The following is a 72,089-nucleotide window of genomic DNA, read 5'->3' as shown; positions in this document are numbered from 1 at the left end:
GCAGAAAGGAATACCCCTTGGACTATGGGTGCTATGGACTTCCACAGCGCCGCCCGACTCAGCCTCACAGATGCAGCACACAATGAAAGCTCCGTCGAACCCAGCCTCGCAGACACAGCATACACCGAAAGCAACCTGACCGCAGCAGACTCCGAGTCCGTCGAATGTCCGAGCCTCTGACCATCCCCTCCGGCACAGCTTTTCCGAGCACCATCCTCTGCCGAGCGTATTAAGATGCCCCTGCCAACGGCCATCGGCAATGCGACCCCAAGGACTGGGGGCCTGTTCTTCCCAGCAGAGACCCGGACCTCACAGCAGCAGCAGCAACGAAGAAGGTCTTCCTGGAGATTTCCAGATGTTCCTCCCTGCTCCAACATCCGTTTTTCATCCGATTATGATTGCGCACGGCACCCCGCTTCACAAATAACAGATAATCAGCTCTGGAGTGGCCACTGCAAGCTGCATCGTGCCGCCATCTTGTCAGATAATAAATTTTCATGAATATCAGCTTGCTCTTCCTCCTTTGCATTCTTTATGCAGTTAATTATTATAACCTATGGTAAGTTTTATGTCTTACATGTTACTGTTGCTGCAAAATCACAAATCCCACAGCATATGCCAATGACAATAAACCTGATTTTGACTGAGACACTACCATAAAGTTGTACAATACAGAAAAGGGGAAATATTCAGGGAGTTACCTTGGCATCCTGGTCAAGATGTATAGTGAAATCTATGGTATGATATCATATTGTCCTCATTATAGGAAGCATTTGGAAGTTTTAGAGATGGTGCAGAGGAAATCTAGCAAGATGCTGCTTCGATTAGAGAATATTTCTTATGAGGAAAGGTTGAGTGAACTAGGGCTTTTCTCTTTAGAGTGAAGGAGAATGAGAGGAGACTTGATACAGGTACATTGGTATATAAGAGGAAAAGAGGCATAGATAGAGTGGCCAGTGCATTTTTCTAGGGTAACATAGCTAATACAAGAGGGCATACTTTTAAGGTGATTGGAGGAAAATGTGGGCAGGGGTTCCCAATCATTTTCATGCCATGGACCAATATCATTAAGCAAGAGGTCTCTGAACCCCAGGTTGAAAATTCCTGGTGTAGGGAAATGTTAGAGTTTACTTTAAACACAGAATGGCAGGTGTGTGGAACACACTACCAGGGGTGATGGAAGAGACAGGTACATTAGGACTATTTAATATACTCTTAACTAAACACATGACCAACCTCAAAATGGAATGCTATGTGAGAGGGAAGTGTTAGATTTATCATGGAGTAGGTTAAATGTTCAGCACAATGTTGTGATCTGAAGGGCTGGTACTGTGCTGTATTTATCTACCTGTATAAGACCATAAAGCATTGGAGCAGAATTAATCCATTTGGCTACTCCACCATTTGGAGTCTGCTCCATCACTGGATTCATTTCCCTCTCATCCCCATTCTCCTGCCTTCTCCCCGTAACCTGCAACTTTGACTTATCAAGAATCTAATTACCTCCACCTTAAATACACTCAATGATCTGGCCTCTGTAGCTGCCTACGGCAACAAATTCCTCAGATTCACCAGGCCTCTGGCTAAAGAAATTCATCCTTATCTCCATTCAAAATGGACATGCCCAAATAGACTACATCCACCGATTTTCTTCTGTCTATCCTGCTTGTTATTTTTTTCAAAGAATTCCAACAGATTTGCCAGGCAATATTTTCCTTTGAAACCATGCTGACTTTTGCCTATATTATCATGCTCTTCCAAGTATCCCGAAACCTTATCTTTAACAAGTGATTCCAACACCTTGTTAAGCACTGAGGTCAGGCTAACTGGCCTATAGTTTCCTTTGTTTTTCTGCCTCCTGCCCTTCTTGAAGTGTCGAGTGACACTTACAATTTCCCAGTCCTCTTGAACCATGCCTGAATCTTGTGATATATTTTATGTACAATGAAACAAGCCCTTCAACCCAATTGTGGGCATACTGTATTGGTGCCAGAATGTGTAGCAACACTTGTGGGCTGCCCCCAGCACATCTATGGTGTGTTGGTTCTTCAGCCAATTTAAGCATTCATTGTATGTTTTGGTGTACATGAGGTAAATAATTCTGAAGATGAATCTGAAACAGTTGGCTACAGCATCTTCATTGGTTGTTGTCCTTCCTAATAAAGAATAAAGTCATAACCTTTTCATTTGTCCCAGTGCTCAACCGTTCCAATTCCAATCCCCATTCCTGTCCATGGGCTCCTCTTCTGCCATGATGAGGCCACTCTTAGGTTGGAGGAGCCATACCTCAATCCATCTGGGCAGCCTCCAACCTGATAGCATGAGCATCAATTTCCACTTCTTATAATTTTGTTTCTCCTCCTGCTTCCATCTTTTACTTTTCCTCACTCTGGCCTCTTACCTCTTCTCCTCATCTGCCTATCATCTTCCTTGGTACCCCTCCTTCCCTTTCTCCCTTAATCCATTCTGCTTTCTATCAGATTCCTTCTTCCCCAGCCCTTTATATTTTCCTCCTATCACCTCCCAGATTCTTTTTATCATCTCCTCTCCCTCACCCACCAGGCTTCACCTATCATCATCTTGCTTGTCACTCTCCCCTCACCTTTTTATCTCGGAATCTTCCCCCTTAATTTCCAGTCCATATGAAGGATCTAGACCCAAAATGTTGACTATAACAATAATTTCCATCGACGTGTTACTCCCGATTTCTAACATCTGCAGAATCTCTTGGGTTTATCCTCCACATTCCCATCCCTACAGAAATCCAAAGCGTCACTACCCTTGGAATAATAAAATCTTTATATATCCATCCTGATTCCCTAACTCCATATTTTGAGACTGTGATCCAGGTTCTAGACACTCAAATATCCTTCTTTGATGAAGGATCTCGGCCGGAGATGTTGACTGTTTTAATTTATTGCCACTGATTACTGCCTGACCAATTGAGCTCCTCTAGCAGTTTTCAGTGTGTGTTACTTTATCACTTGTTTACTGCTCTCATGTAACGATGAGCCCTGTTCCTGAAAATCAATCCAGCAAAGAGTGTGAAGATATCAAACCATTTCTGTCAAAGTATACCATATCAGGGATTTATCCGTCACAAGCAGGACTTTCCCATTGGCCAAACACTTTAATACTGATTCCCTTTCTCAATCTGACATGTCAATCCACAGCCTTGTGTAAAGATAAGGTCACCTTCAGGATAGAGGAGTAACACCTTATATTCTGTCTGAGTAGCCTCCCACCTGATAGTGTGAATATCGATTTCCCCTACGGTTAAAAAATAATCCCTTTCACAACCCCTTCCCTCTTCCTCTATTACCCACTCTGAGCTTTTATTTTTTTTCATCTGCCTATCACTTCCCCCTGGGCTCTCTCCCTCTTTCCTTTCTCCTATGGTTCACTCTCCTCTCCTAAAAGATTCATTCTGTTCCTGCCCTTTACCTTTCTCACCCTCTTGGCTTCACTATCACCCTCCAGCTAGCCTCTTTCCCCTCGCCCAACCCTTTTATTCTGGTGTCTTCCCTCTTCCTTCTCAGACCTGAAAGAAGGTCTCAACTCGAAACATCAACTAGATAGATAGATAGATAGATAGATAGATAGATAGATAGATACTTTATTCATCCCCATGGGGAAATTCAACTTTTTTTTCCAGTGTCCCATACACTTGCTGTAGCAAAACTAATTACATACAATACTTAACTCAGTAAAAAAATATGATATGCATCTAAATCACCATCTCAAAAGCATTAATAGCTTTTAAAAAGTTCTTAAGTCCTGGCGGTAGAATTGTAAAGCCTAATGGCATTGGGGAGTATTGACCTCTTCATCCTGTCTGAGGAGCATTGCATCGATAGTAACCTGTCACTGAAACTGCTTCTCTGTCTCTGGATGTAGAGGATGTTCAGAGTTATCCATAATTGACCGTAGCCTACTCAGCGCCCTTCGCTCAGCTACCGATGTTAAACTCTCCAGTACTTTGCCCACGACAGAGCCCGCCTTCCTTACCAGCTTATTAAGACGTGAGGCGTCCCTCTTCTTAATGCTTCCTCCCCAACACGCCACCACAAAGAAGAGGGCGCTCTCCACAACTGACCTATAGAACATCTTCAGCATCTCACTACAGACATTGAATGACGCCAACCTTCTTAGGAAGTACATTCGACTCTGTGCCTTCCTGCACAAGGCATCTGTGTTGGCAGTCCAGTCAAGCTTCTCGTCTAACTGTACTCCCAGATACTTGTAGGTCTTAACCTGCTCCACACGTTCTCCATTAATGATCACTGGCTCCATATGGGGCCTAGATCTCCTAAAGTCCACCACCATCTCCTTGGTCTTGGTGATATTGAGACGCAGGTAGTTTGAGTTGCACCATATCACAAAGTCTTGTATCAGTTTCCTATACTCCTCCTCCTGTCCATTCCTGACACACCCCACTATGGCTGTGTCATCAGCGAACTTCTGCACATGGCAGGACTCTGAGTTATATTGGAAGTCTGATGTGTACAGGGTGAACAGGACCGGAGAGAGTACGGTTCCCTGCGGCGCCCCTGTGCTGCTGACCACTGTGTCAGACCTACAGTCTCCCAACCGCACATACTGAGGTCTATCTGTCAAGTAGTCCACTATCCAATCCACCATGTGAGAGTCTACTCCCATCTCCGTTAGTTTGTGCCTTAAGATCTTGGGCTGGATGGTGTTAAAGGCACTAGAGAAGTCTCTGTTTACTAATTTCCATTGATGTCACCTGACCTGCTGAGTTCATTCAGGTATGGTTTAAAACACAGTGTAGGTAACACAGGTAACTAAACAAACATTTCAAACATGTCCTGCAATAGAGAACAGCTATGTGATTTTTCAATTAAACTTCATTATTGTTCAACACTGGCTGAGGACATTTTAGAGTTGCAAATAAAATAAAGACTGCCACTTAATAAAGAAGTCCATAAGATATAGGAGAAGAATTTGGCCACTTGGCCCATCGAGTCTGCTCGGTCATTTCATCACACTGATCGATTTCCCTCTCAGCCCCAAACTCCTGCCTTCTCCCTATATCCCTCATGCCCAGACCAATCAAGAACCTACCTTAAATAAACCCAATGACTTAGCTTCCACAGTTCCGCAGATTTACCTCATCTCATTTTGGAGATTAGATGGCTGAATACCAGAAGAGTTAAGGGGGTTAAAGAGTCAGTGTGGCATTCCCCATAACTGTGGCCATTACCCTCAGTAACAAGTATACCCATTTCGGTTACTGCTGGGAGTACGCCCCATCAGATCAGGGCAGCAGCTGCCAGGCTGGTAACATTATGACTGGCGCAACATGGAAGGGTGAAATCAAGCAGTGTGGCCTTCTCACTCAGAAGGGTGGGGAACTGAGGAGGATAGCAGCAGTAATTGGAGACTCTGTAGTTAGGAGGACAGATAGGTGATTCTATGGATGTGAAAAAGAAACATGGATGGTAGTTTCCCTCCGAGGTGCCAGGGTCGGCGATGTTTCTGAACGCATCTACAATATCCTGAAAAAACAGAGTGAGCAGACAGAAGTCTGGTTACATATTCGTACTGACGATAAACCTAGAAAAAAGGGAGGAGGTCCTGAGAACAGAATACAGGAAGTTAGGAAGGAAATTAAGAAGCAGGACTTTAAAAGATGTAACCTCAGGATTGCTGCCTGTGCCAAGCGACAGTGAGGATAGGAATAGAATGAAGGTGGCAGATGAATGCTGAAGAATTGGAGCGGGGGTAGGGATTCAGATTTCTGGATCATCTTCTGGGGTCGTGTGAGACTCGTATAAAAGGGTTGGGTTGCATTTGAATCTGACAGGGACCAATATCCTTGTGGGCAGGTGTTCTAGAGCTGTTGGGAGTGGTTTAAACTATATGGTAGGGGGATGGGATCCTGTATGATAGAGCTGAGGATGAGCCAACAGGTTTTGCAAGTAGATGATATAGTCTGAATGTAAGGAAGGACAAGCCAATGATTGAGTACAAATGCAGACAGTGCAAAGAGTTACATTCAACATTCAAACAGGTGTAGAATACAGGACTGAAGTTGCTGTATTTAAACGCACATAAGATTTAGAATAAGGTGGATGAATTAGAGATTGGTCAGTATGATGTTTTTGGCCATCACTGAGTCATGGCTGAAAAATGGTCATAGCTGAGAACTTCATATCAAAAAGACAGACAGGAAGGCATAGGCGGTTGTGTGGCTCTGTTGGTAAGAGATGGAATTACAACTTTAGAAAGAGGTGACATAGGATCAGAGAATGTCAAATTGTTGTGGCTGGAGTTAAGTCACTGCAAAGGTAAATAAACCATTATGAGAATTGTATATAGAACCTCAAATAGTAGCCAAGATGTGGGGTTGAGACTGCAAACAGAACTGGAAAGGGCATTTATTAAGGATAATGTCACAATTGTAATGGGGGACTACAATATTCAAGGGGATTGGGAAAATCAGGTTGGTTTCAGTTCGTAAGAGAGGGAATTTGTTGAATGCCTACATGATGGCTTTTTAGAGCCGCTTGTGCTTGAGCCTACTCAGGGAAAGGCTATCTTAGATGGGTGTTGTGTAATAACACAAATCTTATTAATGAGATTGATGTAAAGGAACCCTTAGGAGACAGTGATCATAATATGATTGAATTCATACTGCAATTTGGGAGGGAGAAGCACAAATCACACTTATCTGCATCACAATAGAATAAAGGGAATTACTAAGGCATGAGAGAGGAGCTTGCCCATGTGGATTGAAGGGGGATACTGGCAGAGAAGACGGCAGAGCAGAAGTGGCTGAGTTTTCTGGGAATAGTTTACAAGGTGCAGGATTGATAAGTCCCGCAGAAGTTGTTGTTCTCAAATCACAGGGGCAGGCAATCATGGCTGACAAGGGAAGTTAAGGACTCCAAATGAGCCAAGGAAAGGACAGGTAAAATAACACAAATGAGTGGGAAGCTGGATGATTGGGAAGTTTTTAAAATCCATCAACAGGCAATTTAAAAAGCCATAAGAAAGGAAAGATAAAATATGAGGGCAAACTAGCCAATAATATAAATCATGGTACTAAAAGTTTTTTTCAGTTATATGAAGAGTAAAAGGGGAGGTGAGAGTTGATATTGGACCACTGGAAAATGATGCTGGTAAAGTAGTAATAGAGGACAAAGAAATGATGGATGAACTTCATAAGTACTTTGCATCAGTCTTCACTGTGGAAGACAACAGCAGTGTGCCAGAGGTCCCCGAGTGTCAGGGAGCAGGAGTGAGCGCTATTGCTACTAAAAAGGTCCATGTGCTAGGCATACTCAAAGTTCTTATGCTCGATACTGTAAGTCACCTGAAACAGACTGACTACATCCCAGAGCTCTAAAAGTTGTTGAAAAAATATCAGATGAATTGTTTTGATGGTTTGAACATTGACTTCTCTAACTTCCGTTAATGCCCCTCCTCCCCTTCTTACCCCATCCCTGACATATTTAGTTGTTTGCCTGTTCTCCATCTCCCTCTGGTGCTCCCCCCTCTCCTTTCTTTCTCCTGAGGCCTCCCGTCCCATGATCCTTTCCCTTCTCCAGCTCTGTATCACTTTCGCCAATCACCTTTCCAGCTCTTAGCTTCATCCCACCCCCTCTGGTCTTCTCCTATCATTTCGCATTTCCCCCTCCCCCCACTACTTTCAAATCTCTTACTATCTTTCCTTTCGGTTAGTCCTGACGAAGGGTCTCGGCCCAAAACGTCGACAGCGCTTCTCCCTATAGATGCTGCCTAGCCTGCTGTGTTCTACCAGCATTTTGTGTGTTGTTGTTGTTAGATGGATTGTTTATGATCTTTTAAGAATCACATGATTCCAGCATGGTTCTGGAAGATTGGAAAATTGCAAATGTCACTCCACACTTCACGAGGGGAGGAAGGCAAAAGAAAGGAAATTATAGGCCAGTTAGTCTAACCTCAATGGCTGGGAAAGTCTTGGAGTCCATTATAAAGGATAAGGTTTTGGGTACCTGGATACTAGACTTTAAGATATAGGAACAGAATTATGCCATTTGGCCCATCAAGTCTGCTCTGCCATTCAATCATGGCTAAAGCCTTTTATTCCCCCCCCCCCCGCCAGCCTCACTCCCTGGCTCTCTTCTCATAACCTTTAATGACGTGTCCAATGAAGAACCTATCATTCTCTGACTTAAATACACTCAATGACCTGGCCTCCACAGCTGCCGGTGGTAACAACTTCTATAAATTTACCTGCCTCTGGCTAAAAAAAATTCTCTAGATCTCTGTTTTAAATGGATGCCCTTTTATACTGAGGCTGTGCTTTCTTGCCCTAGACTCCCCCACCAAGGGAAACATCCTTTCCATATCTACTGTCTAAGCCTTTCAATGTTTGAAAGGTTTTAATGAGATCACCCCTTATCCTTCTAAATTCCAGCGCGTATAGACCCAGAGCCATCAAATTTCCCTGTATGATAAGCCTTATATTATTGGAATCATCCCTGTGAACATCCTCTGAACCCTTTCCAACGCCAGAATATCTTTTCTTAGATGAGGATCCCAAAACTGCTCACAATACTTTTAAAGCCTCAGCATCACATCTCTTCTCTTGTATTCTAGATTTCTTGAAATGAATGCTAACAGTGCATTTTTCCCTCCTCACCAGCAACTCAACCTGCAAATCTGTTAGGGTTCTTCGAGGAAGTAACAAGCAGAGGGGACAAGGGAGAGGCAGTGGATGTCATTTTCTTGGACTTTCAGAAAGCACTTGATAAAGTGCCTTGCATGAGGCTATTTAACAAGATAAAATCCTATGGTGTTACAGGAATGATACTGGCATTGATGGCTGACAGGCAGGAGGCAGTGAATTGGAATAAAGGAGCCCTTTCTGGTTGGCTGCCAGCGACTAGTGGTGTTCCTTTGGAGTCAGTTTTGGGACCATCACTTTTCACATTGTATGTCAATGATTTGGATAATGGAATTGGTGGCTCTGGAGCAAAGTTTGCGGATGACACGAAGATAGGTGGAGGAGTAGGTAGTGCTGAAGAAGCAAAGTGATTGCAAAAAGGACTGAGACAAATTAAAAGAATGGGCAAAAAAGTGGCAAATGAAATACAGTGGGAAATATATGATAATGCATTTTGGCCAGAGTAGTGAATCTGTGGAATGCTCTGTTACAGACAGCCGTGGAGACCAAGACCATTATTATATTTAAAATGAAATTTGATAGTTTCCAGATTGATCAGAGCATCAAAGGTTATGACAAGAAGGCAGATGTATGGGGTTGAGTGGGATCCAGGATCAGCCTTGATGGAATGGCTGAAAATCTCGATGGGCTGAATGGCCTAATTCTGCTCCTATGTCTTATGGTCTTATAACTCAAAGGCCATGCATAAATCCTGTTGCAACTGAATTTTTTTCTCATCCATGGGGAATTTCAGGAGGGGATTTCCATGGGATAATTACCTGCTGGTAGATAATCCCTCCAGCACAATGCCAGGATCATTTGGAGCCAACAAGTTGGGATCCTTGCAAGTAATCAAGGCTTGGAATTGAGCTTTAATCAGACTATGACAGCACATACTGGCAGAAGCAAGGGAAAACAAATACAATAGGATACAATACGGTCTTTTAAGAGCATCTTAGATAGGTAAATGGAGCTTAGAAAAATAGAGGGCTATGCGCTAGAGAAATTCTAGGCAGTTTCTAGAGTAGGTTACATGGTCAGCACAATGTTGTGGGCTGAAGGGCCTGTAATGTGCTGTAAATTTCTATATTCTATCTTCAAATATAATAACTTTTATACAATCCGTGGCCACTTTATTAAGTACACCTGGTTATTGCAAATATCTAATAACCAAATATCTGGCAGCAGCTCAATGCATAAAAACATACAGACATGGTCAAGAGGTTTATCTGTTGTTCAGACAAAACAGCTTTAAGTTCCTCGGCATTCACATCACCGAGGACCTCACATGGTCGGTTCATACCAGCTATGTGGAGAAAAAGGCACAACAGCACCTCTTTCACCTCAGGCAGTTGAGGAAATTTGGTATGGGCCCCCATATCCTAAGAACTTTCTACAGGGGCCACAATTGAGAGCATCCTGACTGGCTGCATCACTGTCTGCAATGGGAACTGTACCTCCCTTAATCGCAGGACTCTGCAGACAGTGGTGCAGACAGCCCAGCACATTTGTAGTTGTGAACTTCCCACGATTCAGGATATTTACAAGGATAGGTGTATAAAAAGGGCCCGTAGAATAATTGGGGACCCAAATCAGCCCAACCACAATCTATTCCAGCTGCTACCACCCAGGCAATGGTATTGCAGCATAAAAGCCAAGACCAACAGGCTCCAAGACAGCTTCTTCTAACAGGCCATCAGACTGATTAACTCACATTGATTTGAGTGTACTCTATATTACATTGACTGTTCTATTTATTATAAATTACTATGATTGCACATTGCACATTTAGATGGAGATGTAATGTAAAGATTTTTACTCTTCATGTATGTGACAGATTGAAGATATAAAGTCAATTCAATTCGAATGGGGAAGAAATGTGATCCAAGTGACTTTCAGCATGGAATGATTGTTGGTGCGTACGGGGTGGTTTAGGATCTCACAAACTGCTGATCGCACACAACAGTCTCCAGAGTTTGCAAAGCGTGGTGCCTACAATAGAAACATCCAGTGAGTGGCAGTTCTGTGGGCAAAAATGCCTTGTTAAAGAGAGTTGTCAGAGAATGGTCAAACTGGTTCATTCTTTTTCAATCTTTTTATTAAGTTTCCAATAAACAATATTAATACTAATACATAGAGATCAGGAATACATTAATAACGGTTAACATGTAGAAACACATATTCCAAGTAACAAATGGAGTGTAACCTCCCAATCTCTAGTAATAAACCATGAAAGAGATGACTATAATTATAAAAAAAGAGAAAAAGAGAAAAAAAAACTGAATTAAAACAAACTAACCTTCAAAAAACAAAGATTGGGCTGCCGTAATTCATCGGTTAAAATTATATTTTGTCGTTTAACTCCGCTCCTCTATCCGTAAAGGTCAAACTGGTTCAAGCTGATTGTGGAAGGAGACAGTAACTCAGATAACCACGCTTTATGACAATGGTGTGCAGAAAAGCATCTCTGAATGCACAGCACATCAAGCTTTGAAATGGAAAGGCAATAGCAGACCTCACCGGTTTCCACTCATATGGCCACATTTAGGTACACTCTTGTACTAATAAACTTCCCACCGAATGTTATAGTAAGCAGCTGTCAATCCCAGGGGATCATAGGTTTGCGTCTCTGGTGGACTGTCCTCTCCAGGGAGCATACCCAGACAGGAAGGTTTGAAGAAACGGCTGTTGCCCGTGCAGCGGGTTCCCCCTCTCCACGTCACTGATGTAGTCCAAGGGAAGGGCAAATGTCGATACAGCTTGGCACCAGTGTCGTCGCAGAGACAGCCAGAGTGAAGCTGTAAACATCAAACTGCCTTATGGATCCCGGCTCCGGATTTCTTCCTTGAGGTTTACTCCCGAAGCCTTTCCTGTGGGTGGGTATGGCCGCAAGGCAGCAGAGGTTTAAAATCAGAAGTTTCCTTCTCCACTGAATGTAAAATGTCCCATGATACATTAAACTGGTACCATTCTCTGTAAACTGCTGTGCATAAATATCCCAGGAGATCAGCAGGTTTTGAGATATTCAAACCATCCTGTCTGGCACCAACAATTATTCCACAAAGTCACTTAGATCACATTTCTTCCCCATTCTGATTCTTGGTCTGAACAATAACTGAACATCTTAACTGTGTCTGTATGCTTTTATGATTGGTGTTGTTGCCACATGATTGGCAGATTAGATATTTGGAATAATGAACAGCTGTACAGGTGTACCTAATAAAGTGGCCACAGTGTTTTTCTTCTTGTTGAAGCACAGAATGGAGTCTCAGGAATACTTTGCATAAAATGAGTTACTTTGAAGTGTAATCAGTGTCATTACCTAGATGAATACATCAGCAATTTTATGCACAGTAGGGTTCTGCAAACAGCGATATGATAAATGATCACTTGCTTTTCTGTCGCTGCAGGGAAGACGGTAGGTTCAGAAACCTTTCAGGATTTCCTGCACTACTCAAATCAGGTCTTTAACACAAGTACAAAGTATGGCAAAGTCTGCAAATGTGAAAATGGAAGCAAGATATAATGGGAGTACTCAACAGGTCTGCAGGCACCTATGGAGTGTAAAGCCAAGAGTTAACTCCACAGTTTAGTGAGATTTCCTTAGAAGGTTCAAATGTCCTTTCTGAACTTCATACGTTGCAAAATGCTTTCAAGGTCATCAAAGTTCAAAGTAAATTCATCAATGTATATATGTTACCATATACTGTACTACCCTGATATTCATTGTCCTGTGGGCATTCACAGTAGAACAAAGAAATACAATAGAATACAATAGAAATTCAATAAAACCACACACAAAGACTGACAAGCAGCCAATGTGCAAAAGACAAAATGGCCAAATACAAAATTTAATAATAGAAGTAAAACAGTAAATAATTAATACTGAGAATATTCAAAAGTTCAAAGTAAATTTATAACCTGATAACATATATGCCACCATACATGAGTTGTAGAGTCCTTGATGGTGAGTCCATAGGTTGTGGAACCAGTTCAGTATTGAGTTAAGTTAATTCATCTGATCAAGCAATCTTGCAGTACTGTGTGAAACAAAACAGTCACAGCAAGAGCTGGAGGCAGCAAGGTGTTAGCATCCTGTTGTCATGAAAAAATCTCAGAAATACTTCAATTTGGACACAGAAGGGTCCCACAAGTGCAGAGAAATAAAAATAACGGGCTGGGCACTGGGAGTAACTCACCTGTTCATCAATAAAATATTGCCTGAAAATATCTTGTATTTCCATACGAGACCAAATAGGATTTTGGTTCACAATGGCATCCATATTGAATTGCAATTGCAGTAAAAATGCAAAGATATTTATTTGCGGTTGTACATCATCATAATTATATGCCATACATATGATGTGGTTTGCCATTGCCACCTTCTGGACAGTGTCTTTACAAGATGAGTGACTTCAGCCATTGTCAAGACTCTTCAGAGATTGCCTACATGGTGTCAGTGGTCATATAACCAGGATTTATGATATGCACCAACTTCTCATATGGCCATCTACTGCCTGCTCCTGTGGCTTCAGGTTATCCTGATTGGGGGCAAGCAGACGGTACACCTTGCCCAAGGATCACAAGACAAAAAAGCAGAAGTAGGCCATTCAGCCCATCAAGTCTGCTCTGCCACTCCACCATGTGCTAAACTATTCTCCCATCTAGTTCCAATTTCCGGCTTTTCCCCCATATACAAGGTCACAAGACAAAGGAACAGAAGTAGGCCATTCGGCCCATCGAGTCTGCTCAGAGGATGACCTGCAGGCTAGCGGACGGAAGGACTGTATGGATGCCTTACAACTCCTTTGGTAGACCCCATCCCCCAAAGGTTTTACAATGCTTTTAGATTTGCTAGTCTTTCCTTTAAGTCTTTCCCAGAATCTTGGATGCTCAATTAAATCTATTCTTATTGCCCTAAACAGCAGCCAATTTGTCTACTAACCTTTGCATTGTATGGATCTGGGTGGAAATCAGAGTGCCTGGAGTAACCTACACAGTCACAGGGGTAATATAGAAACTCCACACAGAATGAGCCAGAGGTCAGGATTGAAAACATGGCCACTGAAACTGTAGGCAGCAACTCTACTCTTGAGACCATTTGGAAAGCTGGAGGATCGTGAAGCTTTAAAAAAAACAACAGAAGGTAACTGAAAAAAAATGAGAAAAGATGATACTTTTTTTTGCATATATGTACTGTGTGTTTATAATATAAGCACTTACACCCACAGTGAAAGAGGGGCAAGGGTAGACATCAAAACACTGGAAAATAACAATATAGTGGCAGTAACGGTGGACGAAATGATTAAGTATTTTCGATCAGTCTTCACTGTGGAATATGCCAGCAGAATGCAGAGATGCAAGGGTGTCAGGGCAGAAGAGATTGTAGTCACTACTACTGTGGGGAAGGTGTTTGGGAAGCTGAAACCTAGACCACATGGACTATATCCCAGGGTTCTGAAAGACGTAGCTGAAGAGGTGTGGAAGCATCAGTAATGGGATTTTAAGTATCACTAAATTCTGGATACATCTTGAAAAGTGAAAAATTGCATGACACTCCGTTGTTACAGAATAGATGGAGGCAAAGGGAAGGAAGTTACAGGCCAGTTAGTGTGACTTCAGTGGTTGGGAAGATGTTGATGTCCTTTATTAATTATAACATTTCAGGATTCCTGAAGGCACATGAAAAAAGTAGGCCAAAGTCAGTATGGTTTCCTTAATGGAAAATCTTGCATGACAAACCTGTTGGAATTTTTTGGGATATAACTGGCAGGATAGACAAAGGAGAGTCTGCGAATGTTGTCTACTTGCATTTGCAGAAGGCCTTTGAAGGTGCCACACATGAGGCTGCTTAATGAGCCCATGGTATTACAGGGAAGTTTCTAGCATGGATAAAGAAGTGGCTGATGGGTAGGAGGCAAATAGTGAGAATAAAGAGAAGCCTTTTCTGACTGGCTGCTGGTGACTAGTGGTGTTCCACAGGGGCCTGTGCTGGAACCAATTCTTTTTACGTTGTATATGAATGATTTGGATGATGGGCTTGATGGCTTTGTTGCAAAGTTTGCAGACAATATGAAGATAGCTGGAGGGGACAGGTTGTTCTGAGGAAGTAGAAAGGCTACAGAAGGACCTAGACAGATTCGGAGAATGGACAAAGAAATGGCAGATGAAATACAGAGTGGGAAGTTTATATCATGTACTTTGGTAGAAGAAATAAAAGGGTTGACTATTTACTAAATGGAGAGAAAATACAAAAAAAGAGACACAAATGGACTTGCGAGTCTTTATACAGGATTCCCTAAAGGTTAATTTGCATGTTGAGTCCATGGTGATGAGACAAATGCAATGTTAGCATTCATTTATATTATACTCTAGAGGACTAGAATATAAAAACAAGGTTGTAATGTTGAGACTTTATAAAGCACTGGTAGGGCCTCAGTTGGAGTATTGTGAGCAGGTTTGGGCTCCCTATCTTAGAAAGGATGTGCTGAAACTGGAGAGGGTCGAAAGGAGGTTCACAAAAATGATTCCAGCACTGAATGGTTTATCATACCATACGAAGAGCTTTTGATGGCTCTGGGCTTGTATTTTCCAGAATGAGGGGTGACTTCCTTGAAACCTATCAAATGGTGAAAAGTCTTGAGAGAGTGGATGTTTCAAATGGAGGGAGAGTGTAAGACTGGAGCACACAGTCTCAGAATAGAAGGGCGTCCTTTTAGAACAGAGGTAAGGGGAACGTTTTTCTAGCCAGACTGTGGTGAATCTATGGAATTCTTTACCACAAGCAGTGTGGAGGCCAAGTCTTTAAGCATATTTAACACAGAGGTTGATACATTCTTGATTGTTCAGTGCATGAAGGGAGATGGGGAGATGGCAGGAGATTAGGGTGGGGCCTCAGTTAGAGTATTGTCAGAAGGTTTGGGCTCCCTTTCTTAGAAAGATTGTGTTGAAACTGGAGAGGGTTGTATGGAGGTTCATGAAAATGATTCCAGGATTGAATGACTCATCATAGGAAGAGCACCTGAAGTAACTTCATAATATTATGGAAAAGAACCAGCATGGACAGAAGATTGGCTGACTAGCAAGAGGTGAAGAGATGTGAATAAAGGGTATCTTTTCCAGTTAGCTGCCGGTGACTCGTGGTGTTCCGCTGGAGTCAGTCTTGGAGCCACTTCTTTCACGTTATATGTCAATGATTTGGATGACAGAATTGATGGCTATGTGACCAAGTTGGCGAATGATACAAAATTAAATGAAGAGCAGGTAGTGTTGAGGAAGCAGTATGTCTGCAGAAGGACTTGGGTTAGGATAATGGACAATAAAGTGGTAGATGGAATAAAGTATAGGAAAGTCTATGGTCATGCATTATGGTGGAAGGAATAAAGGCATCGGCAATTTTCTAAATGGGGAGAATACTCAAAAGTCAGTGATGCAAAAGGACTTGGGATTCCTAATGCAGGAATCCCTAAAGTTTCACTTGCAGGTTGAGTCGATAGGCAGGAAGGCAAGTTTAATGTTGGCATTCATTTTGAGTGGACTAGAATAACAAAGAAAGGATGTAATGCTGAGGCATTGGTCAGACTGCATTTGGAGTACCGTGAGCGATTCCGGGCTTCATATTAGCACTGGAGAGTTTCCAGAAGAGGTTTACGATAATGATCCCAGGAACGAAAGGGTTAACATACGAGGAGTGTTTGATGACTTTCTGGGCCTGTACATGCTGGTGTTTAAAAGAATGAGGAGGAATCACATTGTAACCTACCAAATATTGCAAGGCCTAGAGTGGACATGCAGAAGATGTTTCAAATAGTTAAGAGTCTAGGACCAGAGGGCTCAGCTCAGAATAGAACGATATCCTTTTAGAACAGTTGAGGAGAAAGATATTTAGCAGACATTGTAAATCTGTGGTATTCAAGGCCACAGATGGTTGGGGGGCCAAGTCATTGTGTATATTTAAAGCGGAGGTTGATAGGTTCTTGATTAGTCAGGGTGTAAAAGGTTATAGGAAGAAGGCAGGAGAATGGTGTTGAAAGGGAAAATAAATCAGCCATGATTGAATAGTGGAGCAGACTCAATGTTCCAAATGACCTCATTCTGCTCCAACATCTTATGGTCTTACATTAGAGTTGAAATTGGAATTGGGCCTGTAACATTGCCAGCCAATATAGAGGGAGACATAGATGTGTTCAGCATGAACGGTCACAGAGTCAAAGACATCTCATGAAAATTAATTTAAAAATACCACGGATGCAATTTCAGCTTTATATAATTGCTCTTAAAATGGAAAGGAAATTAATCTGTGGGTTGGAAACAATTGTAGCTTCGCTTTATATTTGAAACAAGCTTATCACAATGAACATTGGCCATGAATTAGAGATGTGTGACCTTGAATATTACTGCCTTTGAGTATCACCTATTCCCAAAACTGCACTTAAATAGCATTGAGACAAACACTTCAATCGGCAAAGCGTAGAAGAAGACAGTCCAAATGAGTGTAGATGGTTGAACATAAAACAGCACGACACAGGCCTTTTGGCCCACAATGGTGTACCACACTTCTAACCTACTCCACAATCAATCTAACCATTTCCTCCTACACAGCCCATAACCTTTCATTTTTTGTTCATTTATGAGCCTATCTGAGAGTCACTTAAATGTCTCTAATGGTTTGCTCAATAACCACCCACCCACTGTCAGTGCATTCCACTCATTTACACTCTCTGTAAAAAGCTTACCCATGACACCTCCCCTAAACATTCCTCTAATTCCTATAGAAGAATGTCCTCCTGTATTAGCTATTGCAGTCCTGGGACAGCACACGCTCTCTATGCCTCTTATCATCTTGTGCAGTTTCTATCAGGTCACCTCTCATAGAACATAGAAGAGTGTAGCACAGGAACAAGCCCTTCAGCCCATAATGTTGTGCTGAATGTAATCTAGTGGCCAATTAAACTAATCCGCTCTGCCTACACAGCCCAACAAAGAAAATCTTTCATGTAAACCTTTCCTAGCTGTGACCAATTTTAGCTGCGTGGCAACAAAGGCTGTGTGCGGGAGCACTTCAATTACTGCGCGGTCATGCACCTGCAAAGATTAAAGGGACATTTCAACTCTGGGAAACAGACACTCCATGTCTACTCTATCCATGTCTCTCAATCTTATAAACCTCTAAAAGATCTTCCTTCAGTCTCCACCGCTCCAGAGGAAACAATCTAAGTCTGTCCAATCTCTTATTATAGCAACTGCTTCTAATCCAGGCAGCATTCTGGTAAATCTCTATTGCACCCTCTCCAATTTCCCAACATCCTTCTCATAGTGGGGCAAGCAGAATTGTATGCAATAATCCAGATGCAGCCTAACTAGAGTTTTATAAAGCTGCAATATAACTTCTTGGCTTTTGAACTCAAGGCCTTGATGAATAAAAGCAAAGCCATAGGCCTTCTTAATCACCCTATCAAGCTGTGTAGCTACTTTCATGAGCTATATACTTGGACCCCAAGATCCCTCTACTCATCAACACTGTTCAGGGTCCTGCCATTAACAGTATCATGTCTTTTTATATTTGACCTACATTTCATCTGGATCATCTTTCCATGAGGGACCTCATCAAACACCTGACTAAAATTTCCCATAAATAACATCCACGGCTCTCATTTCACCACTCATCCTCATCACCTCATCAAAAAACACTATCAAATGCTCATAAATCCTGACCATAAGAATTATCTCCAGTAACTTCCCAATCATTAATGTGAGACCTACTAGCCTATAGTTTCCAAAATTATCCCTGGTTCCTTTCTTGAATAATGGAAAATCTTTAGCTATTCACCAGTTACTCCAAGAGAGGACACAAAGATATTGGTCAAGGCCCTAGTGATCTCTTCTCTTGCCTCTCTTAATAAGCTGGGGTATATCCCATCAGCGACTTATCCACCTCATTGTTCTTTAAGGGACCCAATACTACCTCCTCCTTTACTTCAAAGTGCCCTAACATATTAATACACTTGGTACTGATCTCCCTATCCTCCATTTTCTTCTCCTTGGTAAATGCTGATGTAAGGCCCTCACCCCCATCCTTGACCTCTCCCTCAATGTTTGAAAAATGAAGAAGTTGATCATGGATTACAGGAGGAATGGAGACAGGCTAGCCCCTATTGACATCAATGGGACTGCAATTGAGAGGGTGAGTAGTTTCAGGTTCCTCGGTATACACATCACCGAGGATCTCACCTGGCTATGTGGTAAACAATGCACAACAGCATCTCTTTCACCCCAGACAGCTGAAGAAGTCCCCAGATCCTCAGGACTTTCTACAGGGGCACCTCTGAGAGCATCCTGACTGGCTGTGTCATCACCTGGTATTGTATGGTATGGGAACCCTCAATCGCAGGGCACTGCAGAGAGTGGTGCGGACAGTCCAGCACATCTGTGGATGTGAACCTTCCTCTATTCAGGATATTTACAGCAGCAGGTGTATTAAAAGGACCTGGAGGATCACCAGGTAATCTAGCCACCCCAGCCATAAACTGTTTCAGCTGCTACCTCTTGGCATATGGTACCGCAGCATTAAGGCTAGGACCGATAGGCTCCGAGACATCTTCTTTCACCAGGCCATCAGATATCAATACACATTGATCTGATTGCATATCTAACTGTACATACATGTATACAAAACAATTATGCACGCAATCTTAGTGTTTGGGCAATATCCTCCCACATTCACAAAATGTTGGTGGGACACAGCAAGCCAGGCAGCATCTATAGGGAGAAGCGCTGCTAACGTTTCAGGCCGAGACCCTTCGTCAGGACTAACCGAAAGGAAACATAGTAAGAGATTTGAAAGTAGTAGTGCCCCACTAAGGAGCACCAGGCCTTTGTCTCCCCCTTGATCATGACCCCACTAAGGAGCACCAGGCCATTGTCTCCCCCTTGATCATGACCCCACTAAGGAGCACCAGGCCATTGTCTCCCCCTTGATCATGACCCCACTAAGGAGCACCAGGCCATTGTCTCCCTCCTCTTATTTACCCCTTGATCATAACCCCACTAAGGAGCACCAGGCCATTGTCTCTCCCACTACTTTCAAATCTCTTACTATCTTTCCTTTCAGTTAGTCCTGACAAAGGGTCTCGGCCCGAAACATCGACAGCACTTCTCCCTATAGATGTTGCCTGGCCTGCTGTGTTCCACCAGCATTTTGTGTGTGTTGTTGTTTGAATTTCCAGCATCTGCAGATTTCCTCGTGTATCCTCCCACATTCCCTCTCTTTATTGTTTATAAATTGTGACCGAGATGCAACATAGAGATTTTTACTCCTTTGGCTGTAAGAAGAAAGATAAATACAAATACAACCAAATGTTCTCCCCTTTATCATTGGGTGGTCTTATCCTTTCCCAAGTTATCCTCTTGCTCTTGATGTAGTTTGTGTAGAATGCCCTGAGATTTTCTATAATCTGACTTGCCAAGGACTTTTCATGGCCCTCCTGGCTTTCCTAGTTCCATTCTCGAGTTCTTTTCTACCTTCTTTTCAATCTTCAAGTGGTCTGTAGGATTCTAATTTCCAAACTTTACATACTTTTCTTTTTCTTCTTTGATTAAATTCATCACCTTGCTCAACATCGATAGTTTTCTTACCTTGCCGTCCTGTCCTTCCTGACTAGAACATACCAGCCCTGTATTCTATGCAGATGGTCTTTAAACCCACTCCACATGTCAGATGTGGATTTGCCCAAAAACAGTTGTTCCTAATTAACTTTGCCTCGTTCATCTTGTAATTTACCTTGCTCCAATCTAATACTGTCTCACAAGGTCCACAATAATCCTTGTCTATAGCTATTTTGAAACTTGAGTTGTAGTCGTTGTTCCCCAACTGCTCACACACTGAGGGGTCAGTCACCTGGCCAGGCTCATTACCCAACACCAGCTCCAGTACAGTTCCTGCTCTTGTTGGGCCATCTGCATATTGATTTAATAACACCTGATGGATGCAGCTAACACATTTTACCCCATTTAAAACATTTACACTAAGAAAGTCCAATTTGTATGAGGGAAGTTAAAGTTCTCCATGACAACAACCCTATTGTTTTGACACATTTCCTTAATCTGCCTTCTTATCTGCTCCTCAGTGTCCCAGTGGCTATTGGGTGAGCAGTCTGCAGTTCAATCCCAGAGTGATTACACCCTTCCTATTTTTGATTTCTACCCATAAAGACTCAATGGATGAACCCTCCATTATGTACCCTTTGAGTGCAGCTCTGATATTGTCCCTGATTAGTAGTGCAAATTTCCCCATCTCTTTTACCTCCCTCTCTATCTTTCTAAAACATTAAAATGCTAAGACACTAAATACCCAATCCTGTCCTCTCTCAACCAGGCCAAAATATCATAGTTCCATGTACTGATCCATGCTCCAAGTTCATCACCTTTGCCCATAATACTCCAGCATTAACATACGCACACTTCAAACTGTATGTCCTATTGTATCTCTTCCTCTGGGTTTTTCTACTTTCCTCGTCTTTTGTTGCTCCAAAGAGTAAAGCTCTAAAATGCTCACTTGACCTTTCCTCATAATTGGGTATTCTCTAATCATGTTAATTGTCTAATTAATGGATTTATCTAATTGAATCTCCTCTGAAAATATTGGCATGGATGTGGTGGGTTTCTGTATTGTACGACTCTCGGACTCCATGAGTGAGATAAGCAAATCAATCAGTGATTGGCTGAAGCAAGTTCTGGCATATCTCATGCCAGGAACTCTTAAGACACTAAATAATTAATGTCTTGCAGGACAATAATTCAATGACCTGCAGGGTATTAAATATTTCACAGCACCAGTGTCAGGATGTGAGGAGCTATTATGCTGGAAGACCTGTGCACATGCAATGGGCAAATTTTGAGAACTTTCACTGTGGTATTTTACCACACAGCTAGATGAATTAAGCCATGAGACCAGAAGATTCAGCAGCAGAAATAGGCCATTTGCCTCCTCAGGTTACATCCTCCATTTCATCTTGGCTGACTTAATATCCATCTTAACCCCATTCTCCTGCATTCTACTCATAACCTTTGACACCCTTACTAATCAAGAACTTACCTAACTTTGTTTTAAATCTATCTAATAGCTTGGCATCTGCAGCAATCAATTCCAGAGATCCATCATACTCTGGTTAAAGAACTTCCTCCTAATCTCTGCTCTAAAGAAACGTCCATCTGTCCTGAGACTACGCCCTCTAGTCCTAGACTCTCCAGCTATAGGAAACATCCTCTCCACTTCCACTCTATCTAAGCCTTTCAATATTCATAAGACCATTAGATATAGGAGCAGAATCAGGCCACTTGGCCTGTCGAGTTTTCTCCACCATTTCATCATGGCTAATCTATTTTCCCTCTCCACCCCAATTGCCTGCTTTCTCCCTGTATCCCTTCCTGCTCTGACTAACCAAGAATCTATCAATCGCTGCCTTAACTATACCCAGGGACTTGGCCTCAACAGCTCCCTGTGGCAACAAATTCCACAGACTCACCACTTTCAAGCTAAAGAAATTATTTCTCATCTCTGTTCTAAAAGGACGCCCCATAATCTGAAGATGTGTCCTCTGGTCTTAGAATCCCCCCACCTTAGGAAACATCCTCTCTTCACATCCACTCAATCAAGACCTTTCAACATCCAATGTGTTTTAATCAACCCTGATTTCTCTGAATTCCAGTGAGTAGATGCCCAGAGCCATCAAACACTCCTGAAATGACAAGCCACATAGTACTGCCTTTTTAATCTTCAGTGTAGACCTGACTAAAATGGTAGCTTTCTTCTTACACTCCCACTCAGCAATTGGTTGCAATCCAACTCCGAGAAACTGCTACAAAGTTCTGCCTTTTTAATCTTGAGTGCAGACCTGATTGAAAAGTTAACTCTCTTCTTGTACTCCCGCTCTGTGATTGGTAGCAGTCTAGCCTATATTCAATAGATTTCAATGAGATTCCACCTCATTCTTCTAAGCTTCAGCGAGTACAGGCTCTGAGCCATCAAATGCTCTTCATATGTTAACCCTTTCACTTTTGGGTTCATTTTTGTGAACCTAATTGGGGGATGTCTTTGATCAGCTGCACTAAAATCTATCATTAGTATTAACCTGGAGTCCTATTCTTTGGCTTGGTGAAAATAATTAGTAAAATTATACTGGATTTTATTTATATCTTTCATGAGAACTAGCTCATGATGTGCTGAAACTGATCACCAATTACTCCTGAAGATGTCTAGGCACTATTATTGCCCATATACCCCTGGTTCTTCAGAGGGAGCAGCAGTCTCCTCAAGTAGCAGTCTTTGTGGCCGTCTAACTCTCTTCTTCACTCTCAGTTCTGATCAAAGTTCAAAGATTTTTATTAAACTTTCTCCATGTTTCCATACACTACCTTGAGATTCAATTTCTTGCAGATTTTTACAGGAAAAATAAAAAGGGAATCTATGAAAACCCACATATGAGCAAAAACTGACATGCAATATACAGAATATTCAAACTGTGAAAACAAGCAAAATAATTCTGAGGACGTGAATTGCAAAAGAGTTCTAGAAAGTGATTGTAAGTCTTAGAATCAGTTCAGAGAGGTGGTGTTTTAAGATATCCAGGCCTGATTTTCATGGGATATTAACTGTTCCTGAGCCTGCTGCTGTGCGACCTAAGGCTTCTGTATCTCCTGCCTAATGCAACAGAGAGAAGAGAACATGACCTGAATGATGGGAGTCCTTGATAGCAGATGCTGCTCTCTTGTGACATCATCATCATATTTACGTGTCATGTCGTATGACCTGGCTGATCATGTCCTTCCATTTGTCATTAATCTGCTTACTCTTTTCTCTATCCATGAACATGATTGTTCTCGGCAAATATTTCAATGGAAGTGGTTTGCCATTGCCTTCTCTGGGCAGTGTCTTTACAAGACAGGTGACCTCAGTCATTATCAATACTCTTCATTGACTGTCTGCCTGGTGTCAGGGGTTGCATAACCAGGACTTGTGGTATGGACCAGCTGCCCATACAACCATCCTTCACCTGCTCCCATGGCTTCACGGGGTCTAAGTTGGTGCTACACTTTGTTCAAGGGTGATCTGCAGGCTAGCGGAGGGAAGGAGCATCTTATACCTCCTTTTATAGAGAAATATCTCCACCCCACCAACTATAATGTTGCATAATGTATGTTTTTTTTTGCGAATGGTGCTTATCTGATGCTATGTGCCTGTAATGCTGCTGCAAGCACATTTTCCATAGCATAAATGTACTTTTGCATTTGGCAATAAATTGGACTTGACAACTTTGACTTTGAATTCCCTAGCTGTTTTGTTTAGCTTTGATCCTTTCCTCTGTTCAGACAACTGAATCCAAGAGCTAACCCCTGTCCTGCTGTATCCAAACATGCAAGTTTAAACAATACACACAAAATACTTTTCTCTGTATCTTAGTGCACTTCACAACAATAAACCAATTACCAATTACTCATTACCAGTAGCCACCATTAAGTTAACATGTTTGTCAACAAGACTAAAGTTCTAGTTGTTTTCTCTGTCCATTGCCTCTCTCACTTACCTAAGCAGATTTACATCTGTGCATCTCTTCCTCCAGTTCTGATGAAAAGTGGTTGAACTGAAGTGTCAACTTGGCTTCTGTCTGCAGAAAAGTTTCCAGCATTTCACACAAAATGCTGGAGGAACTCAGCAAGTCAGGCAGTATCAATGGAGGGGAATAAATAACTGAAATGTTCTGACTTCACGCCCTCCTTCCCCTAGCCCCTGCCCACTGATCTTCCTTCTACTTGGTTTCACCTATTACCTGCTAGCTTATACTCCTTCCCAACTCCCTCCCACCTTCTTATTCTAGCTCCTTCCCATTTCCTTTCCAGTCCCAATGAAGGGTCTTGGCCAAAAACATTGACTGTTCATTCCCCTCTATCAATGCTATCTGACTTGCTGACATCCGGATAGGATGCTCTCTTTGATGCATTTGAAAAGATTGGTGAGGGTTGTTAGTATTCCAGCTCTGCAGAGTGAGATAGCCAACTGATACACAATACTGGTGAAAAATCATGCATCTTTCTGATCGGAGTTATATTGATTGAAAGGTGTTCATCTGTAGTGAGCCAGTTACAGGGCAGAATCCTGAATGATTGATACCTGATCTAAACTATTATTTTCCCTTGGCAAATTAAACTTCTGTTTCTAACAGCAATCAGCTTTATGTGCTAGTGACAAATTAGGTTTGCATTTTACTTCAATCTACAGTGCTGTGTTATTTCTTCCAGGATGTTTCTTCTCAACTGTGAGAATTTTCACACTCCAGTGAACACAAGTGGAAGCCCAATTTATCATTGCATAATTCTCGGCACATCAAGGAACTCTCAACCTTGTTCGTCTTTTCCTCTTGGTGTGTACAACAGCCGAGGAAACTTGCAAAGGTGACCGACGATGCCAAAAAAATAATGCTGACACCTCAGCAGCAAACCTCTAGATAGGCTTTTACTGTGCCAAAGGGACAAAGGAAATCTACTTGTACCGAGCACTTTGCGTGTCACTTTCAGAATACAGTAGGTGCTTTATAGGCAAAGAAATATATAATGGTTCCAATTCAATGGTTCAATTTAATATCTGAGAATGTATATATTAAACCACCTGAAATCCTTACTCTTTGCAGACATTCATGAAACAGGAAAAAAAACCCCGAAGAATGAATGACAGAAAACATTGGCACCCCAAAGCTCCCCATCCCATTTCTATGCACAAGCAGCAGCAGTAAAGGCATCAACCCTCTCCCCACTTGCTCCAGCAAGATCATCAACTCCCACCATCTACCATGCAAGTAGTACCCTGTTCTAGAGTCCACAAAAACTGCTGTCCATCCCAACACTTCGACATCTCAGATAGGCTCTTTCTGAGAGATATCGCTCCTGGCACAACGAGAGGGGAGAGCAACAGCTTACTGTTCTGATGTTACAATCTGCCGCATCACTTATCCAAGCCCCCTGACTTGAAGACCAATAGACTCTCACTCACCATCGAGAGAGAAAGAGCGCAGGGGGCCTCTGACATCTGTGCACATCGTTCTCCTATGATGCTTCAGTCGATGACACCAGCTAGGACTTGGGTCATTCACAGGGCCGCACCCCTAAGACACATGTCTTCCAGGCTGCACTGAGGTATCAAAACACCAGGGAATGCTGGACATACTTTTCAGATCAGTCAGAAACTGTAGAAAGTAGCATGGAGTCCTAGAGCAATATAGCATGGATGCAGGCTCTTTGGCCCAGCCAGACCATGCTAAATTTGGTGCCCACTCAGCTCGTCCCAATTTTCTGCATTCTGCCCATACCCCTCCAAGCCCTGCCCTTCCATATACTTATCCAAGTTCCCTTCCCCCTTCCCCTTGGAAAGATCAACCTTTTCAGGTGAAAGACACTTTATGTGCTGGAGATAAATTAGGCTTGCATTTATGAAGAAGGGCTGCGCAACACAGGTGGTTGAGTGAAGGACAAGGTATGAAGGGGCCACCACACAGGATTGGAAAAAACTTTAGATGATTGTAAACTCAGCCAGCTCCATCACAGGCAAAAGCCTCCCCACAATCAATGACCTCTTAAGAGAGCATCTATTTTTAAGGACCCTTACCATCCCTCTTCTCATTACTACCACCAGGGAGGAGAAACAGGAGTCTGAAGACACACGCTCAATATTTTAAGAATACCTTCTTCCTCTCCTCTATCAGATTTCTGACTGGTCCACAAACCTCGAAAACCACCTCACTATATTGCCCTCATTTTGCATATTTTAAAATATTTCTTATTATAAGTCAGTGTCATGGCGTGCCCTCAGAGGACTGGACCCAGGATCGGAGAAACAACAGGCTTTCTCTGTCATGGGGGTCACTGGCTCTGACTCATTCCGGGAGTGGCAGACGGCAGGCTCATGACTCGACCCAGGAATGGAAGAAAGGCCGCATCCCCATGGAAAAGGGTTAGACATGGGAACACTAACAGAGCCTTGGAAGAGCAACTGAGCGACATCACGAGACAATTCATTCCCTCCAACACAATGAGTAAATAAGAGTCCTCTTTAAATAATCATAGAATGTGTGAAGTACATGCCAGCCCCAATCAACTTGACCAGATTAAACTGAAAACACAAAGTTTAATGGCTCTGGTTAAGATAATGATTAGTAAATCGAGGTGCTCAAGCACCCTAGAAACTCAACACTGTACGGCAAGTTACACTCATCATGTTAAGTCACCTGATGATCCTTGGTCTCAGTATCTGAAGATGATGTGCAGGCTGGTTTCAAGAGAGTGAATCCAAGGAAAGCATCCAGTCTGGACAGAGTACCTGGCTGAGTACTGAAGACCTATGCCGACAACGGGCTGGTGTATTCACGGATATCTTATACCTCTCGCTTCGGCAGTGTACAGTACCCACCTGTCGCACTGGTGCCCATGAAGAGCGTGGCAACATGTCTAAATGAACTATCACCCAGTGACACTTACATCCATCGTGACGTTTTTTGAGAGGCTGGTGTTGAAGTATATCAGCTCCTGTCTGAGTGGCGACTTGGATCCGCTCCAATTCGCCGGCCAAAGCAACAGGTCTGCAGCAGATGCCACCTCATGGGCTCTTCACACACCCTGGAACATCTGGACAGCAAAAATGCATACTTCAGGATGCTCTTTATTGATTACAGCTCGGCATTTAATACCACCATCCCCTCAAAACTAATCAGTAAACTCCAAGACCTGGGCCTCAATACTCCTTGTGCAATTGGATCCTGGATTTCCTTACTTGCAGACCCCAGTCAGTTTGGATTGGCAAAAACATCTCCCCAACAATCTCCATCAGCACAGGAGCACTGCAGGGGTGTGTAATTAGCACCCTGTTTTACTCGCTTTACACTTATAACAGTGTGGCTAAGTACAGCTCCAACACCATACGCAAGTTTGTTGATGACACCACTGGTGTGGTCTGTATCAAAGGGGATGATGAATCAGCATACAGGTGGGAGATTGAAATCTTGGCTGAGTGGTGTAATAACAACAACCTCTCACTCAATGTCAGTAAGACCAAGGAACTGATTGTAGACTTCAGGAGAGGGAAATCACAGGTCTATGAGCCAGTGATCATCAGAGGATCAGAGGTGGAGAAGGTCAGTAACTTTAAATTCCTGGGTGTCACAATCTCAGAGGACCTATCATATAAACATGATTGCGAAGGAAGTGCAACAGCACCTCTACTTCTGCAGGAGTCTGTGGAGATTCAGCGTGTCATCAAAAACCTTGACAAACTTCTATAGATGTGTGGTGGGAAGTGTGCTGACTGGCTGCATTATGGCCTGATAAGGGAACACTAACACTTTTGAGCAGAAAATTCTACAAAAAGTAGTGGATTTGACCGAGTACATCATGAGTAAAACCCTTCCAACCATTGAGTACATCTACATAAAACGTTACCTCAAAAAAGCAGCATCCATCATCAAAGATCCTTACCACCCAGGCCATGCTCTTTTCTCACTGCCGCCTCAGGACTCAATACCAGGTTCAAGAACAGTTACTATTCCTCAACTATCAGACTCTTGAACAAAAGGGGATAACTACACTCATTTAAGGACTCTTTTTCTCTTGTTATTTCATGCTCGTTATTTATTGCTATTTATTTATTACCTGCATTTGCATAGCTTAGAGTTTCTGATGCTTACAGTTTTTGGATCCTGTTTACAGTTACTGTTCTATAGATTTGCTTAGTATGCCTGCAGAAAAAGGGATCTCAGGGTGTATGTGGTGACATGTGTACTTTAATAACTTTTATTCTGAAATTGGAACTTTGACATCAAGTTTATTGTCATTTAACTGTATACATGCATGCTCTCAAATGAGACAATGTTTCTACAGACCAGAGTGAAAAGCACAGAAGTAGACATAATACACATATAATAACAATAACTTAGAAAGGCAAGGATAAAATCTACAGATGAATTATGCATAAATAAACAAAGTGCATATATTAAATATTATGAGGTACAGAACAGGTTAACTGGGGACCCTTTGTATGCAATGCAGCAGAGAGTTCAGAAGCCTAATGGCCAGAGGGAAGAAACTGCTTCCCATCCTAACCATTCTTGTTTTTATTCATCAGAGTCTCCTGCCTGGTGGTAGAAAGTCAAAGAGGATACTTATAGCAGTTTTTTTTTTAAAAACAGTATTGTACTCTACTGGTACCATAAAACAGTAAATTTTACAACTTATGGCAGTGACAATAAACCTAACACTAATTCTGAGAACGTGAACTCACAACTTTAGACCGTCTCATATCGATGTGTTATTACCGAGCTTCCGAGTGCCAGACTTCAGTCTATTCTGAATCTTGTCACAGATGGGATAATGAGAGTGATATAATTAAACCATTAATTGAGTGTGTCATCATTGTCAGTGTAATCAAGCAACATAAAGGCCAATGATATCAGTGTAAAACACTGGAATTTTTATTGCTTATTAAATGCATGTGCAATTACCAGAAAAAAATGGAGATGAAATAACTGATGGGGGGGGGGGGGAATTCATGACATTGTAGGCTTGCAGAGGGGGTTGTTGCTTCACTTTCAGACAGATTGGGGCAAGGCATTGTCTCAGGAGAAATGATCAAGCAGATTTATCCAATAAGTTTGATACTCAGAGACTGAGAGAGCGGGATGACAGATTATGTTAAAGTATGCAAAATAGAAGCAGGCCATTCAGTCCATTGAGTGTCACTAGCCCTTGAGCACCACCCTAGAGCAATTTTGTTTTATTCACTCCATATTCCTCAAAGTGCAAAGTTCAAAGTAAATTTGTTATCCAAGTATGTATATGCCACCATATACTACCCGGAGATTAATTTTCTTGCAGGCATTCAAGGAAAAAAGAAATACAATAGGATCAATGAAAAATTACACATGAAGACTGACAAACAACCAATATGCAAAAGAACACTAACTGTGCAAATAAAATAATAAATGAATATATAGATAATTAATTAATACTGAGAACGAGTTGTAAATTTCTTGAATCATTTCAGAGCAGAGGTGAGTGAAGTTACCCACACTTGTTCTCGAACCTGATGGTTGAAGACCATAAGACCCAAGAGCAGAATTAGGCCAACTGCTCTGCCATTCAATCATGGTTGATCCTTTCCTTTCCCACCCTCCCCACCCCATTCCCTGGCCTTCTCCCCGTAACCTTTGAGGCCATGTCCAATCAAGAAGCTATCAGTCCCAGCCTCAAATACACCCAAAGATCTGGCCTCTACAGCTGCCCGTGGTAACAAATTCCACAAATTCATCAAACTCTGGCTAAAGAAACTTCTTTGCATCTGTGTTTTAAATGGGCACCCCTGTACTCTGAGGCTGTACCCTCTTGGCCTAGACTCCTGAACCATGGGAAACATTCTTTTCACATCTACTCTGTCTCGGCCTTTTAATATTTGGAAGGTTTCAATGGGATCCCCCCTCATCCTTCCAAATTCCTGAGAGTACAGACCCAGAGCCATCAAACATTCCTGATATGATAAACCTCTCATTCCCAGAATCATCCTTCTGAACCACCTCTGGACAATGCCAATATATCTTTTCTTAGATGAGGAACCAAAAACTATTCACAATACTCAAGGTGAGGCCTCAGCAGTGTCTTTTAAAGCGGCAGCATCACATCCCTGCTCTTGTATCCAAGACTTCTTGAAATAAGCATTAAAATTGTATTTGCCTTCCTCACCATCAACTCGACCTACAAGTTAGCCTTAAGGGTGCTGTACACAAGAACTCCCAAGTCCCTTTGCATCTCAGATTTTTATATTTTCTCCCTGTTTAGAAAATGGTCTGCACATTTATTTCTACGACCAAAGTGCATGACCATGCTTTTAACAACATCATATTTAATTTGCCATTTTCTTGCCCATTCTCCTAATCTGTCTAAGTCTTTTTGCAGCTTAACCATTTCCTCAACACTACCTGCCCCTGTACCAATCTTCATATCATCTACAAACTTGGTAACAAAGCCACCTATTCCATCATCAAATCATTGATATAAAGCATAAAAAGCAGTCCCAACACCGACCCCTGCGGAACACCACTAGTCACTGGCAGCCAAGCAGACAAAAAATCATTTTATTCCCACTCTCTGCCTCCTACCAATCAGCCAATGCTCTAACCGTGTTAGTCACTTTCCTTTAATACCATGAGCTCTTAACCTGGCAAGCAGCCTCATGTGTGGCACCTTCTCAAAGGCCTTTTGAAAGTCCAAATATACATCATCCACCGCATGCCCTTTATCTATCCAAGTTGTAATCTTCTCAAAGAATTCCAACAGGTTTGCTAGGCAAGATTTTTCCTTAACAAAACCTTGCTGACTTTGTCCTATCTTGTCCTGTGTCACCAGATGCTCCATCACCTCATCCTTAACAATTGACTTTAACATCTTCCCAGCCATTGAGATCAGGCTAACTGGTCTAATTTCCTTTCTGCTGCCTTTGTCCTTTCTTAAAAAGTGGAGTGACATTGGCAATTTTCCAGTCCTCTGGCACCATACCAGAGTCCAAAGAGTTTTGAAAGTTCATCACTAATGCCTCCACAATCTCTTACACTATCTCTTTCAGAACCCTAGGATGCAGTTCATCTGGTCTGGGTGACTTATGTACCCTTAGGTCTTTCAACTTTTTGGGCAACTATTTCTCAGTAACTGTTCCTGAACCTGGTGATGCGTGTCCTGAGGCATCTACACCTCCTGCTCAAAGGAGAAGGTTCATGGAACTTCAAGCTCCCCTCCATTCCATCACAATATAGAAATACATCACTGATCTTTTATCGTCAGCATATAAATCAATTCCTCCAGGTTCAACCACTCACCCACACACTGGGTGAAGTTACAGTGGCCTATTAACCTACCAACTTGCTTTTATTTTTGGGATATGGGATGAAACCAGAGAACCCAGAGGAGAACGCGCAAACTTCACGCAAACAGCACACAGGATCAGGATTGAGACCTGGTCACTGGAAATGTGAGGCAGGAATTTTACTAGTTAGCGGACTCGGCCGCACTAATTCAAAAATATAACCGTTCAAAGCTTATGAGGACACTTTCTCTGAGGTGGATGAAAGTTCAGCTGGGAGCCCAGTCATCGAGTTATACAGCATGGATACAGGCCATTCAGCCCAACTCACCTATGCCAGTTGTCTATCTGAGCTAATGCCACTTGCCTGTATTTGACAAATGTTTCTCTAAATTAGGGGTTTCCAAACAGGAGTCTATGGATCCCTTGCTTAATAGTATTGGTCCATGGCATAAGCAAGGTTGGGAACCCCCGCTCTGAATCGTTCATATCCTTGTTTTGTCCAAATGCTCTTTATATTTCATAATTGTGCCTGCCTCTACCAGTTCTGTGTGAAATACTTATCCTCTTTTAAATCTTTCTCATCTCACTTTATAACCCCTAGTATTAGACATCACTGCCCTGGGAAATAAATAGACACTTACTACTTGTGTAATAGAATTAAACATCAAGGAAACAGCACCTTTGGGCAAAGTCATCAAGTTTCCCTTCTAAGCTAATCCCAATTCAAGATGTAAGGTTGCTTAACGTTATTTCCTGTACATAAGTGTAAGGGGAATGAAATAATTGTTGCTCCAGATCCCATACAAAGAAAAAAAAAACAAATGATAAATAATGCAATCACAATTTTAAACAGAGTAATTATAAATACATCAGATAGCTTGTATACAAAGATTGTTTGTCCATAAAATGAGGCTGGACTGTACATAAGGTGACTGATGGGAAATGATAAAGTTGTTTTGGAGTTTAGTGGGTGGAGGTGTTGATCAGCCTTACTGCTTGGGAAAGTAACAATGAACTGTGAACTCTAATGTCCCAAGCTGTAATAGCATAAGCTATAACATGTCCAGAGAGGTATTGGGTAGGAGGTTAATTGCTCAGTGTAAACTGCCCTGTGATTAGGCTAGGGTTAAATAGGTGGGTTGCTGAGTGGCATGGCTCATTGGGCGGAAGGGCCTGTATCTCTACATAAACAACATAAAATGCCCTCGTTAACTTAGATGATTGACAATCTGAAAGACAGATGTGTGACAATCATACATCCCACTTGTGACTTGTTACATTTTGTTGCCATTTCTCTGTTGTTCCAGCAAGTCTTTGATGTCGTGCCATCTCTGCTGTTGTCCATCGAACCAACCTCTCACTTCTGCACTGCTTAATATTCATTGGAGTGCTTGAGTGGTGCTGGGACCACTCCAGCTTCAGGCATTTGGGCCCAGGGAGCCACATTGCCACTTCTGCCCTTGCTCTGCGTAAATCACCAAGTCCCATTTACGCATCTTTTTAAAATTCCTACTTTGACCTGCACAGGTATGCTGGGAAACTTCCCCAGCCCCATCCAGGTGTGGACGAGCAGTTCCAAAGCTTAATGATATGCAACCCAGGGTCTGATTAAATGCAGCAGTGATAAAAAATGACACTGCATAATAAATGAGAATGTAAAAAATGAATTTGCAATCATAAATCATTTAATAAAATCAGCGTGACACTCCTTCAGAGATATGGGGTGGATGAAGCAGGCAGAGGAAGAAACTGAAGTGACACTGCAGCGTTCCTTCCCCCACAAGTTAATAGCAGTATTTATTCGATGTGAGTTTTACTGGGGTGGAGATAATGGCCAAGGGTCCACATTCCTGCTGTGCCAACCTCCAGCTTCATCACAAGGATGCCTTGGTTCCAAGGGAGGGGATTTTCAAAGCTTCCTTCCTCTCTGTCCCGCCCGTGGGCATGGGATGGAGTGTCAGACGTTAGGGGTTGAGCAGAGGGAGGTAAACCAGCCGACAACACAGCCAGAAGACAAACAAATAAAAATAATTAAACTGCAGGAAGTGGAAGGCGTGCAGCAAAACAAAATTAACTTGCAAAATAACTACCGCTGTACCACAGAGTTCCGAGCCACTAAATAATTGATGGTTTGGGAAGGGTTACAAACAGGATGGATGTAATGGTACAACAAAATGCAATGCAGTTAATCACCCAGGTTACAATAACACCACTTCCCAAGACAGCATCCTTTGCCATGAAGAGCAAAATTAAAAAGTTCAAAATTCATTGTAAGTATATTATTAAAGTATCTGTATATCACTATGTACTACCTTGAGATTCATTTTCTTGCAGGCATTCTCAGTAGAATAAAGAAAGACAGTAGCCAATGAAAAATTGCCCACAAACAAAGACTGGCAACCAAACATGTAAAGACAAATTGTGAAAATGCTATAATAATGATGATTAATACATGATATTAAGAACACGAGTTGTTAAAAGTCCTTGAAAGTGAGCCTACTGGTTGTGGAATCTGTTCAGAGTAGAGGTTCAGGAACCTGATAGTTGAAGGGTAATAATTGTTCCTGAACCTGGTGGTGTGGGACTTAAGGCTGCTGTACCTCCGGCTCAAAGGAGAAGGTTCATTGAACCTCAAGCTTCTCTCCATACCATCCCAATTTAGAAATGTAACATTTTCTTTCATCGTCACGGGGTCTAAATCTGGGAACGCCCTCCCCAGCACCTTCACCACATAGACTTCATTGGTACAAGAAGGTCACATTCTTGATGCCTTCATCAGTCAGAACATTGAGCACAGACTGGGACATTATGTTGCAATTGTATAAGATGTTGGTGATGTTGTACCTAAAGTATTGAGTACAGTTTTGGTTGCATTCCTATAGGAACACTACCACTGAGGTGGTGGTTGATGGGTGGTAGGACGAAGATACCTCGCTACCAAAGGAGGGGTAAGGTCCTTCTCTCTGCTAGCTTGCAGGTCACCATGGCAGGCAAGGTGTAGCATCTCTTTAGACCCCTGGTTGGGGTCATGTGAAGCCATGGGAGCAGGTGGTGAATGGTCATATGAGCAGCTGGTGCATATCACTGACACCAGGCAGACAATCTCAGAGAAGTATTAATAACAGCTGGAGTCACCCGTCTTGTAAAGACACCGGCCAGAAAAAGGCAATGACAAACCACTTCAGTAGAAAAATTTGCCAAGAACAATCATGGTCATAGAAAGAATGCAGAGAAGATTTAAGAGAATGCGACCAAGACTTGAGAACCTGAACTCTGGGCAGGGTAGGACTTTATTTTTTGGAGCTTCAGAAACTGAGGGGTGCCTTTATTGAGGTGTATGAAATCATGAGGGATATTGATAGGGTGAATGCTTACAGTTTTTTTTCCAGGGAGTGTTCCCAATATTCCCTATTTTAACTTTGACTGCTCGTTTCCACGGATGCTGCCCGACCTTCTGAGTTCCTCCAGCTTGTTTGTCCGTGTTGATTTGACCACAGCATCTGCAGTGTACTTTGTGTAGACTCTCACAGCTACCTGGATTATATCTCGTCTCTCCTCCCCACCCCCCCGTTAGTTGTAAAAACGCCACCTCCTTCTCTCAATTTCTCCGTCTCTGCCATATCTGCTCTCAGGATGAGGTTTCTCATTCCAGAATGAAGGAGATGTCCTCCTTTTTCAAAGAAAGGAGCTTTCCTTCCTCCTCCATCAATGCTGCTCTCAACATATCTTGCATTTGGCGCATGTCTGCCCTCACCCTATACCCCCACCACTCCACCAGGAATAGTGTTCCTTTTGTCCTCACCTATTACCTCACCTGCAGACTCTGCATCCAGCACATAACTCTTCAAAACTTATGCCATCTCCAACAGAATCCCACCACCAAGCACATATTTCCCTCCCCCCCAACTTCCTGCTTTCCGCAGGGATTGCTCCCTACACAACATCCTTGTCCATTCATTCCTTCCCACTGATCTCCCTCCTGGCACTTATCCTTGCAAGCAGAACATGCGCTACAGCTGCACCTACACCTGCTCCCTCGCTACTATTCAGGGCCCCAAACAGCCCTTCCAGATGAGACGACACTTCACCTGTGAGTCTCTTGAGTTCATCTCTTGTATCCAATGGTCCCAGTGTGGCTTCTTGTATAGTGGTGAGACCGGACTTAGTTTGGGAGACCGCTTTGCTGAGCATTTATGCTTTGTACACCAGAAAATGCGAGTTCTCCCAGTGGCTACCCGTTTTAATTCCGCTTCTCATTCCCATTCCGACATATCCATCCTTGGCCTCCTCTACTGTCATGATGAGGGGCCACACTCAGGTTGGAGGAGCAACACCTTATTTTCTCCAATCTGTTGGCATGAGCATCGATTTCTCAAACTTCCGGAAATGTCCCCCCACCTTCTGTGTTCCACATCAACATTTTCCTCTCTCACCTCATCTCCTTGCCTGCCCATTGCCTCCCTCTTGTGCTCCTTCCCCCCCTTTTTTTTTCTTTCTTCCCATGGCCTTTTGTCCTCTCCTATTAGATTGTTCTTTCTCCAGCCCTGTAGCTCTTTCACCAATCAGCTTCCCAACTCTTTACTTCACTCCTCCACCCTCCTGGTTTCACCTATCACCTTGTGTTTCTCTCCCCTCCCCCACCTTTTAATTCTGAGTCCTCACCTTTTTTTCTCCAGTCCTGCTGAAGGATCTCGGCACAAAATGTCAACTGCACTCCTCTCCATAGATGTTGCCTGGCCTGCTGAGCTCCTCCAGCATTTTGTGTGTCATTTGGATTTCCAGCATCTGCAGATTTTCTCTTGTTTTTGATTGGTAAATGTATCAAAGGTTACAGGGAGAAGGCAGGAGAACGAGATTGAGAGAGTTAATAAATCAATCATGATGAAATGGCAGAGCAGGCACGATTGGCCAAATTACCTAATTCTGCTTCTATTACTTTAAGTCTTATGTTTAATCAACAGAAGACTAGTTAATATTGTTTTTTTACAATTAACCCCAGGTCAATGGTTATTTGTGCAAGAGAGTACCAAACTTCACTCATCCTTTGAGTTCAAAAGCATTTCTCAACTTTATTCATGAAAGGAGACTGCCATCAGGAGCAACACAGAAAATGAGGGATTCAGTGGGTAGACAGTAGACATATTGGATAAGAAGATGGGTCTTAACCCAAAATGTCAATCTTCGAATTCCCTCCACAGATGCTGCCCGGTTCTTTGAGTTCCTCCAGCATTTTCTGTGTTGCTTACCTCCTGAAAAGCCCATCTTAATCATTACAATTTCACAGAGTGATAGAATTACACAGCACAGAAATATTCCTTTCTGTCTATACCAGCCATCAGGTGTCCATCAATACTAGTCCCATTATAAATACATAGTTTGTAACTTTGTGAAACATTTACTCATTTAGAAGCCCATGGGACGTGCCTGTCCTAGCATGCAAAATCAGCTCTGGAGGACTGGGTGGTTGAGATCTACAGTTAGATCCTGTGACCAGGAAGGCAGTTCTGCAACACTCCATGGAGTCTGAAGGGCATCACAAGACACAGAAGACGTTATGGTCATCCACCGCACCCAAGGAAGATCCCAGTTTGTGATGCTTGCCTGTACGACTGGACACAGACTTCTGAGGTCGAGAGAATGGAACTGCTCTTCCACATTACGTTACAACTTTTCCACATTAAAACACTCCCAAACCGGTCTCTTGTCATCATCGGGCACAACCGACAATTACCATAATAAACACAAGGGGTTCTGCAGATTTTGAAAGCCCAGAGACCACACAAAATATTGGAGGAACTCAGAAGGTCAGGGAGCATCTATGGAGAGGAATAGAGTCAATGTCTCAGGCCAAATCCTTTCATGCAGACTGGAAAGTAAAGTAGAGGAAACCAGCAAAAGAAGGTGTTGGAGATGGAGCTGACAGCTGATAGCTGAGACCAGGAAACAGGTGACAGGTGAGACCAGATGAGGGGGCAGGTGGGGTGAGATGCTGGGAGCTGATAAGTCAAAAAGGCAAAGGGCTGAAGAAGAAGGAATCAGACGGGAGAGGAGAGTGGACCAAGGGTGAAAGGGAAAAAAAAAGAGTACCAGAGTGAGGTGATAGGCAAGTGAAGACCCTCCTTTTATTAGTAATGAATTCTTTACACTGCGTGTGTTACAGCTCAATATTTTGAGGGACCTAGCCACGTATAGTGCCTATAAAAAATATTCACCCCCTGGGAAGTTTTCCCATTTCATTGCTTTACACCATTGAACCATAAAGGATTTAATTTGGCTTTTTTGACACTGATCAGCAGAAAAATACTCTTTCATGTCAAAGTGAAAACAGGTTCTACAAAGTGATCTAAATTAATTACAAATATAAAACAAAAGATAATTGATTTTCTAAGTATTCACCAGCTTTAATATGACACACCGAATCATCACTGGTGCAGCCAAATGGTTTTAGAAGACACATAATTAGTTAAATGAAGATTACCTGCACATCTCCAAATAGAGAGTCAAGGTGTTTCAATTGATTCTAGTTAAAATACACCTGTATCTGACTGTCCAAGAGACCTATGACAACTCTAGAGGAATTACAAGCTTCAGTGGCTGAGATGGGAGAGGCTGTGCATACAACAACTGTTGCCTGGGTGCTTCACCAGTTGTAGTTTTATGAGAGAGTAGCAAAGAAAAAGCCACTGTTGTAAAAAACTCACATGAAATCTTGCTAGAGTTTGGCAGAAGACATGTGGGAGACTTTGAAGTCAGCTGGAAGTAGGTTCTATGGTCTGATGAAACCAAAATTGAGCTTTTTTGCCATCAGCCTAAATGCTATGTTTGGCATAAGTCAAACACTGCACATCATCTAAAACACACTATCCCTACCGTGAAGCGCGGTGTTGGCTGCATCATGCTGTGGGGATGCTTCACCATAGCAGGGCCTGGAAGGCTTCTGAAGATAGAAGGTAAAATGAATGCAGTAAAATACAGGGAAGTCCTGGAGGAAAACCTGGTGCAGTCTGTAAGAGAACTGCGACTTTAGAGAAGATATGTTCTCCAGCAAGACAATGACCCCAAAGCTACACAGGACTGGCTTAAAAACAACAGAGTTAATGTCCTGGAATGGCCAAGTAAGAGTCCAGACCTCAATCCAATTGAGAAATTGTGGCTGGACTCGAAAAGAGCTGTTCATTCACAATCCCCATGCAATCTGACGGAGTTTGAGCAGTTTCATAAAGAAGAATGGGGGAGAATTGTAGTGTCTAGATATGCAAAGCTGATTAAGACCTATCCATGCAGACTCAAGGCTGTAATTGCTACCAAAGATGCGTGTACTAAAGATTGACTTGAAGGGAGTGAATACTTGTACAATCAATTATCTTGTGTTTTATACTTGTAATTCATTCAGATCACTTGGTTTCACTTTGACAAGAAAGTATCTTTTTCTGTTGATCAAACTTGTGAGCCTGTAGATAGATAAGTCCCCTGTACCTGATAGAAGCAATCCCACGTTACTGAAACTGGCAGCAGTTATAATGGAGGCTTTGGTAATGATTTACCAAAATTCTCTGGACTCTGGGCAGGTCTCTATGGATTGGAACATGCCACTGTTCAAAAAAGGATGTAGGCAAAAGGAAGGTACCTATAGGACAGTTAGTTTAACATTTGTAATTGGGAAAATGCTTGAAGGTATCATTAAAGAAATAGCGAGGCATCTGGAAAGAAATGGATCCATCAGGCAGAGGCAGCATGGATTCGGCAAAGGCAGGTCCTGTTTAGCAAACTTACTGGAGTTCTTTGAGGGTATAAAGAGTGCACTGGATAAAGAGGGAACAGATGGACGTTAGTTACTTGGATTTCCAGAAGGTTTTCGATAAAGTGCCACACAAAAGACTTATCCATAAGATAAGGATGCATAGAGTTGGGGGTGATGTATTAGCATGGATAGAGAATTGGTTAACTAATAGAAAACAGAATTGGGGTACTTGGGTGTTACTCTGATTGGCAATCAGTCGTGAGTGGTGTGCTGCAACTGTCTGTGCTGGGCTCACAACTGTTCATGATATATATTAACGATCTGGAAGAGGGGACCAAGTATAGTGATACTAAATTGAGCAGAAAAGCAAGTTGTCAGAAGATACGAAGAGTCTGCAGATAGGTTAAGTGGTTGGGCAAGGGTCTGGCAGATGGAGTACAAAGTTGGTAAATGTGAGGTCATCCATTTGGAAAGAAAAATGAAAGCAGATCATCATTTAAATGGTAAAAGAATTATAGAATGCTGCGGTGCAGAGGGATTTGGGAGTGCTTGTGGATGAATCACAAAAGGTTAGTTTGCAGGTGCAGTAGGCTATCAAGAAGGTAAGTGGAATGTTGGCCTTCATTGCTAGAGGGATTGAATTTAAGAGCAGGGAGGTAATGCTGCAACTCTACAGGGTCCTGGTGAGGCCACACCTGGAGTACTGTGTGCAGTTCTGGTATCCTTACTTGAAGAAAGATATACTGGCTTTGGAGGCAGTATCTTTGATTTCAGAGATGATAGGGTTAGCCTATGAGAAGAGATCGAGTCACCTGGGATCTTATATAAACATATAAAATTATGAAAGGGATAGATAAGATAGAAGCAGTTAAGTTGCTTCCACTGGTAGGTGAAACTAGAACCAAGGGATATAGCCTCAAGATTCGGGGGAGTAGATTTAGGACTGAGATGAGGAGAAACTGCTTTTCCCAGAGAGTGATGAATCTTTGGAATTCTACGCCACAGTAAATATATTTAAGACAAGGTTGGATAAATTTTTGTACAGTAGGGGAAGTAAGGGTTATGGGGAAAAGGCAGGTAGGCGGAAATCAGCTTATGGCCTTATTGAATGGCGAAGCAGGCTTGATGGGCCAGATGGCCTACTCTTGCTCCTATTCCTTATGTTCTTAAGTTATTATGTCACGCCTGAAATTAAGGGTGACTAATATTCTTGCAGATAGGTTTGCTGAAGCTGTTGGGGAGGGTTTAAATTGATAGGGCAGGGAGATTGGAACCATTGTGTCCAGAGCTGAGGATAGGCTGTTGGTTTACAAGCAGAGGAAGTATGTAGTGAGTGTATGAGGAAGGACAGGCAGATGATAGGGCAAAATTGCAGTCAGTCAGTCAGTGGACAGAGTTGCAATGTAAAAGGGGGACAAAATAGAAAAGGGTGATGAATATTTGAATGAACACAGATTATGGCAGAACGCAGATGATCTTGCAGCACAGTTAGAGATCAGTAAGTACGATGCGAGCATCACTGAGATGCAGATGTTACAAGGAGGTGTTGGGAGTGGACCCAAGTGTAAGACACAGACACTGAGATAGTATAAACTGAACTGTGTTTATTGAGAATTACTAGGAAGGCCAGGAATGAGGACAAAATGTCAACATGGATGTAAATGCTGGATAACAAACCAGTAAAACCTGGACTGGACTTGGATCTCGAGATCTCAGGGACTCGGGGACTTGGATCTCGACTTGGAACTCAGACTGGACTGGAACATAAAGCCTGGACTCAGACTTGACTGGACTGGAACACAGACTTGGACAACGAAGAGACAGTATACCCAACTCAGAGCAGCAGCAAACAGCCGGACCCACTCAGCTGGAAAGGATTTGGACAACAAGGAGACAAAACCACACAACGACAGTCCATTCGTACCTTTGGTCGGAGTGGCAGCAAATGACCAGCCGGTCTCAGCCGGCCACGAAAATGACAGAATTCATACCTTACTCAGAGCAGCCAGCAACTCAGCTGGACACAGAAACGACTGAACTCACTGAGCAGCCACAGGCACCGAGGCAACTAGAGTCCACGATTCTCAGTTGCTCCAATGATGGTCCAGGCTTCTCGGCAGCCCGGAGCCTGAATCTGCCAGCCTGGCTTCTAGTAACTGGCTTCTACTGACATGTTTCTGGTGACGAGCTTCTTGGTGTGAGTTTCTGATGACGGTCCAGCAAAGGAATAGTCGAACCCCGGAGCTATTTATGTTGCAGGCTCAAAATGAGGATCAGGTGCCTCAATCAAGGCACCCAATGGAACACGGGAACAAAGAAATAACTGGAATACAGAGTCCATGGACCGGACTGTGACAGCAGAAGAAAGATTGTAGTTGGGAGCTTAACATCCAAGGATACACATTGTATCAAAAGGACAGGCAGGTATGCAGAGGATGGTCGGGTGACTCTGTTGGTAAAAATTGAAATTAAATCTTTAGAAAGAGCTGACATACTGTAGGGTCAGAAGATATGGAATACTTGCGGGTAGAGTTAAGAAGCTGCAAGGGTTAAAAGACCCTGATGACAGTTATATACAGACCTCCAAACAATAGACTGAATATGGGCTATGAATTACAGTAGGAGATAGAAAAGGCATGTAAATTGGGCAATGGAGTGATAATGTTGGGGGATTTCAATATACAGGTAGATTGTGAAGATTAAGTTGGTGCTTGATTCCAGGAGAGGAATCTCTAGAGTGCCTTCGAGATGGCTTTTTAGAGCAGTTTGTGGTTGAGCCCACGAGGGGAAAGGCAATTCTGGAGTGGGTGTTGTGTAATGAACCTGATTTGATTAGAAAGCTTTAGGTAAAGGAACACTTAGGACACAGTAATCATAATATGACAGAATTTACCCTGCAATTTTAGATGGAAAAGCTAAAATTAGATGTATCAGTATTACAGTGGAGTAAAGGGAATTACAGAAGCACGAGAGAGGAGCTGGCCAAAGTTAATTGGGAGGAGACACAATGGCCATTACGGTAGAACAGCAATGGCTGGAGATTCTGGAAGCAATTTGGAAGGCACAGGATAGATACATCCCAAAGCAGATGTATTCTAAAGGCAGGGTGACAAAATCATGGCTGACAAGGGAAGTCAAACCCAGTATAAAAGCAAAAAGGAGAGCATATAATAGAGCAAAAATTAGTGGGAAGTTAGAGGATTGGAAAACTTTCAAACACCAATTGAAGGCAACTAAAAAACCACTGGGGGAAAACATGAAATATGAAGGTAAGTTTGCCAAAAATATCAAAGAGGATACAAGTTTTAAAAAAAATATATAAATGTAATGCCCTGTTTAAGATTTTTACTGCTATGCTGTGAGGTATTTTTATTATAGCAGTTTTCTGCAAAAGCAGTGTGTCCTGCTCGTAAGAGTGTTTTGGCTAAAGATAAGGAGCCATGTTGTCCAATTTAGGGATGTTATGTTAAGCATTCAGGGTTGTCTTTGTACGTATTGTAGCTTTCTGCCCAGTGGGATGCCATGGAACACTCAGGAGGGCAGTGTGTTCTGGTTTGGGATAATTCCTGCCCTAATGCCGTTCAAAGGAGAGACCTCGTTGTAAGAAGTGCTTTGTGCAGATGAATGGTTGCAAGGAGAAAGTGCAATACTCCTGAGCTAGGCGGTTTGTTTGAGATGGTCTCTGAGGGAGGTTCTAACTGTAACTGGTGTCGATCACGCAGAATATGGGTTCAGCGCGTGAGTAAAGTGACACACCTGGCTACTCCAGAAATGAGCTCCAACATTTATGTGCACATTGGACTGGTTTAACTGTAATGAGTCATTTTATTATTTTTTTATTTATTATGTTCCTGTTAACTGTTTGATAAAGTTGAGGAATTGGCAAACACACTGTCTTTATAACTTTATGTGATCTATCATTTCCTGTTGAATGGTTAACTGTGTATGGGGCAGTATTTACACAGCTTTCACTACAATCAATGTTTCTCAAACAGAACATTCCAGCTTTCCTGTTTGGTGGAACCCAAATCATACTGATCCTAGAGGTACATTGCTTATGAAAAGTGGCCTACTCACCACTGAGTCAAGTGGTTAACAGCAGAGTTAGCTGAGGAGCTGAGTTGGTATATGAACTCCAGTGAAAAGGTCACATAAAAGGTAAAAGAGAGATGTGAGTAGATACTGAACCAGTGGAAAATGACATTGGAGAGGAAGTAATGGGGTCAAGAAATTGGTGACAAACTGAATAAGTATTTTGTATCAGTCTTCACTGTGGAAGACACGAGCAGCATGATGGAAGTTCAGGAGTGTCGGGGGCAGAAGTGAGTGCATTTGCTATTACTAGGGAGAAGGTTCTTGGGAAACTGAAAGGTCTGAAGGTAGATAAGTCACCTGGATCAGATGGACTACACTGCAGGGCCCTGAAAGAGGTAGCTGAAGAGATTGTGGAGACGTTAGAAATAACCTTTCAAGAATCAATAGATTCTGGCATGGTTCCAGAGAACTGAAAAATATCACTCCACTGTTTAAGAAGGGAGGTAGGTGGCAGAACGGAAATTATAGGCCAGTTAGCCTGACCTCAGTGGGTGGGAAAATGTTGGAGTCGCTTGTTAAGAATGTGTTTTCAGGATACTTGGATGCACATGATGAAATAGGCCAAAGTATGGTTTCCTTAATGGAAAATCTTGCCTGACAAATCTATTGGAATTCTTTAAGGAAATAAAGGAGAATCAGTGGAGTTGTATAGTTGGATTTTCAGAAAGCTATTGATAAGATGCCACACATGAGGCGACTTAACAAGTTAGGAGCCCATGGTATTACAATAAAGATACTAGCAGGGATAGAGCATTGCTGCTTGGCAGGAGGCAAAGTATGGGAATAAAAGCAGTCTTTGCTAATTGGCTGCCAGTGACTAGTGGTGTTCCACAGGGTTCAGTGTTGGGGCTGCTTCTTTTTACATTGTATGTCAATGATTTGGATGAAGGAAGTAATAGCTTGTGGCCAAGCATGTGAACGATATAAAGTCAGATAGAGGGGAAGTAATGTTAACAAAGCAGGGAGGCTGCTTAGACAAACTAAGAGAACAAGTAAAGTGGAGGATGGGAATAAGGAGTCAGGAAATATATGGTGATGCACTTTGGTGGAAGGAATAAAAGCACAGACTATTTTTTACTCAGGAGTAAATTCAATATTCCAAGGTACAAAGGGAATTGGGAATCCTCACACGGGATTCCCTAAAAGTTGAGCTGGTAGCGAGGAAAGAAAATGCAATGCTAGCATTAATTTTGAGAGGACTAGAATATAAAAACAAGGATGTAATGCTGAGAGAGTCTTTCTAAGGGATTGGTGAGGCCTCACTTGGAGTACTGTGAGCAGTTTCAGGCTCCTTATTTTAAAAAAAAGGATGTGCTGACATTTGAGATGTTTCAGAGGAGGTTCACAAGAATGATTCCGGGAATGAAAGGCTTATCACGTGAGGAGTGATTGATGGCTCTGGGCCTGTACTTGCTGGAATTTAGAAGAATGACAACAGGTAGGGGTGATTTCATTGAAATATATCGAACGTTGAAAGGCCTAGACAGAGTGAATGTGGAAAGGATGTTTCCCATGGTAAGGGAGACTAGGACCAGAGGGCATAGCCTCTGAATATAGGGTCATCCATTTAGAATGGAGATGAGGAGAAATTTCCTTAGCCAGAGGCTGGTAAATCTCTGGATTGCAATGCCACAGGTGGCTGTGGAGGCCAGGTCATTGTATTTCAGGTGGAGTTTGATAGGTACTTGATTAGTCAAGGCATGAAGGGTTACTGGAAGAAGGCAGGAGTTTGGGACTGAGAGGAAAATAGATCAGACATGATGAAATGGCTGAGCAGACTCAATGGGCTGAATGGCCTAATTCTGCTTCTGTGTCTTACGGTCTTATTATCTTACTTGTATGAATTTATTACTGATCAAATTTAACGTACATTACTTTGCTATCTTTTGGCATTCAACTCTTCAATCAGAACTTCAATAAAAGTTAAAAATGTGGACTATACAGTTACGACAATGAGATTTAATATATTGGGTGGACTGAAAATTAGTTCGATGGATACAAAAGGAAGTTATTTTTATCCTTAGGTTGGAGTCCAGTATATGGCATATATACTGTACTAATGGGAATGCAATTTCTACACATTCCCTTTGTTAGATTATAATATGTGCTGTAGTTGTAAGGATTCAATTCTTCCTTTCATTTCAATGGAGATACAGTAGTTCCTCTTTAAAAGGATTATTAACAGTAGATAGAATTGATTTATTCTGTTCTGTCTTCTGAATCTCAGCTATGAGAATCCATCTTGACTGAGTACAGTGCTGAGGAGATGCAACAAAACTGGTATTGCTCTGTTTGCGATGTGACCCTCATCTTAGAGCTTGCATCCTCTTTTGGTAAATGTAAAATATTTAAAGATTAAAGATATTTATAGATTAGCTTTATTCATCACATGCACATTGAAAAATACAGTAAAACATGCCGTTTGCATCAGCGGCCAGCATAGACCAGGAATTGTGCCGGGGGCAGCCACAAGCATCAACGTAGCATGCCAACATCTTACAAACCTTAACTTGTACATCTTTGGAATGTGGGAGGAAATTGGAACACCCAGCGGAAACCCATGTTGTCATGGTAAGAATGTATCAGTTTCCGGACTCCCTGCTTAATGGTTTTGGTCCGTGGCATAAAAAAGAGTGGGAACTCCTGCTAGAAAACATTACACTAGCCTCTCTGTTACTGTGTCCCCTTCAGAACAATACACAGAGGACCTGGCCATTCAGTCCATCATGTCAAAACGTATTAATCCCGTCTGCCTACACACAATCCATATCTCTGTTCTCTGCTTATTCAGATGCCTTTCTAAAAGCCACTGTTAAATATTACAGAGGCATTGACCAAGGTTTAATTTCTGCTACTGTCTATAAAGAGTTTCAACGTTCTCCATGTACTCACATGTGTTTCCTTCAGATGCCCCAATTACCTCACACATTCCAAAGATGTACAGGTTAGTAGGTTAAATGGTCAAATGTGTGTGATTAAGCAGCATCAGCTCTTTGGGCTGGAAGGCCCTGTTGCCGTGCTGTATCTTTAAATAAAATTCATACTTCCACTATCACCTCTGGCAGTGTTTTTTCAGGCATCCACCACTCTCTTGTCATTGGATATATTTAAAGCTGAGATGGATCGGTTCTTAATTAGTTAGGTTGTTAAAGGTTGCAGGGTGAATGCAGGAGAATGGAGTTGAGGGGATAATAAATCAGCCATTGTAGAATGGTGGAGCAGACCTGATAAACCAAAGAGTCTAATTCAGCCCCTATGTCTTACAGTCCATAGCAGGGATTCCCATCCGGGGGTTGACTGACCCCTCAGTTAATGGTAAGGTTCCATTGCATAAAAAAAGGTTGGGAACCCATGGACTATGGTCTCTGTGTAAAAGCCTTGCCCTGCACATTTAAATTTCCCCCCTTTCATCTCTAGTATTGTGCATTGTTACCCAGGAAAGTAAAAGATTCCGGCTGTTTACTATATCTATGCCTCTGATAATTTTATAAACTCCAAAAAGTTCTCCTTTGACAGCAGCCACAAAGTATGATGCTCAGGAAGCATAATGGAATGAGCCTCCAGCAGGTCACATCTCTGAGTTTTTATGAAATGTTATCTTAATACTGTATGTGATAAAATTACAGGTGACACCTTGATTCATCTCAGATAGTTACTTCCTTTTGTAACATACACAGAATGCTGGAGGAGCTCAGTAGATCAGGTAGCATTCACAGAGAGGAATAAACTCTCATTGCTTTGGGCTGAACGGTCCTAATGAAGTGACTCAGCCCAAAACATGAACGTTTATTCTTTTTCGTAGATGTTGCCTGACCTGCTGAGTTCCTCCGATATTTTGTTTGTGTTGCTTTGGATTTCCAGCATCTGCAGAATCTTTTGAATTTCTGTTTGCTGAGTGACAGAATTTCCTATCCTCTCTCTCACCCCAAAACCCATGGCTGCAGACAGATACCAATATTCATGCCTACTGAATTGGAATTGATTTATTATTGTTACATATACCAAGATTCAGTGAAAAGCTCGTGTTGCATACTGTTCTTACAGATCAAATCATTACCCAGTGCACAGGTAAAACAATAACAAAATGAGAATAAAATATAATACTTATAGAGAAAGTGCAGCACAGGTAAACAGCAGGTTCAATTTCATAATGAGGTATATTGTAAGGTCAAGAGTCCTCTATATGGTGGTAAGGAACCATTTAGCAGTCTTATAACAGTGGGGTAGAAGCTGTTTTTGAGTCTGACAGTACGTTCTTTCAGGATTTTAGCCTCACCTGGTCAGGTATCAAGGTGTGAGTAATCAATAATGATCTAGTCTGAACCGGAGAATGCTGTGATTTCGAAATGCGTGGAATTTTTATTTTAAAAGGAACCTTTCAGAGCGTTTGTCCATTGTACGTGGCCTATCAGCGGCGTCAACAGAGCTTTACCAAGAAGGATTTCTTGCATGTCGGCAACAGTTATTTAAAAGGGGAGCTTTGAGAGCATTAGTCCATAGTATGTGGCCTATCAGTGGCTATAACCGGAGCACCAATCGTGAGTTAAATAGTAGGGAAGGTTCAGGATAAAAGGGAGACACTGTCTAACAGAGCAATCATCAAAGGAGTGGTCATCAACAGAGTGATCTGAGGCAGAGTGGTAGGGCTTTGGCTTGTTCAGGCTTCGCCGATAGCGGGTTGAGGCAAGGTAAGTTACCTGTGAGTAATCGAAACAGGAAGTATGTCTATGAGGCCAGTGTTCTGCACTGGGTGTCAGCTGTGGGAGGTCCGGGAGACTCCCAGCCTCCCGGATGGCCACAAGTGAGCCAGGTGTGTCGAGCTGCAGCTCCTTAGGGATGGGATAGGCAAGTAGTCACACCGGGGCCTTGGGAAATAGATAACTGGGTAACAGTCAGGAGGGGGAAAGGCAAGAGTCAGATACTAGAGACTGTCCCCCTTAACAATAAGTACTTGTGTGTGAGTACTGTTGGGGGGGGGAACGGCCTCCCTGGGGAAAGCAACAGTGGCTGCACCTCTGGCACAGAGTCTGGCACTGTGGCTCAGAAGGGCAGGGAAAGGAAGAAGGCAGTGTTAATAGGAGACTCCATAGTTAGGAGTCAGGCAGGAAAGAAACATAGATGGTAGTTTGCCTCTCAGATGTCAGGGTCTGGGATGTTTCTGATCACGTCCATGACATCCTGAAGTGGGAAGGTGAACAGCCAGAGGTCATGGTACATATTGGTACCAACGACATAGGCAGGAAAAACGAGGCTCAGGGGCAGGAATGGTTACTCAGAGTGCCAGGCTTTAGATGTTTCAGAAAGGACAGGGAGGGAGGCAAAAGAGATGGGGGTGTGGCACTGCTGATTAGAGAAGGAGGAAGCCATAGATGGATTCTCTACTGAATCTCTGTGGGTGGAAGTTACAAACAGGAAGGGGTCGATAACTCTACTGGGTATAGACCACCCAATAGTAACAGGGACATCAAAGCGCAGATAAGGAGACAGATTCTGAAAAGATGTAATCATAACAGAGTTTTCATGGTGGGAGATTTGAATTTCCCAAATATCTATTGGCATCTCCTAGAGCAAGGGGTTTGATGGTGTCGAGTTTGTTAGGTGTGTTCAGGAAGGCTTTGTGACACAATATGTAGATAAGCCTACAAGAGGAGTGGCTGTACTTGATCTGGTACTGGGAAATGAACCTGGTCAGGTGTCAAGTCTCTCAGTGGGAGAGTATTTTAGAGATAGTGATCACAATTCTATCTCCTTTACCATAGCATTGGAGTGAGATAGGAACAAACAAGTTAGTAAAGTGTTTAATTGGAGTGAGGGGAAATATAAGGTTATCAAGCAGGAACTTGGAAGCATAAATTGGGAACAGATGTTCTCAGGGAAATGTATGGAAGAAATGTGGCAAATTTCTGCATAGGTACATTCCAATGAGACAGGGAAAGGATGGTAGGGTACAGGAACTATGGTGTACAAAGGCTGTAATAAATCTAGTCAAGAAGAAAAGAAAAGCTTACAAAAGGTTTGAAAAACTAGGTAATGATAGAGATCTAGAAGATTATGAGACTAGCAGGAAGGAGCTTAAGAATGAAATTAGGAAAGCCAGAAGTGGTCATGAGAAGGTCTTGGCAAGCAGGATTAAAGAAAACCCTGAGGCATTCAACAAGTATGTGAAGAGCAAGAAGATAAAATGTCAGAGAATAGGACCAATCAAGTGTGATAGTGGAAAAGGGCATATGGAACCGGAGGAGATAACTGAGGTACATAATGAATACTTTGCTTCAGTACACACTACGGAAAAGGATCTTGGTGATTGTAGGGATGACTTACAGTGGATTGAAAAGCTTGAGCATATAGACAGAGGATGTGCTAGAGCTTTTAGAAAGCACCAAGTTGGTAAAATCTCTGCAACTGGATGAGATGTACCCCAGGCTACTGTAGGAGGTGAGGGAGGAGATTGCTGAGCCTCTGGCAATGATCTTTACATCATCAATGGGGACAGGGGAGGTTCCAGAGATTTGGAGGGTTGCAGATGTTGTTCCCTTATTCAAGAAATGAAGTAGAGATAGCCCAGGAAATTATAGACCAGTGAGTCTTACTTCAGTGGTTGGTAAGTTGCTGGAAAAGATCCTGATAGGCAGGATTTATGAACATTTGGAGAGGCGTAATATGATTAGGAATAGTCAACATGGCTTTGTAAAAGGCAGATTGAGCCTTATGAGCCTGATTAAATTTTTTGAGGATGTGACTAAACATGTTGATAAAGGTAGAGCAGTAGATGTAATGTATATAGATTTCAGCAAGCCTTTTGATAAGGTATCCCATGCAAGGCTTATTGAGAAAGTAAGGAGGCATGGGATCCAAGGGGACCTTGCTTTGTGGATCCAGAATTGGCTTGCCCACAGAAGGCAAAGTGGGGTTATAGATGGGTTATATTCTGCATGGAAGTCGATGAGCAGTGGTCTGCCTCCGGGATCTGTTCTGGGACCCTTACCCTTCGTGATTTTTATAAATGACCTGGGTGAGGAAGTGGAGAGATGGTTTAGTAAATTGGCTGATGACACAAAGGTTGGGGGCTGTTGTGGATAGTGTGGAGGGCTGTCAGACATTATAGTGGGACATCGATAGGATGCAAAACTGGGCTGAGAAGTGGCAGTTGGAGTTCAACCCAGACAAGTGTGAGGTGATTTATCTTGGTATGACAAATATGATGAGAGAATATAGTATTAATGGTAAGACACTTGGCAGTGTGGAGGATCAGAGGGATCTTCAGGTCCAAGGCCACAGGACACTCAAAGCTGCTATGTAGGTTGACTCTGTGGTTAAGAAAGCATACGTGCATTGGCCTTCATCAACCGTGGGATTGAGTTTAAGAGCTGAGAGGTAATGTTACAGCTATATAGGACCCTGGTCAAACCCCACTTGGAATACTGTGCTCAGTTCTGGTTGCCTCACTACAAGGATGTGGAAGCCATAGAAAGAATGCAGAGGAGATTTACAAGGATGTTGCCTGGAATGGGGAGCATACCTTAAGCGAATAGGTTGAGTGAAACCAGCCTTTTCTCCTTGGAGCGACGGAGGATGAGAGATGACCTGATAGAGGTTTATAAGATGATGAGAGGCATTGATCGTTTGGATCATCAGAGGCTTTTTCCCAGGGCTGAAATGGCTATTATGAGAGGGCACAGTTTTAAGGTGCTTGGAACTAGGTAAAGAAGAGATATCAGGGGTAAGTTTTTTTTATGTGGAGAATCGTGAGTGCATGGAATCGGCTGCCGGTGATGGTGGTGGAGGTGGATATGATGGACTGTTTTAAGAGACTCCTGGATAGGTACATGGAGCTTAGAAAAATAGAGGGCTATGGGTAACCCCAGGTAATTTCTAAAGTAAGTACATGTTCAGGACAACATTGTGGGCTGAAAGGCCTGTATTGTGCTCTAGTGTTTCTATGTTTCTAACCATTTGCCACTTAAATTTACTGCAAGTGATGTTTCAAGAAGATTGAACACAAGTGGTCATACAGAATGCCAAGACAACAGGATAGAAAATTGTTGCCATAGTCACATATCTCATTATACACATTATTTATAGATACAACTTGGTAACAGTTCATTCCAGTCCAAAGAGTCCACACCTCCCATTTATACCTATGTGACCAATTACCTATCAGCCCTTACACCTTTGGAAAATGGGAGAATCAGAATCAGGTTTAATATCATTGGCATATATCATCAAGTTTGTTGTCTTTGCTGCAGCAGAATAATGCTATATATAATAATTTTTAAAATTTGTGACCGTGAAGTACATTTATGAAATAGTTAAAATAAATAAGTAGTGCAAAAACAGAAAAAGTAGTGAGGTAGAGTTCATGGGTTCAATTTCCACTTAGAAATCAGATGGCAGAGGTGAAGAAGCAGTTCCTGAATTCTTGAGTGTTTGCCTTCAGGCTTCTGTTCCTCCAGAACACCAGAGCACTTGGAGAACACCATGCAGTCATGGGAAAATCACACAATGTCCTTACAGACAGCGGTGGAGCTGAACCTGAATTGCCGGCACTGTAAGTCGTCACACTATCCGCTGCACTACCATAATCCCCAAATCTGTCTCTGTTGGCTTCAGTGGAAAGGAAGTTTGCAAGTAGTTCAAAGTAAGTTTCTCTTCTATGTGTGAGTTTAGTATAAATAATTGAAGATGCATTTCTAACATTGCAGAGGCTGTTTTTTAAATCTCACACAGAATCGTTACCATAGCAGCGGTAAGCTATTGCTCGACTGTTGTGATGCTGGTGTTTCTTTGCCATGTTCTTTTAGAACTATGGTCTTCCTTCTTTAGACTAAAAAATCATTGAATATTAACTATCCACAACAATGTTTTTGATTCATAATGTTGGTGCAATACGATGGTTAATTTCTGACTTTTAATACGCTTAGACATGCACTCAGTTGCCACATTGTTAGATACAGATGGTACCTATTAAAGTGGTCACTGAGCGTATGTGGCCTTCTGCTGCTGTTGCACATCTACGTCACAGTTCAATGTGTGTCACATTCAGAGATGCTCTTCTGCACACTGTTATAACACATGGCTATTTGAGTTACTGTCGCCTTCCTGTCAGCTCGAACCAGTCTGGCCATTCTCCTCTGACCTCTCACATTAATAAGGTGTTTTTGCGCACAGAACTGCTGCTCACCGGATGTCTTTTTGTGTTTTTTTCTGCATCATTCACTACAAACTCTGGAAACTATTGTGCATGAAAGTCCCAAGAGCTCAGCCGTTTCAGAGAAACTCAAACCACCCTTTCTGTCGACAAATATTCTACAGTCAAAGTCACTTAAATTATATTTCTTCCCGAGTCTGATGTTTTGTGTGAAAAATGGTGTCAACCCCATATCTGCATGAGTTATAGAGTCACAGAAAAAGAGAGGACAGAAAGAGGTCCTTTGGCCCATCTAATCTGTGCTGAATCACAATCTGCCTAGTCCCATTGATCTACACCCTATAGCCTTCCATATCCATCCCATACATGTGTCTATCCAAATTGCTCTTAAAAGTTAAAATCAAAGCTGCATCTAACCACTTTTACTGGCAGCTCGTTCCACACTCTCACCACCACCTGAGTGAAGATGTTTCTCCTCATGCTTCTCTTAAACATTTCACCTTTCACCTTTAACCCATGACCTCCCATTCCAGTCTCACGCAATCTCAGTGGAAAAAGCTTGCTCGCATTTGCCCAATCTATACCCCTCATAATTTTGTATACCTCTATTAAATCTCCCTTCAATCTCCTATACTCCAGGAACCAAAGACCTAACCTAGCTATCCTTGCCCTATACCTCAGGTCCTCAAAGCATCCTTGTAAATTTTCACTGCACCTTTTCAATCTCATTAGCATCTTTCCGGTAGGTCAGTCACCAGAATGCTTTTATGCATTGAGCTTCTGCTGCATGATTGCCTGAATAGGTATTTTCATTAACAAGCAGTTGTCTTTCATTAACAAGTGGTTCTGCCACAGATGGCAGAACACAGAATATTACAGTGCATTACATGCTCTTTGGCCCATGATGATATGCTAAACTTTTAACCTACTCGAAGATCAATCTAAACTTTCCGTTCTGTACAGCCCTCCATTTTTCTTTCATCCATCTGCTTGTCTAAAGGTTTCTAAAATGGCCCTAGTGCATCCGATTCTCCCACCACCCCGGCACCATTTCTGTACTCATGCCGCATTCAGGCTGGAGGTGGTGCTGCCCTCGCCCAGCGTTCACTCGGCAGAAGACAAGCTGTGTTGTGGTCGACCGCAGATTTCTGCAGCACTCCTGCACTCAGGGTCTGGCACTAGATTTATGTGTGTGGCTGTATTTTACTGATATCTTACACGTGCTTGCTATCATGTATCTGCAACTATGTGTGCTTTGTACTAGGTATGACTGCTGGTACTGTGTCTTGCACCTTGGTCCTGGAGTAAAGATATCTCGTTTGTATTCATTGGTATTCAAGTCTGGTTGAATGATAATTAAACTTGAATTGAAGTGTTTCATGCCTTTTGATAGATACAGTAAGCAAGATTGTTAACTGTTCCTTAAATCAAATTCCTCTTCAAATATGTTTTGTTGATACAACTCCTATTTCAGGAGACTTTCCTAAAACTACCAACAAGCGACTCGTTTTGTCCTGTGAATGGTTTGATGATTGCTCAGTGATTCCTGTGTGAGGATCTATACTGAACTTTAATTCACTGCTGTCCAGCAATCATGAAGCAATTAGAATGATTCCATATGAAGTGTGGTAGAAATCCAGAATCCTCAGTGTCCCAAAGGCTGCAGGAAGCCAATTGGAGCAGTGAGGGCTGGGCTGAATAATGTTTGTTGTCTCAGAATGTTGGGAGATATGGAAACTAAATGGGTGATGATCCGACTGAGTACAGAATGTGTAATATATGGATTTCTTTCTTTAGAACAATGATCCCCCTTAGCACTATGTATGAATTGTTGTCTACACATACATATTAATCTGTGTCTATGTACACCTACTGATCAGTTGTCTGCGCATGCACATTGTGATGCACATGCTCTTTCTCTCTCGCTGCAGTGTGAATACACCAGTTAAAGCCATCTCCAGCATGTGTGCTTTTATTTAATATATATATTGTAGTTGTGCACAGATAGAGCAAAAAACCTGAAGGTTAGAAAATATCGTGGACTGCGCCGACAGTTACAGGACAAAACAGCGAGAGTTTCATATCACGAGAACATCATCACAGATGCTAACAAACGTGCGAGTACAGTGAAAGACTTGCTGAATTTAAAGTGAAAATAATGTGGCGATGGCTTCAGACGGGAAAGTTGACGAATTTGATAGCGCTAAACTGAGTGTCATATATTGACAGGGTGGAACTGTATTGTAATGTGAACAATATGGAGGAGCGAAAGGAAACCCATACGCTTCTTAGATTAATGGGCCCAATAACGTACAGTCTCTTGCACAACCTAGTAACCCCTGAAGAGCCAGCAAGTAAGCTGTTCAATGAAATTGTTACAATTTTACAAAATCACTTGAGCCCTAAACCACTGGTAATAGCTGAGAGATTTAGATTTTACAAAAGGAACCAGTCAATAGATGAAAGCATTTCTGAATACATGACAGAACAGCACAACCTCTCCCAGTACTGTGACTTTAGAGGTGGACTTTAAGATGCATTAAGGGACAGGCTTGTACATGTCATGAATAGTCAAAACACTCAAAAGAGGCTACTGTCAGAAAGAGACCCAGCCTTAGAAAAAGCATTGACATCGTAATATTTTTAGAGTCAGCAGCAAAGAATGTAGCAGAATTACTGAAAGGAAGGTTAGTATGTGAAATGCACAAAATGTCCCTCAATGGTGCAAAAAGCAAAAAAAAGTTATTGATATGGCAAATCCACCTGTAATGCAAATGACTATTAGTTCAAATAAAAAGTCTGCAGAAAATGTCACAGATAAGGCCATTTAGAGTTAGTGTGCAAGGCAGACAAAAAGCCTTGAGAGAGTGAGAAGTCTCAAACACAAAACTAAGCAAATGCTTAAGGTTACCGAATGTAAAACAGAATCCGACAATATGGAGTTTGATAAAGTTTCTTGTCGTTCCTAGAAGTGCATAATATAACTGAAGCAAATCACAAAATCAGCCGGATCACAATAGAAGTGTCCAGCGTAAAACTTAAAATGGAACTGGCTACAGGGTCAGATTTATCCATAATTCCATAGCTGACTACAACAGACTGTTTTTGAGATACTATGAGAGAAGACCTCAGTGATGCTAAAGACCTACACAGGGGAAGAAGTGTTTCCAAAGACAAGCTGAAAGTAAATGTAAAGTATGGAGGCCAAACACAACAGTTAGAGCTTTATGTATTGAAAAGGGGAGGGCCAGTGCTTCTCAGACATGTATGATTGAGAAAAATCCGCCTAGATTGGCACTCAATCAAAATACTTAGTGTGGCATCAAAAGGCAACAGCTGACCAGATCATAGCACGAACCAGAAAGTGACACAGCTGATTAATGTTAATGAGGAGGCATTTGAGAAGGGGATTGGTAAACTCAAAGGCATGAAGGCCAGAAATGAACTGGATGAAACAGCAACATCAAGATTCTATAAAGCGTATCCAGTGCTTTACACACTTCGTACTAAAGTGGTTGCTGAACTGCAGAGCTTGAAGGTGTCTGGAATTCTCTCCAAGGTTGAGTAAAGCAATTGGGACATGCCTGTTGCCTGGTGATCAAGAAAGGGAAGGTCAGAGTCATTTGCATATGTGCTGATTAGAAGGTGAGCATCAGGCCAGTGCAGCATACTGTGCAGTGTCCTCTACTATGAATAGAAGACATTTTTGCATCTTTGGCAGGCAGAGAGAGGTTTTCAAGGATTGACTTGTCATAAGCCTATCTGCAAATGGCGATTGAGGAGTCAAACAGGAAATTCCTCACAATCAACACTCACAAGGGTCTGTTCCAGTATAATCGTCTCATCCTTAGAGTTGTATCACCTCCAGCAATTTGGCAAAGAGCAATGGACCAAGTGCAAGAACACAATGTTACTCCGGTGACGTCATCATGATTGGCAAAAATAATGGAGCACCTCCAGCACATTGGTAACGTGCTGACCAGACTGAGTGAGTATGATCTACATGCAAAGAAAGAGAAAGTTGAGTTTTTCAAGAATGAAATCTCATATTGTGGACATGTCATTGACAAATTGGCTTACATTAGTCACAAGAGAAGAATGGAACAGGTACCCAAACCGCAAAGTTTGTCACATCTCAGGTCATACTCGGGCCTTGTACATTACTACCACCGGTTTCTCCCAAGCATTGCTACAAAGTGGGAATGGTCAGAAAGGTGTGACAAAGCAGTCAAGGAAACAAAGAGACTAATAACAGCTGATTAGCTGCTCATCCATTATGACCCATCTTTGCCCATCAGGCTGCCTTGTGATGCATCCCCTTATGGCATTAAAGCTGTTTTGTCACATATTATGAAAGAAGATGGATCTGAACATCCGATTGCATCAAGATCACTGACAAATGCGGAACACAACTATGCACAGATCAATCGAAATGCTTTTAGTCTAGTAAGGGGAAAAAAGAAGTTCCACCACTACATCTACGGACAAAAGTTTACACCACTAGCAGATCACCAGCCCTTTGTGTCTATTTTCAGTCCCAGGAAGGGAATTCCAGTGATGACCGCTACCCGGTACAATGTTGGGCACTATTCCTAGGAACTCATTCTTATGACAAAGAGTTCAAGGTTACCAAACAAGACACCGATGCCAATGGATTGTTATGTCTTCCACTAATGGCAACTGAAGAAGAAAATTCTTCATACAGTGACCCAACAGAAGTGTTCCACACCACATTGGAAGACCAGTTGCCAGTAACAAACAACAAAGGGAAACAAGGAATAACACAGCATTTTTAAAGGACTATGATATCACCATGGAAGGATGGCCAACTCATGGTAATATTCCAGAGATTTTAGTGAGACAAAGCCAACTGGCTGCACGTCAAAGAACACTAATAAGTGGATATTGTGTTGTGGTTCCCTCCAAACTGCGCACCAGAATGTTAGAAAATCTGTATGAAGGACACAGTCAAGTTGAAGAGTCTCACCCAGAACTATGTGTGGTGGCAGGGAACAGATCAAAGACTTGGCCAAAAATGTCAAAATGCACCCCCACAGGCACTGTTACGCCCCGTGGGAGTGGCCATCATCACCTTGGCAAAGAGTATATATTGACTTTGCTGAGCCGCTCATGGACTCCATGTTTCAGATTGCTGTGGATGCTCACTCAAAATGTCTGGAGGTTATACCAATGAAGTGAATCACCTCAGCAAAGACTGTCTCCACTCTAAGGCAACATGAGTGAATCTGCAGATGCTGGAAATAAATAAAAACACAAAATGCTGTCAGAACTCAGCAGGCCAGACAACATCTCTGGGAGGAGGTTGTGACGACGTTTCGGGCTGAAACACTTCATCAGCAGTGAAGTAACATGGGATGGTTGAGGGGATAGTCCTTAGTCTCCGCTCTAAGGACTATCTTTGCCAAAAATGGCTTACCAGAGCAAATTATGAGTGACGATGGACCACAATACATGTCATAAGAGTTCAGACTATTCATGAAGAAAAATGGCATCAGGCATTTCAAGTCAGCTCCTCACTACCACCGAGCAACAAATGGGTACACTGAAAGGTTTATCCAAACATTCAATACACTCATTAAAGTGATTGGACAAGGAGGACATTTCTCTGCAGCACAAAGTGGACAACTTCCCTTTTAGTGTATTGGAACTCTGTTCATGTGATGACAAATCAAACATCTGCAATGCTGTTCATGAGCAGGAATCTGAGAACTTGCATAGACCACCTGAAACCAGATCTACGGGGGGGAAGTACAGAAGGAACAGCTCAGCCAGTTGCCAAGTGAAGCAGCAAGGAGCTTTGAGATTGGACAGGAAATCCAAGAAGACAAGTGGATACTTGGTAGAATAGTTACAAGAAATAGACCACTGATGTAGACTGTGGAATTTGGACATCAGACAAGGAAACAGCATGAAGACCAGATACTGGGTGCTCAACTGAAGAACTCACTTGAGTTGATTGCATCCAAAAAGGCGGACATATTACAGTTACTGGACTTGCCTCTCGGAGATGATGTCACTGACTGCAACATGACACTGGACACCAAGGATGTTGTCTTTGACATCTACCAAACCTGATGCCACTCCACAGGTTCTGAGGTGCAATGAAAACATTATCATTGACAAGACACCTTCCAAACCTGATGCTGCTCCACAGCTCCAGAGGTACTATCCTGTAAGAAACAGAGAGCCACCCTAAAGACTGAATCTTCAGAACTGTGAAATTATGGACTGTTATTGTGAAAGCATGTTTATTTGAAATATAAGTTTATGAAAGGGAAATTGTAGCATTAATCTAAAAGGGAAGAAGCGTAATGTATGGATCTATTTCTTTTAGGGAAATGACTTCCCTTAGCACTGTGTATGGATTGTTGTCTACGCATGCATACTTACTTATCTGTTGTTCTGCACATGCACTGTTTTCGACACATGCACTTCATTCTCTCTCTCACTGCAATATGAATACACTAGTTAAAGCCATCTCCCGCATGCATGCTTTTATGTAATTGATATGTAGTTGTACACCGACACAACCGAATGGATTTATCAGATTGAGTCATTCATTTTTGTTCCATGTTCCTAGCGCTTTTAAAATATAAAATAGAAATTATTTCAGGCACAAATGCTTCTGGGCATCAGCATCTCAGAAAGTTTATCCTGGGCTTAGCACATTGATGCAATCATGAAGAAGACATGCCAGTGGCCATACTTTATTAAGAGTTGGAGGAAATTTGGTATGTTGTCAAAGGCTGTTGTAAATTTTCATAAATGTATGGTGGAGACTGGAGAGTATTCTGACTGAAATTGTGTCAACCTTTAACCTACTCCGCAATCAATCTAATACATCCCTCTTACAACATCCATAAGCCACTGTCTTTCTGTCATCTTTGTTTCTAAGAATCTCTTAATTATACTCCTGTATCAGCCTCTACCACCACCTCTGGCAGTGCATTCCAGGCATCCACCATTTTCTTTGTACAAAGAATTGTATCTGGCATCTCTCCTAAACTTTCCTCACTCACCTTAAGTGCCTGTCATAGAGTCATAGAGAAGTACAGAACAGAAACAGGCCATTTGGCCCACCTAGTCCATGCCAAATCATTTAACTGCCGACTCCCATCGACCTGCACCAGGACTACAGCCCTCCATACCCTGACGATCCATGCACCTATCCAAACTCCTCTTAAATGTTGAAATCAAGCTTGCATGCGCCACTTATCGTGGCAGCTCGTTCCATACTCTCACCAACCTCTGAGTGAAAATGTTTCTCCTCATGTTCCCCTTAAAGTTCTCATATTTGTCCCTTAACCCATGACTTCTGGTTGTAAACTCACCCAACCTCAGTGGAAAAGCCTGCTTGAACTAACCCTATGTTCAGCCGTCTTTATTTTGTATACCTCTATCAAATCTTCTATGTTCCAAGGGATAAAGTCCAAAACAATTTAGCTTTTTTTATAACTCAGTTCTCCCGAACTGACAACATCCTTGTAAATTTTTTTTTCTGTACTCTTTCAAACTTATTTATTTCTTTCCTCTAGTATTGGCCTTGGTCGCCTTGGAATACTAAATTCTAATTGGTACTTGGTTTATTAATGACACATGTTCTGAGACACAGTGAAAAGGTTTTGTTCGCAAGCCCTCCAGGCACGTCATTCTATGTGAAAGCACAACAAGATAGTACAAAAGAGAAGAAAACAGGAAGCAGAACATAGTTGCCTGGTAAGTGGGGGCAGACAAATATATTGCAAGGATCAACACAAAGTAGGTTCATTATTAGCATAAATAATAGTTAAAGAGTCTTTTAACAGTGGAATATAAGCCGTCCTTGAGCAGTGTGATATGTGCTCTTAAGATTTTGAATCTTCTGCCCAGAGAAGAAAAATCTTTGCAGCAACTCCCTTGACAAGACATCTTGGAATCTTTGTGTTTCAATAAAATCATCTCTCCTTCTTCTGAATGGGTTTGACCTACATAACGTTCCCTCAAGAGACAGTGCCTACATTATGAGCATTAACCCAAAAATCTTTTCAGAGCAACGTTCAATGCAAGCACTGCCTCTTTAAATAAGGAAACCACAATAGCACAGAGCGCAAAGACTTGTATAATTTCTTTCCAGCCTTTGGTTAAAATAATATTATATATTCATTTTATAATATTAGGCACTTAAGTTAAAGTTTCAAGTACAGTCTTGTGAAGGAATATTGCCAAGGATCACCATGGCCAGATAGGAATCTGTCTTTGCCATGGTAACAAAGCATTGTCTGAAATTTATGAATCAGAGAGAACCTCAAGCTTTTTTAAAATATCAAATCACTTTGATACATCATCGTGCGTAACTACATCTGACGTTAGATTGTACCTGCAGTGAAAACATTTCTTCAAGCAGTTCATTCCCACCGCAAATGTCTGATACCAGTGGTTTATCCTTTTATTAACAATATGTTCACATAGATTTAATGTAGTTGAATTTCATTCCTACCTCAAAAACTCAGCTCGCACATTTCTGCAAATTCATGGCACAATAGGAGGTGATGCCCATGTCAAAGAACAAAAAGCTTTCAAACTCATCCTCCTATGAACTCTCCATGCGCTGGTAGACTGCTCATCCTGAAGTGATCGTTAACTGCAATCAGTATTTCTACCACAGAAGCCTTAATGAAATGGAACAGTCTCGACCCAAAACCTCTCCATAGATGCTGCCTGGCTTGCTGAGTTCCTCCATTATTTTGTGTGTTGCTCATTCGTACAATGCTTCAGACCCACCAATTGAATGGATATAACAGCCTATACTATTCCCCACTTCTCATCCTTGAATCAATTATCTTAGACCTTCTTCCACTCTAGTACTGACTTTTGAGTCATGGAACCATACAGAATAGAAACAGACCTTTCTGCCCATTCAATCCTTTCACCACCAGCATCATTCCTTTTCTTATTATCTTTTGCATCAGAAGAAACCTGTCACAATGAGGCCACCCTCAGGGTGGAGGAGCAACATCTTTTATTCTGTTTGTGTAGCCTCCAACTTGATGGTATGAATATTGATTTCTCCTTCTGGTAAAAATTAATTCCCCTCTCCTTCCCCTCTTCTTCTATTTCCGTTTCTGGCCTCTTACCTCTTCTCACCTGCCTATTACCTCTTCATGGGTTCACTCCTCCTTCCTTTTCTCCTTGTGATCCACTCTCCTCTTTGATCAGATTCATTCTTCTCCAGCCCTTTACCCTTCCTGCCCACCTGGCCTTTATCTCCTTCCAGCTATCTTCCTTCCCCTCCCACCAACTTTTTATTCTGGTGTCTTCCCCCTTCCTGTCCAGTCCTGATAAAGGGTCTCAGCCCAAAACGTCAACTGTTTATTCATTTTCATAGATGCTGCTTGACCTGTTGGGTACCTCCAGCATTTTGTGCATTGTTTTGGAATTCCAGCATCAGCAGAATTTCTTGTGCTTATTATCTTCCCCTCTTGTCACTCGTCACCTAGTTATGTTCCCTCCCTCACCCACCAATTTCCATCTGCCTATTTTCTTTCCCTTATGCAGTTTCACATCACCTTCCCAACTTATTAGTTTCCATCATTTTCCGGCCTCCTATTTCTCCATTTATCCTCTCTTATACTTTTATGCTACCTCTTCCCTCCTACTTACCAGGAATCATCCATCATCTCCCCCTCCCTGCCTGATCTATCACCTAGCTGTCACCTACCAGCCACCACCTCCTGTCTCCACTCCTCCTCTGTCCCCACCTGCCCATCGTTGGTTTTCTTATAGAAACATAGAAAACCTACAGCACAATACAGGCCCTTCGGCCCACAAAACTGTGCTGAACATGTCCCTACTTTCGAGATTACCTAGGGTTACCCATAGCCCTCTATTTTTCTGAGCTCTATGTACCTGTCCAGGAGTCTCTTAAAAGACCCTATCATATCCACTTCCACCACCATTGCCAGCAACCCATCCCATGCTCTCACTTCTCTCTGTGCATAAAATTTACCCCTGACATCTGTGGCAGAAGTCTGACAACAGTGGGGAAGAAGTTGTTCTTGAGTCTAGTTGTCTGGACTTTTGAGCTCCTGTGTCTTGTCCCAGAACATAGAAGAGAGAAAAGGGAATGGCTGGGGTGGCAGTCCTCCTTGATGATACTGTTAGCTTTCCTGATGCAATTGCCATAAACATGGCTAATTAATCAAACAGCCTGCACATTTTTAGGATGTGGCAGGACATCCCACACGATCACAGGGAGAAAATGCAAACTCCACACAGAAAGCACCAGAGGTCAGGTTTGAACATGGGTTGTTAAGGCTATGTGACAGCAGTTCTACTTACTGCCTCACTGCCCTGTCTAGTCACTGATAAGCCCTCTCTGATTATCCTGTCAAGGCCTCTCATATTTTAGGTAACTAATAAATCTCATCTCTCTCTCTCCCCTGTACCATGTTAAACATGTTCAGCTTAGACGGTCTATCCTTATAATCAAAATCCTTCAAACTTGGTCCCTTTCTCAAAAATCTTCTTAGAATCAGCTTTACTGTACATACCTCTTGGGTGGGGACCAGTGACTCAGATTCATTTACTTATCACGCGTACATCAAAACATACAGTACAGTGAATTGCATCTTTCCTGTTAACAAACTAAGAATGATTCTAAGGTTCCAGGGGACCAGACATGGACTGATTGGGGATAGTCAACATGGCTCTGTGTGTGGTAAGCTGTGTCTAACCAAACTTATAAAGTTTTTTGAGGAATTTACCAGGGAAGTTGATGAAGGCAAGGTGGAGGGGTGAATTTAGGTTTGATTTCAGCATTTTGGAGAAATTTGGATAGGTACACGGATGGGAGGGATATGGAGGGCTATCGTCTGAATGCTATCTGGGTATTGAGATTTGCAGGCTACCCCCAGCACACATGATCATAGGGTCATAGAATCATAGAATGCTACAGCACAGAAATAGATCCTTTGGCCCATCTTTTCCATGTTGAACTATTATTCTGCCTCATACCATTGACTACTGAGCAGCAGTTCTGTGGGCAAAAACAGGTTATTAATGAGAGAAATCAGAGGAGAATTGCCATACTGGTTCAAGATGACAGGAAGATGACAGTATCTCAGGTATCCACGGGCTACAAAAGTAGTAGTGAGCATCTTGGAGCACACAACATGTCGAAGCTTGAAGTGGCTGGGGTGCAGCAGCAGAAGACCATGTGCATGCACTCAGTGGCTACTTTGTTGGGTACAGGAAGCACCTAATAAAGTGGCCACAGGATTGTTTATCATTTTAAACAAGCTGTTTAGTTATCATCTCTTCCAAAAAGATAAGATTGTTGGACTTAAAAGAGGCAATTCTGAGGCAATGAACTATCCTTTTCCACAGCCCGTAGAGCAATGACACCTTCAAAAGATCTCCTTGCCTGTCATGTGAAACCTTTCTTAGAATCCTAGGCCTCACCCCCTGGAGAGACTCAATTATATTAGGTTAGCAAGACACAGAAGTAATACGCTCTATAATGGCAAACTCCATAGATATTGAGTTAGAATTGATTGACAGTCTCAAATAGACACCCGAAGATGAAATGATCCTCAATAACTGTCACTCTTTGATCACAAGATTGAAATGCTAAAAGAAAGAAAGTGCATTTCATGTGTTTGTTCCTGCGCAAAGCTTTTGGACTGAAAATACCAAGCCAAATGCTATACGCCTTAATTGACAGTACTTGCAGGAGGAAGCAGCTGATTAGAAAGTCACCCTTTTGCTTGTGGGATCTGCGTTTAATTCCAGGAAGATAAGAGGCTTTGATCTTGAAATAAGCAGCTGTATGTGACAAGAAAGATGAGAAGGAGCATTTTCTTCAAGTTGTCTGAATGTGGAAAATACCAGTGGTGATCGGGTGATTGGTATTAAATCTGTGGCAAAACTGAGAAAGGTTTCCAGTGTTAGAGAAAGAATAATGGGTCCTGGGAGAAAGTGAGGAAATGGTTGAGGTGGGAGGGGTGAAGTTTAAAGGAGATGAGTTAGCTAAGTTTTATACGAAGAGTTAAATCAGTGTAAGTACAGGAAACTGGAGACCCACACCCAGTGATTGAGAAACAGCTTCTTCTCCTATTCCATCAGTTTTCTGAATGGTCCATGAAGCCATGAATTACTTACTGACTTACTGCCCATTACACCGCTGGCATTTAGGGCAGCAGTGAAGGTCATCCATCTCTGTCTGTCCATACTATCACAAACAAATATAGAAGCATTCTTCATTGCTGCTTTTGTAACATATTTTTTTGACCAGCCTGGTTTTTTAGCTTGGAACTCAACCCCTGAAACTGGAGGACCAGTGGACCACTCTTAGTCTGTCCTCTACCCTTTGACCTGTTTGACATGGGTAACCCTACCAAAGCCAAAGCACAAGGCCCTGACTCCAGCCTACATAGCTCTCTGGATCACTGAGACAGACAAGCCTTCAAACCTTATGACAAAGGCATGGTCCCCTTGGAGGAACCCATTAATACTACCTCACTATTCCTCTTCTGCATGACTTACTCATATTTTTTGTAAATTATTCTAATATTTATATCTTGCACTGTACTGCTGCATAAAACAACAAATGTCACAGCATTGTAGATGGAACTGGAACATAGCAGTTAGCTTAATGCTATTGCATTATCTTGCACCCAGGTTCAATTCTGAGTGTGTATGTTCTCCCCATGACCCCGTGGGATTCCTCCTGAAATTCTGGTTTCCCCCACATTACAACAACATCTAGGTTAGTAGATTAGCTGGTAGGTCACATGCATGTAAATTGGGCTGTGTGGTCTCATTGGGTTGGAATGGCCTGTTACCATGCTAAATCTTTAAATAAATAAATAAGGTAAGCAATCATATCAGTGATAATAGACCTGATTCTGATTTTGATTGTGGGATATATAGTAGAGGCTATTTTGTTGTCTTAATCCATTATAACAAGTGCACCTTTACACTGCTTGACTGTATTTTCATTTTATACTCAGTGCATCACTTTCCCATTTCCAAACATTCTGTGGAATATGAACAAAAATATGTCACTGAGTCTGCCATGGACTGACTCTTGACCCTAAACTTTATCCATATATCCTTATAACTGGCTGCACTGAGCTTCAGTGTGTCCTTCTGTGTCTTGGAAGGTCCCAGTCAGCAGCGTTCGGATGCAAACATCTCCGTGCATTGGAAGTCCAGCAGGTTAAGGTAGGCATGTCATAAACACAAGAGATTCTGCAGATGCTGGATATCTTAAGCAACACACACACACAAAGTGCTGAAGGAACTCAGCAAGTCAGGCAGCATCAATGGAGAGAAATAAACAATAGATGTTTTGGACAAAGACCACTGACCAGGACTGGAAAATAAGGGTAAGTATCAGAATCAGAATCCAGTTTATTATCAATGGCATGTGTTGTGAAATTTGTTAACTTAACAGCAGCAGTCCAATGCAATACATAATATAGAAGAAGAAAATAAATACATAAATAAATAAATAAATTGCAGTATACATATGTTGAACAGATTAAAAATCGTGCAAAATCATAAATAATAGATATTTAAAAAGTGAGGTAGTTTCCAAAGATTCAGTGTCCATTTAGGAATCAGATGGCAGAGGGGAAGAAGCTGTTCCTGAATCACTGAGTGTGTGCCTTCAGGCTTCTGTACCTCCTACCTGATGGTGACAGTGAGAAATGGGCATGCCCTGGATGCTGGGGGCCCTTAGCAATGAATGCTGCCTTTCTGAGACAATGTATTGTTCAGACAGGTCAAATTCTGCACGTCTTTCTATGACCTAATGACTTTCCATCCAATGCTTCCCTGGGAAGAGCCTGTAGAGCACAAGGAACTATGCGGGACAAGTGCTCAGGATGGACCTCGACAAAGGAAACTGCATCCATTTCCTGGGGTACCCAGCAAACGCACACACTTAGGAGATGGATGGTGGTCTCACCCTCACCCCACCGCCCTCCACAGTCACAACTAGGGGCAGTGCGTAATGAGATTATGAATCTGATTGTGTAGGAATGATTCAGAGGGGGGATCCCTTCTAAAGTTTTGAAGATTAGCTTTATTTACTATAAGTACATTGGAACATGATGAAACATGTCATTTAGCAGTCTGAATATAGTGCTTGGGTCAACCCACAGGTATCACCACATTTTTTAGGCGCCAAAATAGCTTGCCCACAATTTACTAACCATAACCCATACACCTTCTCACCACCAACCAAGCCACATCCTTGTACCTGTTGGAATTTTTTGAAGAATCATTCTTTAAACTTTGAACATAGACCACCACAGCACAGTAAAGGCCCTTCAAGCCAACATTTGAACCTACTCTAAGATTAATCTCTCTTTCTTCTTACTTTTTATCCATGTGCCTACTAAAAGTCTCTTAATTGTCCCTAATCTGTCTGTCTCTACCACCAACTCTAGAAGGGCATTCCATGCACTCTCTGTGTAAAGATCTCTGATACCTCCTCCCCGATACTTTTGTCCAATCACCTTAACGTTTTCCCTCTCGTATTAGCCATTTTCACCCAATCAAAAAGTCTCGCGCTATGCACTCTATTTGTGCCTCTTGTGTGCTGAGGAAACCACCTGATAGGATCAACTGCCTCTTCCACCTCTTGGGTCTTGGGTCTCTGAGCAGACTACTGTCAGGTTGTGATCAAAAGCATTTGCATCTCTCTTTGACCAAGCTTTTGGTCATCTGCTCCATTGTCCCTTCATGCACCTGATTGTAAACACTCTATCATCAAAGACCTTTGCTATCCAGACCATGCTCTCTTCTTGCTGCTACCACCAGGAAGGAGGTACAGGAGACTGAGATCTCACACCACCAGTTTAAGGAACAGTTATTACACTTGAACCATCAGGCCCCTGAATCAGTGTGGACATCTTCACTTACTGCAACACTGAACTGATCGTTGAATATAATCTTCGGATTCACTTTCAAGAACTCTACAACTCATGTTCACAGTATCTGTCTATCTATTTAATTAATTTATTTATTATTGCTTGTTTCTTTTTGTATTTGCACAATTTTGTCAGCCTTTCTGTGTACACCATTTTCATTGATTCTGTTGTACTCTTTTGATCTTCTGTGAATGCCCAGTAGAAAATGAATCTCAGGGTAGCATTTGGTGAGGAAAAACACACTTGGAGTATAAACTTACATTGAACTTGCAAATTCTAGTGAGGTGACTTTTAACATTGAATCCGTCAGGTAGCAGTAACTTCCTTCCTGATGCTGGAGCAAGGTTAACAGCATGCAATATTGTAATAGACCATGACAATTAAGTAAGGCTGGGGACGCCAGAAACTTTGGTAAGTCAAACCAAAGCAGCACTTTTACTGGCAATGATCGGGTGAGATGGGAGCATTTAAAAGGGACTTGAGAGGCAACCTTTTTTTTAACCCAAAGGGTGCTGAATAGATGGAACGATCAGACTGAGGATGTGTTGGAGGCAGGTAAAACAGTATAATTTAATAGGCACTTAGATAAGTTTTGTGGAAAGAATGACAGTTCATCTACACTCAGGGGCCACCTGTTGCCATCTGAATGGCGATTAGATGTTTGCATTGTTATGCAGGTTTACTCGTTAATGCAAATCATGTGGCAGCAACTCAGTGCATAAAACAAACATGCAGATATGGTCAAAAAGTTCAGTTGTTGTTCAGACCAAACATCAGAATGGGGGAAAATGTGATCTAATTGACTGACCCGTGGAATGATCGTTAGTTCCAGAAAGGGAGGTTTGAGTATCTCAGAAACTGCTGACCTCGTGCACAACAGAGTTTACGGAGAATGGAGCAAAAAACGAGAAATGTCCAGTGAGTGGCAGTTCTTTGGGTGAAAATGTCTTGGTAATGAGAAAGGTCAGAAGAATATGTCCTTGCTGGTTCAAGCTGACTGGAAGGTGACAGTAACTCAGATAGAACAGTAGTGTGCAGAGGAGCATTTCTGAATGCAGATCACAACAAATCTTGAAGTGGATGGGTATAAAACCACAAGCATACACTCAGAGGACAATTTATTAGACACAGAAGGTATCTAATAATGTGGCCAATTAGTGCATACTGCTTTGTTAGATGAGTGTGAGATCATTGAGGGGGTGAGTTTTGGAGTGATATTGGACGAATGCAGGAAATTGGAACTAGGTGGCTGGGCACCATGGTCAGAATGGGCTGGTCAGGCCAAAGGGCCTGTATCTGTTGACGGATTGCTCTGTAACTCTGTGACTCAGAGAACTCTGAAGCCAAAGCTGTGCAATGCATTCACTAGATTTTCAAAATTCGGGATTCAAGATGAGTGAGACCCATCGTAAGTTGGAGGACCGCTTCGTTGAGCAGTCCTCCGTTCCATCCACCACAAGTGGGACTTCCCAGTGGCCAGATATTTTAACTCCGATACCCATTCCCATTCCGAAGTGTCAGTCCATCACCTCCTCTTGTCCTAAGATGAGGCTACCCTCATGGTGGAGAAACAACACTTTATATTCTGTCTCCAACCTGACTATCAATTTCTCCTTCTGGCAAACAAATTTCAACCCCCACCCCCTTCCTCTATTCCCCACTCTGACCTTTCAGATCTTACCTGCATATGGCTTCCCCTTGGGTCCTTTCCTCCTCCTTTTCTTCTATGGTCCACTCTCCTCTGCTATCAGATTCTTTCCTCTCCAACCCTTGACCTTTCCCACCCACCTTTCTTCACTTATCACTTTCCAGCTAGTCTCTTTCCGCCACCTTTTTATTCTCTCCCCCCACCTTTCATTCTGTCATTTCTCCCCTTCCTTCTCAGTCCTCTGGAAGGGTCTCAGCCAGAAATGTCAATTTTATTCATTTCCACAGATATGGTCTAACCTTCTGAGTTCCTTCAAGTGTTTTGTGTATGTTGTTCATTGTTCCAGATTGTTTATTGTCATTCCTCAGTACACAAGTGCAAAGGAGAATGAAATGCTTGCTCCTCTGGATCTGATGCAACATATAAAAAAACACAATTATAAAGAACACAATAAAAATCCACATTGAAGAGGTGAAGCTTTCTCGTCACTATCTGAAACTCTGCCAGCAATTGGCTAATTGATTGATGGCATTTGAGCTGTGCCTCGCCACACTTCCATAGGTGTAAAGAGAGTAGAGCAGTGGGCTAAGCATTTATCCTTGAGGTGTGCCAGTGTTGATTCATCAGCAAGGAGACATTTCTGATTCACACTGAATGTGTTCTTCCAGTGAGAAAGTCAAGGATCCAGTTACAGAGGGAGGTACAGAAACCCAGGATTTGGTGCTTGTTGATTAGTACCAGTCCATGATCAGAGTGAGTGGGATCCTTCATTACCTTGCTGGCCTGCAGAATAGCCACATTTTCCAAAGAAATCTACTCTAATTTTTATCCATGTTACATTCATTAACAGGAAAGAAAAAAAATGCACAGATAAATCTAACAGCGATATCTCAATTAACACATTGCAAAAACGTTACATCAGCACCAGGCAAGTGGAGACAGTGGGGAAGAGTAACAGACCTGGTGAGTTCATCAATTAAACACACTAGGAAGATGCTTTCAAACAAATTGTGTCACAATTAGTAATTAACGTCTTTTAACTGAGTAGCTTGTGCTTCCTCTACTTACAAGCACCTTTTTTTCCCATTTCAGCATTGATCTTCCTATTGAATTATTAAACACTTGTCTTTAACCTCTCGATCTTATCTGTCTTTCACTTGTCTTCTCCCACCAAGCCACTTTCCCACTATACTAGACAACAAAGAATTTGCTTCCTGAATACTTTTGGGTGTACCTTATGGATTTTGGGCTGCTGGTCATGAAAATCACCATGAAATTTCTCTGTCATACACCTCTTTTTTAAAGTTGCCTATACTTGTTATTTCCAGTCATAATAACTGATACTAAGAGTAAAGGACACATTCTGTTAGTCCACACATCAAACAGGTCATTAATAACAGGCAATTCGAAGAACTTCCAGTGGGACCAGAGAAAATCACATGGAAGGTATTCAAAGATGTTGTTGAAAATTTTATTGGCAACTACAGAGCACCAAACTACATGCAGCTGGTTGACAGACAAAATGCTTCAAGCATTAAAAACCATGAAGTGCAGCATGTCAGTAAAGATTCATTTGCTGCATTCTCATTTAGAATTATTTCCTGTCAGAGTTGGTGCTGTCAGTGATGAGCATAGTGAAAGGTTTCACTGGGGCATTGCGGTCATGGAGAAACGGTATCAGGGCAACTGGAATCTATCATTGCCGGCTGATTACTATTGGACACTTAACAGTACAAACAAAAATCATCAAAGAAACATTTTTAACATAGTTGTACCATTGCAAAGTGTCAGCATGGTTATGCCATTGAGCACATTATATTTAATAAAAGTTAATTTCTTGTTTCTTCATATTCCTACATGATGCAAGTGGTCTGAAATTATATTTGCAATCAGCTTCATTCAAGCAGTCTATCATAAACAAAAGAAAAATATTCTGAGGAAGCAACATTTTAAAAATAACACGAAATACTGGCAGAACTCAGCAGGCCAGACAGCATCTATGGGAGGAGGTAATAACGACGTTTCGGGCCGAAACCCTTGGGTTTCGTGTTTTTTAAATTTATTTCCAGCATCTGCAGATTCACTCGTGTTGACTTTAAAAATAAGATTGTTGTCCAGTGTTGTCTTTGAATTCTGTGCTGAGGATGAAATGTTTCAATGTCTTTCCAGATGGTTCTGCTGGCAGAGGGTATCGGGGAATAAATGGAGTTAAGGTGAACATCAGTTGTGATATACCCAAAATGGATTCTTGCACAGACCTCTTGTATGGTAAAGGCAAACTCTTGATCTCCGAATCTACCTTTTGTGTCCCTTGCACCTTATTGTCTACCTGAACTGCACTTCCTCTGTAATTGTAAAACTTTGTTCTGTATTTTGGTATTGCTTTTCCCTGAGTACTGCCTCAAAGTTTGGAATGCTGACTGTGCACAACGCTCAAGTAAAAGCTTTTCACTGTACCTAGGTACAGGTGGCAAGAATCGGCTGACTACCAACTAAGGAACGGATTCAAGGTTACAATTGTCCTCCTCTGTTCCTGCTTTCCTGCCCTGTTCACCAATATCTGCTAAGCATAGGTACCAGCCCTTATATTTCACCTAGACCAGTGTAGCCAGTCACTCTCTATCACAAACATTAACTCCATCTTCCTAATCCTAAGTATGGCTTCATCTGGTGACAACTTCATTATTCAAAGTAAAAAGTCAAAGTAAAATTTATTATCAGATTATACATATATGTCATCACCCACAACTCTGAGATTCCTTTTCCTGTGGGCATACTCAGCAAATCTATAGAATATCAACTGTAAACAGGATCAATAAACAACAAACCATACAAATGTAAATATAAATAAATAGCAATAAATAATGAGAGCAGGAAGTATCAAGATAAAGAGTCGTTAAAGTGAAACCATCAGTCTTTGGGAACACCAGAAACAGAATGAGTGTAGTTATCCTCT

This window comes from Hemitrygon akajei, chromosome 17 (genome assembly GCF_048418815.1).
Source record: "Hemitrygon akajei chromosome 17, sHemAka1.3, whole genome shotgun sequence".
NCBI lineage: Eukaryota > Metazoa > Chordata > Chondrichthyes > Myliobatiformes > Dasyatidae > Hemitrygon > Hemitrygon akajei.
Note: the sequence above shows the minus strand (reverse complement) of the source record.